This window comes from Macaca thibetana, chromosome 7 (assembly GCF_024542745.1).
Source record: "Macaca thibetana thibetana isolate TM-01 chromosome 7, ASM2454274v1, whole genome shotgun sequence".
NCBI lineage: Eukaryota > Metazoa > Chordata > Mammalia > Primates > Cercopithecidae > Macaca > Macaca thibetana.
Window position 1 is genome coordinate 146,617,303 of NC_065584.1, and position 71,853 is coordinate 146,689,155.

Genomic DNA, 71,853 nt, shown 5'->3' on the forward strand with positions numbered 1-71,853 from the left:
TAACATCATACTCAGTAGTAAAAGACTGAAATATTTTTCTAAGATCAGGAACAAGACAAGGGTGCCCACTTTCACCAGTGCTATTCAACATTGTACTAGAACTTCTAGCCAGAGCAATTAGACAAGAAAAAGAGAGTGCATCCAAATTGAAAAGGAAGAAGTAAAACCATTCACAGATGACATGATTCTATATATATATATATACAAAAATCCTAAAGAATCTACAAATAAAATTATTAGAGCTAAGAAATTAACTCAGCAGAGTTAGGGTACAAGGCAGAGAATCAGTTTTATTTCTATACACTAGCAATGGACAACCCAAAAAGTAAATTAAGAATTTCATTTGTAATAGCATCAAAAATAATAAAATACTTAGGACTAAAATTAACCAATGCAGTGCAAGATTTATACACAGAAAACTACAAAACACTGCTAAAAGAAATTGAAGACACCAATAAATGGAAAAACATTCCATATTTATGGACTGGAAGACTTAATATTTTTAAGATAGCAATAATGCCCAATATATATTTTAAAAATCCTAAAGAATCTACAAATAAAATTCAATGCAATCCCTATCAAAACCCCAATGATCTTTTTTGCAGAAATGGAAAAGCTCATCCCAAAATTCATATGGAATTGCAAATGGGCCTCAAATAGAACAAATCTTGAAAAAGAGGAATAAAAGTGGAATTCAAACACTTCCTGATTTCAAACTTACTACAAAGCCACAGTAATCAAAACAGTGTGGTACTAGCATAAGATTGACATATAAAGCAATGGAATAGAATTGAGAGTCCAGGATGAAAGCCATACAAGTAGGGTCAACTGATTTTCAACAAGGACACCAAGACCATTTGAAAGAATAGTATTTTCAACAAATGGTGCTTGGACACATATTGTTGAATTTTGAATTGAAATATATTTCAAATATTGTTGAAAGAATAGTATTTTCAACAAATGGTGCTTGGACAACTAGACAGCCACATGCAAAAGTATGAAGTTGAACTCTTACACTATATACACAATGAACTCAGAATGGATCAATGATCTAAATGTAAGAGCTAAAACCATAAAAGTTTTAGAAGAAAACATAGAGGTAAATCTTCATGACTTTGGATTTGACAATGGTTTTTCTTAGATATGACACCAATAGATTCATTCTGTACAGCAAGCAACTGCTTCTTCCCTAAACTTTTCTACGTATTACAATGCTTTCGAAAATAAACTTAAATTTTAATGCCTTTAGGGAAGTTATTTTATTATTCAAACAGAGAATCCATGGTTCTAAGATGAATGAGAAATAGCTCCTGTACCATAAGGTTCTTTAGAGTTAGTGGAGCTGATCTTAGGGTGAAGCTGGACTTGGGAGATGAAACTAGGATTCACCCCTTAGAGGTAGCCTCTGTGCATGTGTTAGGAAGTTGCCTAGAAACCTCTGAACCAAGACTAGATTTGGGTATATGGAGTTCTCAGGTGTCAGTTTTCTGGGGAAGCAAACTGTGGGAAAAACACGGAGTTCTCTTGACTTTTGTAGAATGTATGTCTTCACTGCTGTTCAAAATTAGGGCCTGGGACTGCCTCTTTGAGGTAGATCAGTTAACAACAGAAACTGGGTAGTGCCTGAAAGGGTTAGCTTCCATGTTGATGGTAACAGTAGGTAGTAGGTCAGGAGGACAACTCAAAGGAGCCCAGAGAGAGATGAGATAGGATACCCTTGACTGACCACTTCTGACCTACTGGGACAAAGCATGGGGAGAAGGGATGAATGGGCCCTGCCCCTGTGGGAAACATTAGATGATGCTCTTTCTCTTATCTACTCTTTTACCCGTTGGCTCTCCTGAGGCCCTGCCATTCCTTCTTAAAAGAAAAATTTATCAGATGACAGAATAAGAGATCAAATTTGTAAAAATCAGACAAACAGATGAGATACGCAGAGAATGAGAAAAAGAAAGGTAGATAGTCTTGCAAGCAAATAGGGGTAGAAATAAGGCCCCAAACAGGAAAAGATCAGTGACATCAAAAGTGGAGAGAGAATGGGTCACTGAAGAAGGATAAGGGCAAGAATAAGGAAAGAAAAAGGCATGAGGTTAGTAAGAGGGCTTCAAGAGGGGAAAGAGTCATCTTGCAGTATTCTCTCTCCTTTTCATTGTTTAGACACAAGCATATTTTAGCTGTCTTCCAACTCTCTCCCTCTTCTCCCCTTTCTCCTTTATTCCATAATAAGTGTTCAGAGCCTGACCACACCATGCAGTAGGCTAGAAATAAAGAGGAAAAAGATGAATGAAACCAACTCCCTGCTCTTCAATCAGCTACTTGTGAATTATGTGATGCTCTCCAAAGGGCAGGGATCACGATAATGAACTTGTAAGTTGGGCTGTAGTTGGGTGCAAGGCTGGGGTGGGTGGGGTATTCTGTGTATGTATCAGAGGAAGACTGATTTTGATCACCCCGAATTTGGGTCCATGCTGCCAGATTGGCTGAAACTATACTTGGGCTAGGGAGCCCAGTGACCTGAGTAGTGGTTAAATATATAGACCCTTAAAGTTTACAGCTCCCCTGAGTGCTAGTTGGATAATTTAGGATTGCTAGGTAGGCAGTTGCGGCATCCTCACTCACTTATATACACATATTGTGGAAGAGATTATTAGATTTTATCCACTTTTCCTGAAATACATATTAATGAAATTAATACACACAGAGTTATATACTATTATCAAAATTTGATAAAGATATTTCACCATCAAATTACGGCACCTTGTCCCATCTTCTTTGGAACTTGCTCTCTCTGCTGCAGATGGCATCACTAGGGCCCACATTTGGAACCTCTCCCAAGATGTGCCCTGGAGTCTGTGGAGTTTGGGTGTTGTATTCCAGCTCCTCCTCCGCCCCTTTTGATGCTGACAGCATTCTTCAGAGCAGGCTCCTCTTAGGTTCCTGCACATAATCTCTCCTGCCCAAATAAACTTTCAAGCATGCTTAGCAAGAAGCTGCATAATTCATAGGAAGTGAAGTTAAAAATCTTCCCCATCTTTGCCTTTCCAAGCTGCTGCTCAAAAGAGAATCCAGTAATATAGACTGAGGTCTAGGGTTTCCAAGGATCTGTACTTTCCCCTATATCTGGAGAGGGGTAGCTAATGTCACTTCCAAATCTCTGGCTTGTGAATAGGTTCTTATTCTGCCTGTTTTTAAACATGCCACCCTCTCCCACAGTTGGCATCTGTGGGCCATATGGAAAGAGGGGACATTTTCTCTTGAGCTTCTGGGAAGTATGGTTTCTTTTCTAGTTTTTCCATTTCTCTTTTCAATGCTGAAGCATTTTTCAAGACTTCCTTTTAGTCAACAAGTGCCTTCATGTTTTGTCTCCTCTTCCCTTAGCAAAACCAAAAGTAAGGTATCCTTTGGCAAGGAGCCAGGTATATCACATCAAGGTAAATGACCCATAGTTCCTCATTTTGACATTCAACTTATTGCCCAAAGGAAGAGTTCAGTAGCCAACAGGAACGTTGCCCCTCCAAAGTGTGCCACCTCCAGTGAGGCCTCCCTGTCATGCCCGGCCTGTGGACAGCCAGCCCCCGCCATCCCTTCAGTCCCCTGCCAAGCATGGGTGTACTGTGCAGGCAGCCATGTGGCCTGACAGTCTCTACCAGTCCTGCTGTCCCTCGGCTGATAATCAAACCCATCCTGAATGACGGGAAATGCGTCCTCTGCTAGCTGTGTTTTCTGTGGAACTCAGGGGAGGGGAAGGGCCAAGCCATTATTAACAGAGTGTTGTTGGGAGCAGTGAAAAGGCCACATCCTTTCCAAGGGACACTTTTCCTGGAAAGCCCCTGGAGCTTAGCTGGCTCATCCTGTGAAGCTGGTTCTCGCCACAAGGGCGCAGGGCCATTAACTCAGCCTGGAGGAAGCCTGCAGGGCAGCTGGCACTCTGGAGGGACAGAAAAAACAGGCCACCAGGCACAGACAGGCAAGGGAGGGAGGAGGATGGAATGGAAGACGCCTGGGCTGGATGGAAGTCAGTGCCCTTGGGTGCTGGTACCTGCCTTCCCAGCCACCGGTAGATCAGGCTTCTGAGCCTGTTGGCTGTCAGGGCTGGACTGTGTCCCACAGGCACCACGGCAGTCCCCGTGGAATCCCCCAGGTGTCACCAGGCAGCATACAGGTAACAGGCCTGGAAGGTCCCCATCAGCCCGGTTGGACATGTTCAGATACTCTGGCGCTCCCCGTTCAGTGGCACAAACTCCAGGAGCCAGTGAAGGAAACAGGAACACACCAGGCTGAGCAGTATGGCCAAAAGCTATTTATTCCTAAATAAAAAGCAAAATAAACAGGAGTCTCATCACCATGGAGCCACAACCCCATCCCTGCCTCCTTCCTCTGCCATATGCTATCAAATAAGTTTCCCAGCCACAAATAATTATTAGAACCTGCTCCCCATGTGCCAACTCCAACCTCCGCTATGTATGACCCAGGGGGCAGCCCTACCCCCAGAATATACAAAATGTTGCACAGATACAATGTGTACACTGAGGAAGGGGACCCACCTCCAGCAGCTCGTGCCCTCGCCTGGTCTACATTAGCTCCATTGTCCTGCCTCAACTGCCTCTCTGAGTAAGATGGGAGCTCCCATGAGGGAAAAATTGCTTTGGTGAAATTAAGGCCATCAGAGAGGCCATGAGGCTTCCTCGAAAGAAATAAACTCTGAGCCTCTAGCTCTTAAATAACAATCATCATCATCCAGAAATTTAAGGACTCAGCCCTGGCCAAGGCGGCAAAGGGTCTGCACTTGTGTGTCTCACCCCATTAGACAGGGGCTTGTCTTGCTACTCTAAGGGTAAAAGGGTGACTGGGAAGGGGTGATAGGGACATGGTAGGGGCAGAGTCTCCAGGCCCACTTCTCCAGGCTTTGCTGACAGTAGCCTGCTTTTTATTTTTTATTTTTTAAATTTTTATCCATGACTATTTTTTAATCCCATAACTTTTTTTCTATAACTTTTCCATAACTTTTTTCCATAACTAACTTTTTTCATAACTTTTTTCTTACAACTTTTTTCATAACTTCTTTAATCCCATAACTTTCTTTATCCCGTAACTTTTTTTCCCATAACTTTTTTTTAATCCCATAACTTTTTTTTTTTAATTTTGTGCCTGTTTTTAGATGACAATGATGTTCACCTCATCTGCACCTGTCTCCCTCATTAGATAGGGGTCTTATTTTGCTACTGTAAGGGTAAAGGGGTAACTGGGAAGGGGTGGCAGGGACATAGTCGGGGAGACCCTCTGGCCCCACTTCTCCAGGCTTTGCTGACAGTGGCCGGCTTTTAGATGATTGTTATCTTCACCTTGTTCTCCTGAGCCCAGTAAAAAATGGGGATGCAGGGGTTGCTGCCCAAGCCTGGGTGCCCCTGGGGGTTCTGCACCTCATGAAGCAGCCGCATGATCTGCTGTGCAGTGGGGCTGTTGTGGGGAGAACCCTCCCCGGCCTCTTCTTGTTCAGGCTCCACACTGTGGGAGATCTTTGGAGACGGGGAGGCAGGGCTCAGAGCACCGTGTGAGCCTCCCCTCATCCTGCCAGCACACCTTGCCCCAGGGCTCTACTCACCACCCTGCGAGTCGGCAGCCCCAATCTCCTGGGGGGCTGGGTCCCCTGGAGCGGGCTCATCAGCAGGGTTCTGGGCAACTGCCAGGAATCTGCCATGCCACTCGTTGTGGCCGCCCATAAGCTGCAACACCAGCTCTAGCAGCGTCACCTGGAGGGAGGGGTGCTCAGCTGCCACGTCCATGCCCACGCCCACCCCCACCCCCACCCCTGCAGAGATGTTGCGCACCCTACCTTCATCTCCTCCTTGTCCTGGGCCAACCTGCTTACGTACTCATCCTCCTGGTGCCACGTCTTCAGCACTGACCTCTGGCTCTGGTATGATGTGATGTACTTTCCTGCAGGAGGACAGGGCTCAGACACTGGGGCCCCTCTGACCACCCTGCAGCTCCGCCGGCCGTGCCCCAGCCTCTCGCTCACTGATGGTGCCTGTTTCTCCAGACAGCTGAATGCAGCGACATTCCAGTTTCTCCACCCACTCCTTCTCCCGCATGAGCTCCATAAAGCGGCTCTGGAGTCAAAATAACGGGGTCACATCCCCGCAACAACCTGCCCTGCCCCCACCCTTCTTGGCCATGCCAGGAAAGACTCACTCACCTGCAGCTTCTCCATGGTCCCCTGCAAGGCCCCGTGGCTCTGCCCACACAGAATCGCCCCCAGTCCCTGGGGCTGAGGTGGCCGCCTCTGGCTGCTTTTGGGCCAAGGCCACCAGGTGAGAAGGCGCTGGCAGTGCACCCTTTGCTCTTTCAGCCGCCCATGTGGCTGTGCCTGCTCCTCTTCGGCACTGGCTAAAGCCAAGTTTTAAAAAGTCACTAGTGGGCAGGAGGTGCGCATTCTTGTAGGGGGATACACGGGATGAACGGGCCAGGGCAGTAGAGAGAAGCCCTTCCCTTGGGGCCTCACAGGGTGCACCTGTTGGGTCTCAGGTGAAATGGAGTCTGACCACTGGCTCTGAGGGAAGGGGTGAGAGTCCAAAGAAATCAGAAGGCAGAAAAACCAAGAGCATAAGGGTGTCTGGGAGGGAGCAGAGAGGGAGGCAGCAAAGGTGGGGCAGGGGGAGTCAGGCTCACCATGGCCTCCCAGTTCTCCAGGTCCTCTAGGATGCTCAGCATGGACCAAGGCTCCTCCTCCTCCTCCTCACTCTGCAGTCCATCTCCTATGGAGGTGGGGGGTGGTGACCAGAGGGGTCCTCAGACAACCCAACAAGGGAGGTACAGTGGGCCCACCTCTGCTCCCACCCTCACTGTGTAACCCTAGGTCAGCCCCTCCCCAGAGAGGAATGAGCAGCTGTTCTGTATTTTTATTGTATTTTTTTAAAGAGCCAAGGTCCTGTTATGTTGCCCAGGCACAGTCCCACTACCTATCGACCTGGGAGTTCTGACCTGCTCCACTTCTGACCTGGGCCAGTTTACCCATCCTTAGGCAACCTGGTGGTCCCCCGCTCCCAGGTCACCATATTGATGCCGAACTTAGTGCAGACAACCGGTCTGCATAATGACCAGCTCTTCTAAGGGTCTCTTCCAACTCCTCAATCCTATGCTGCTAACAGCCCCCCGCTCCTCCTGGGGCTCTCTCCTCTTCCTCTGAGTGGTCTCCCCCGTACCTTCCCCAGGGAGAGCCATGAAGCTCAACTGGGCCTGTAGCTACTGGTTCTGCTTCTAGGCGCTCCTAAGGGGTCAGGAAAGAGAATGAGAAGGCACAGAGGCTGCCAGGTCTCATCTCCCTCGGGCACCTGCCCTCAGCAACTCCGTTTCCTGGGTCTCCTGCAACTCTTGGCGGGCCATCTCTGCTACTCTTTTCTCTGGTGCTGCAGCTGGTCCACGAGCTGGATCTGCAGAAGTAACTGCCTGTGCAGTGCCTCTTTCTCAGAGATCAGCTGCTGATAGCACGGCTGCAGGTGGCCCCGGCACTGGTTTCGCTGCTGCGGCAGGCTCTGAGCCTCTTGGCTCTTCAGCTCCACCTGCAAGAAGACGCTGGGTGTGAGGTCAAGCGGTGGCTGGCTTCCAGATTCTGGGCCCAGAAACAGGGTAACAAGGGCACCGTGGGACACTGTCGCCTGCCCAGGCCCCTGGCCCCTTGTTCCAGGCCTAAGTGACTGCCTCCCTTGCCGAGAGCCCCATGCCGCCTTCCCCAGCCTCAAATCACACACCCTTTTTCCACCATTTAACCTGTAAGCCACAGGTGGAAAAGCAGGAGCCAACCCCCATCTGCTACGTGTGCTACATGCCTAATGCTTTCCACGTATTATCTCATTTAATCCTGAGCGCCTCTGCGAGGAAAATGCTCATTTCCTTTTTAAGTGAAAGAAACCAAGACTTAGAGATGGAAAGCAGTTCAATAGTGAGCAGTGGAGCCGAGGCCAGAATTCAGTTTGAATCTAAGGAGCCTCTTATACCACTGTCTTTTCCCTGTGATTGGAGGGCTCCATGTCTCTAGCTGGGATGATAGCCAGCTAGAGGATATTGGGAGGAGTCCAAGGCTACCCACCTCTAAAAGTCAGAGGGCAGGAAGCAAGAAATAGTCATGGCACTGCCCTGGAGGGTGCTGGGGTCACATGTACTGCTCATCAGAGGCAGCTGCCTCTGGCCTCCCACTTCCCTTCCCCAGAGGCTGGTACCCACCTCCCTGCCCTTCTTGAATTGGGCGAGGGTTACCATCTCCTTCAGCTCGCCCAGATGCTTCTTCAGTTCGTGTTTCTGGGAGAGCGCGCGGCTGATGGTGGTACGGTCGTTCTGCACGGTTTGCCTGAGCGCCTCCACCTGCTCCTCCCAGAGCTCGGCCTTCCGCTCCAGCTCCAACAGCCTCTCCTCTTGTTCCAGCAACCTCTCCTCCTGCTCTTGGTTCAGGTGACTCAAGCCCTCATTTTCTTGCACTTGGGCTTAAAGCTGTCCTGTCAGATTCTCCAGCTCCTTCCGCAAGTGCTCAGCCTCTGCTTGTAGCTGCTGCTCCACCTTGGAGGACCCTGCTGGGGACTCCGGGGGCGAGGGTTCAGCTGAGAAAGGAAGCGGCCTTCCGCTCCTGCTCCAGCAGCCTCTCCTCCTGCTCCAGCAGCCTCTCCTCCTGCTCCAGCAGCCTCTCCTCCTGCTCCAGCAGCCTCTCCTCCTGCTCCAGCAGCCTCTCCTCTTGTTCCAGCAACCTCTCCTCCTGCTCTTGGTTCAGGCGACTCAAGCCCTCATTTTCTTGCACTTGGGTTTAAAGCTGTCCTGTCAGATTCTCCAGCTCCTTCCGCAGGTGCTCAGCCTCTGCTTGTAGTTGCTGCTCCACCTCGGAGGACCCTGCTGGGAGCTCCGGGGGTGGGGGTTCAGCTGAGAAAGGAAGCGGCCTTCCACTCCTGCTCCAGAAGCCTCTCCTGCTCCAGCAGCCTCTCCTCCTGTTCCAGCAACCTCTCCTCCTGCTCCCAGTTCAGGAGACTCAAGCCCTCATTTTCTTCCACTTGGGCTTAAAGCTGTCCTGCCAGATTCTCCGGCTCCTTCCGCACGTGCTCAGCCTCTGTTTGTAGCTGCTGCTCCACCTCGGAGGGCCCTGCTGGGGGCTCCGGGGGTGGGGGTTCAGCTGAGAAAGGAAGCAGACAATAAGGAATACGGGCCTCTGGATTCTCAAAAAAAAAACCCTCCTCTTGGTGCATAGCCCATCTCAGGTTCCCCAAACTTGGCCTCCCTGCTGCTAACGACTCCTCACGCCCTGATGGTAGCCAGACTTCCAAGCCACTTTCAGGTACAGACAACTGTGTGTGGCTGACAACAGGCACTTTTTCCTCTTTGCTGATGGGGACATTGAGGCTCATGAAGATGACAAGACTTGCCATCTCCTGGCACAGACCTCTTTCCCTCTGCCTCAAAGCCTTTCCATGCGCCCACCTCCCTGGGGCATTCTAAGCCATCCCCACAGCCCTCTGACGCCAGTCCTGCTCCCAGGTCACCCCAGCCCCAGCTCACCCATCTGGTTCCTTAGTTCAGCCAAGCTCGTCTCTAGTTCCTGTACTCGACTCATGCTATGTGCCCTCTCCTCCCTCAACGTGTGCACCTGCCCAAAGCACAGGGGGAAAGGGCCCTGGAGAGCAGGGCTGGTGGCTGGACAGGCTACCGTCTCCCTCTCTGCCCCTACCTCCACAAAGCCCAGACCCATGAACCCCCTCTGGCTGTGCTCCTCCCATTTCACAGATGCCTGGAACAATCAAGTGACTTATCTGTGGTTGGGGCTGAAGGGTCAGGTCTCACCTTCTCTGACATCTCCCGCATCCTCTGCCACCACATGGCACTCTCTCCGTGCAGATACTGGGCATACTGGTCTCTCTCCATTTGCAGATACTTCAGCCACTCCATCACCTACAAGAATGGGCACAGAAGTCAGGAAGGGCTGTCACTGGTCCTCACCTGTTACTGGCCCCCTGGGGTCACCTTCCTTCCACATCCCTCCCTCTGCAAAGCCTCACCTGCCCCAGGTAGATTCCAGCTGTGCCCATTCCTCCATGGGCTGCTGTAACTGCTGGTTAGCATTAGGGCCTTCACACCAGCTAGACAACTGAATGGTAAAGAAAGAGAAGTTTCTATCTGAGGAGGCTGGGCCGTTCCACACAGTGCCACTTAAAAGGGCTCAAGCTAGGCTCAATGTACAACTTGGTCAATAAAGATCTCTACTGTGAAGTTGCTTTGCTTTAGAAATAAAAAATAATTTTAAAGAGATCTCAGGCTGGGCATGGTGGCTCGTGCCTGTAATCCCAACACTTTGGGAGGCTGAGGTGAGTGGATTGCTTGAGCTCAGGAGTTCGAGACCAGCCTGGGCAATATGGCGAAGCCGTGTCTCTACAAATACAAAAATTACCCAGGCGTGGTGGTGTGTGCCTATAGTCCCAGCTACTTGAGGGGCTGAGGCAGGAGGATCGCTTGAGCCTGGAAGGTAAAGGCTGCAATGAGCCAAGATCACGCCACTGCACTCCAGCCCCGGTGACAGAGCAAGACCCCATCCCAAAACAAACAAACAGACAAACAAACAAGAACTCTACTCTATTATTACCATGGAATAGTCGAAGTGTTGGCTTGAACCTCAGAAGGAAATAAACAGACTCATGAGCTAGCCATATAAGTGTAATCTATAAAATAATGGTTTTCATCCATGATGCAATTTTTTAAAAAATGTAAGCCCTAACCCTGAGATTCTGATTCCCCAGGTCTATGGCAGGGCCCCAGTTTGTAGATTTTTAGCAGTCTCTAGAGGATTCTATGGCAGGACCAGAACAAGGACCCAAATTTTCCAGCTCTTGGCTGGAGCCTCCCTATACCCTGCATGATCCCTAGCCCATGTCCCCAGCTGAATGGGGCTCCCACCACCCCCGGGGCTGCAGCCTCTCGCCTGTTGAAGCGTGAGGTCAGTGAGTTCTAGTTTCTTTTTCAGCTCCTCCAAGTTACGCTGCATCCCTGCCTTGTCAGTCAGTACAACTGGAAGCTGCTCTGCCAAAGCTGAGTTCTCCTGCTTCAGCTCCTTATTGCTGTTGCTATGGCCAGAGGCAGTAGAGAAAGGAATGAACAAAGAACAGAAAGTGCTGCTTTGGTGATCAACCCTCTACCCACACCCCACAACCACAGAACCGTGGCACTGGAAGGGACCTCAGGAATCAAAAGTCACAGGTGGCACACCAGAGAGAAGACATGAGTTGCCCAAGTATACCATGAGTCAGGGGCACAGCCAGCACTAGAGCTTAGCCTGTGCACACATGCAAACCTGTATGACCACCTCACCAAGCTCACCTGCACCCCTCCCACCTCCCAGCACATCACCCATGCTAAGGGCCCCAGACCTCCCATCCCACCGTCCCCCGTCCTACCTGTTCTTGTATAACTTCAGCCTGAGGGCATCACTGTCTCCGGTTAACTGGTTGTTGTACTGAAAATACAGAAAGGTGAAGTCAGGATACAGCAGGCAGAGGAGCAGCTGGCAGACCAGGAACGACAGCTACAGTGACTATTCCACAGTAACACTTCCTCACTCTCAATCACGCCTGACATGTTTTCAAGGCATTTCCAAGCCCACAGTCTCATTTGTTTCTCAAAGAACTCAGTAAGGGTGGAAGGGACAGGGAAGGAGATCAAATTTATAGCTGGTTACCAGAGGCCCAGAGAGATCAGAGAATATTGCTATTGTTATTACCGTTATGACTGCCACTGTTGGAACCTTTATTGAGTGCTTCACCAGGCACCATGCTAGCAATCCCATTTAATCCTCACAACCACCATAGCAGGCAGTTACCATTATCACCTCTATTGTGTAGTTGAAAAACATGGCGTGTCAGAGGTTAAGTGCTTGCCTAAGATCATCAGACAGAGTTGGGATTTGAACACTCAGGTATATCTGATTTTCTAAGCCCATTTTTTCGCTGTCAGGCAGGAAAATAGGATCTGGAGGCAGGCAACATAAGGCCTGTTCACACTTCAGCTATAACAGGAAATATCCTCCCTATGGGGCCTATGGCTAAACGACTTTGTAACTTTACTTCATCCTCTCCATTTACATAGGGCATACCCGAAGTAACCAATGGAATCCTCTAGGGGGTAAACTCCCAAAAATTCTTTAACGGTGCCTTTGAGCCCTTATGCTCAGGTGCACTCCCACACTGTGGAGTGTGCTTTCAGTTTCAATAAATCCCTCCATTCCTTCCTCACTTTGTGCATTTTGTCCAATTCTTTGTTCAAGACGCCAAGAAGCTGGACACCCTCCACTTTTAACAGCTGGGGGTGGGGGCACAGAAAGAAAGGGGTATAATCTGGTGTTCAGTTTTTGAAGGGTACACACCCATAGTCCAAAACTCAGAAAATACAGAAGGGAAATATCTCCCAGCCACCCCGTTCCTCTCTCCTAAGTTTTCTACAAATCCTTGCAGACATGTTTTCTGTATATTATCATAGTACACACACAAACACACACACACGTTCCCTCTTTCTACACAAATGGTAACATACTAAAGATACTCTTCTGTACCTTCACAGTGCAAGTACCATACCCCCACCTAGGACTTGGCCAAGGCCACAGCCAGGTAAGGGCAGGGGAGGCACTTGGCCTCCGAGCTCTGCATCCAGTGTTCGCTCCCAACAGTGCCCCCAACTCACCCACAGCAGCCGACACAGCCCCAGGCTGACTCTAACAACCACGCACGAAAGCAGCAAGAAATGGCCCATGCTGCTTTCTGGGCAGGACACTCCATCCTGCAGAAGGGACCTAAAGGTCCCTCACTCCTCCATCTGGAAAGCCGGGCTGCCAGGGTTTGGGGCAGGTGGTTGGACTTACCCTATCTGCCTTCCTCTGCTCCCGTTGCAACTCACCCACATGCTTCCAGGAATACTGCAGATGGCTGGCCAGATCCTCGGCCTCTTCTAGAATGAAAGAGGTTGAGATGGGGCCCAAAGGCCTAAAGGCCTGTCAAAGCGCCAGGTTGAAGGATGATGGGTGCCCAGATTCCCACCTTCAAACTGCCTGGCAGCATGTTCAGTGTGATACAGTGCTGTATTCAATTCTGCTTTCTCAAACATCAAAATTCCAGTTACCTGATTTGAACCTTTGGGAGAAAAGCCAAGCAAATGCTGAAAGAGAAGGAAAGCAACATTCTCCAGAGGACAGGAGGGAACTTCACACCCTCCACTCACCTGTAATTGCCTCTTTAGGGCTCCCTGGTTTTGCTGGCTTTCTTGCTTTTCCTGTAGGAAGAGGAAGACAGAGCTCTTACTAGGGGGAGGCAGAGATGGCTCAGCAAGGGACTTGCCCCCTGAATGCCACCAATGCCCCAGGACAGGCCCACCCATGGGACCAGGTTATCAGGGACCCTGTGGGGATGAGGTGGAATCTGGGGGATAAGCCTTCTTCTCCAGGCTGGGAGTGGGCAAGACGAGACTGGGGCCTCTACATCTGAGTGCCCCCCAAACCCAGCAGTCATGCTTTGAGCAAAGAAATCACGTTACTACTTCCAGTTGATCCACAATTTCTTGGATGTGTTATTTCCTTGGGAGAGTCAAAGGAAGGTGACCAAGGGTGGCCCCTTCAACTCTATTCCCCAGGCCAGGAAGCAGTAGGCAGAGGCCAGAAGTGGATTTTAAAGGCAAAGGTCTCAGACCCACTGGGACCATGAACTGGTCAACTCTCCTCAAGCTCCCAAGGACAGAGGATTTGGGTCTTTGTTGGTTTTGGCCCACAGCCACAGAACTGAAAGTCTGAATCTGGATTCTCCCGAAAGGACAGTAACATAAACCTTTAGAGATGGAGTCTGAGAAAAGCTCACCCTTCTACCAGCTTATGATTTAGAAAGGTGCATTCACTCAACAAACATAGACTGAGCACATACGGGCCAGGTATGGTTCTTCACAGCAGAGATATAGGACAGAAAAGGACAGACAGGATCCCTTGGCCCTGAGGTTTACATTCTACTGGACCTTTAAATCATGGACTCTCAGAGCTAACAGAGACTTTTAATACTCTCTAACTCTACCTCCTTGGGAAACACAAGCCCAAGGAGAGGTGGCTTGTCCAGAATCAAAGAACAAATTAGGGCCTGGGTCAGGGTGGAAATACAGGGCTCCTGAAAACCAATCAGGCCAGTGCTTCCCTGAGACGCCACAACCCCAGGGCATGTGTGGCAGGAGCTGGAGCAGGGGTGTCTGGAGAAGAGACAGTAGGCAAAGAAGGCAGCAACAGAAGAGCCATGATGCATGCTCTGTGCTCTGGGGTCCCTCCAGCTGAGGCCACGGCCCCCCAGCTCCCCATTTGCCCTTGGCATCAGGGACCCCCAGTCCTTTCTTCAGGGCCCTAAGGGGAAACTGGAGCCCAGGACTTGCAGTGTGGAATCAGTGGACCCCATTGAACTCTTACCAATGACTTGATGGTTTTATTCAGTTGACTGATTGTTATATAACTTGAGCCCAGGGTGACTGTTACCTCTTGGTATCTGCTCTGAGGCACATGAAGAGAGGAGTTGGAGGAGGATTGAGGGGAGAGGTAGAGAGAGCAATCATTAGGGTTGGGGTGTGTGTGAGCTGTCTCAGCTGGCAGAGGGGCACCCAGCCCCCGCTGTGGGAGGAGGTTGGAGGGCTGGCCTGCAGGGTCATTGGGTCATGGCCCAGGGCCTCTTACCTCCAGATCCTTCAAGGTAGCAGATGATGCAGGACCCTCCACATAGATACGTGTTGCTGACTACAAGAGATGAGGGTGCGCATGGAGATCTTCTGTCCCCGCAGTGTCTGAGCCCTCTGACTTCCTTTCTTCCCCAGCAACTGGCAACATTTTCTTTTCTGCATAACTTGGACCCTTCATCCTGTAACCTCTTTGTGCCAACTTCTTTCATGGTTCTTATCTCCCCACCATCCTTCCCTCCCAAGCAGCTCTCATCCGGTGTTTCTACAGGAGGTTACATAAAATGATGTAACCAGCCACAGGGTCCAACTCCTTCATATGAACAGCTTCAAGGAAGAAGCCTCAGGGAAGAGGCAACTTCCTCAACATTGCCCAGCAAATCGGCTGGTCCCAGGATCTTCCTTCTCTCTTGTGATCCCTGCCTCAGCTTCTTTCTATCATACTTTCCTTCTCCCCGCACTCCCCTCTGGGCCACAATTTCTGAAGTACCTCAGAAGCAACGCCATTGAGCTGTTGGGAGAGTTGTTGCAGGCTCTCGGTTGATGAGAAGGTCCTAAGGGCAGAGACACAGACGTCAGGAGTGCAGGTGGCTCAATGGGAAAGAAGGTCTTAGACAGTGGTCTCCCTGACTTCCTCAGCCTAGAGACTGCTGCCCTGATAGGAGACACTCACTTACTTTCATCCATGAGATTGGGGCTAGCATCATCATTCTATGTGGGAAGAAACATATGAGATGGTCACTCAATTTCTGTAAGAATCACCGAGGGCAGGGTGAGCCAAGTTACCAAGCTCATTCCAACAATATTCTATGTCCCCAAACCTCAAGGAAAAGCCCAGGTTCAGCCTTCCCCCATCCCAGTCCCCAGGAAGGGCACTTCGCCCTAGGGAACAAACTACTTGTGAAAAAAGAAGAGAATCCATAGTAGGTACAGGAGGGCAGTAGGCAGAGGAGGAGGCATGAACCTGAGGTGCCACTATACTAGCGAGACTGGCACCAGGGCAAGGGACACCACCAGGTAACACGGTGTCATCAGCAGGTGGCTATACAGACGCAGCATGGTCTTTGGCGTCTGTCACAGAACAGAGCGCAGGGTGTTAGGGGGCCATGCGGGAGAGAAGGTGCCTTGGTGCCATGGACACAAGAGTGTGGAACAGGTAGGACAGATGCTGGTGCAGTCAGACTGACAGTCACGCATGCTTGGAGCCACTTGGGGGTGTGGATATGGTTTGCCCAGGCCTTGGGCTGCTAGGCAGAATTTCGAATGGCCAAAGCTCAAAGCAGGGGCTGCACAGCCTCTTTCATGAACACATGAGGACCTCACTCCCCCTGGAGCTCAGCAAAAGACAGCAGCAGGTTCTGACCTGTGGCAGCCACAGCAGGCTGGAGGAAGGTGCACCAAAGTCAGGGAGGAGAAAGGCACTGTTCTTCCAGAAGGCCAGTCTGTGCCGCAGGTGACCCTAACTGGGCCCCTCCTGGGCAGAGGACAGTGACAAGGAAGTAGTAGTCTGGGCAATGTACAATGTAGCTGTCTGCCTCTCTCTTCTCCCTTGCCTTCTCCCTTACAGTGGCATAATCAGTGGGGATTACCATCTCCTACAGCTCACCCAGCTTCTCTGGCAGCTCCTCCTTGACGTGCTGCTCAGACTAAAGTGCACTGGTGATCTCCATGTTCTCATTGTTCTGGACAGAGACAAGCAATCACGCCTCCCACTGCAGCTGGAGATCCCAGAACTTGGTGTCTGCCTCCCATGGCACCGGGAAGGATGGAGGCAGTTTAGAAAAATGATCCCCTCTCCCCCACAGCCATCAAAGCAGGGCTCTGGCTCACAGGTCCCTTCAGAAGTGTCACTTCACATGAGGGCTACACTGCCCCCACTTAACAGGTGGGGAAACAAAGTCTTGGAGGGCTAGGGAGGAGGACAGTCTCCCCAGGTGGGATGCACCAGTTTTACAAAGCTGCTCTCTGCAGCTGCTCCTTGAGCTCAGGGTTCTGGGAGAGTGCAGGGCTGATGGTGGTGAGGTCGTTCTGCATGGTCCCCAGGGTTTGCCTGCGTACCTCCGCCTGCTCCCCTCAGAGCTCAGCTCCAGCAGCCTCTCCTCCTGCTCCCAGTTCAGGCGTTTCAAGCCCTCATTGTCTTGCATGTGGGCCCACTGGAGCTGTCCTGCCACACTCTCCAGCTCCTTCCACAGGTGCTCAGCCTCTGCTTTAGCTGCTGCTGCAGCTGGAGACGCCAGAACTTGGTGTCTGCCTCCCATGGCACTGGGAAGGATGGAGGCAGATCAGAAAAATGATCCCCTCTCGCCCACAGCCATCAAAGCAGGGCTCTGGCTCACAGGTCCCTTCAGAAGTGCCACTTCACATGAGGGCTGTGCCCCCTACTGGGGGCTCCAGGGGTGAGGATTCAGCTGAGAAAGGAAGCAGACAATAAGGGCCTCTGGATTCTCAAAAAAACCCTCCTCTTGGTACACATCTCCTCTCAGGCTCCCCAGACTTGGCCTCCCTGCTAATGATTCTCAAAAAAACCCTCTGCATTCTCAAAAAAAAAAAAAAAAAAAATCCTTCTCTTGATCCACTCCTCCCCTCAAACTCCCCATACTTGGCCTCCCTGCTAATGATTCCTCACACCCTGATGGTAGCCAATCTTCCAAGCCACTTTCAGATAGAGACACCTGTGGGTGGCTGACAATTTTTTCCTCTTGGCTGATGGGGACATTGAGGCTCATGAAGATGACAAGACTTGCCATCTCCTGGCACAGACCTCTTTCCCTCTGCCTCAAAGCCTTTCCATGCGCCCACCTCCCTGGGGCATTCTAAGCCACCCCCACAGCCCTCTGACGCCAGTCCTGCTCCCAGGTCACCCCAGCCCCAGCTCACCCATCTGGTTCCTTAGTTCAGCCAAGCTCGTCTCCAGTTCCTGTACTCGACTCATGCTATGTGCCCTCTCCTCCCTCAACGTGTGCACCTGCCCAAAGCACAGGGGGAAAGGGCCCTGGAGAGCAGGGCTGGTGGCTGGACAGGCTACCGTCTCCCTCTCTGCCCCTACCTCCACAAAGCCCAGACCCATGAACCCCCTCTGGCTGTGCTCCTCCCATTTCACAGATGCCTGGAACAATCAAGTGACCTATCTGTGGTTGGGGCTGAAGGGTCAGGTCTCACCTCCTCTGACATCTCCCGCATCCTCTGCCAACACAAAGTGCTCTCTCCTTTCAGATTCTCAGCGTGTTGATCTTTCTCCATCTGTAGTTGTTTCAGTGACTCCATCACCTGCAAGAATGGGCACAGAAGTTAGGAAGGGCTGTCACTGGTCCTCACCTGCTCCTGGCCACCTGGGGTTATCTTCCTTCCACATCCCTCCCTCCGCAAAGCCTCACCTGCCCCAGGTGTGCTTCCAGCTGTGCCCGCTCCTCCATGGCCTGCTGTAACTGCTGGTTAGCATCAAGAGCTTCATAACCAGCTTCAACTCCTCCATCTGGGAAGCTGGGCTGCCAGGGGATGGGGCAGGCTGTACGACTCACCCTGTCCATGTTCTTCTGCTGCGTGGAGACAGCAAAGAGAGTTCGTTCCAACTCTCCTGTAAACTGCTGCAAATACTGCAGGCGGCTGGCCAGATCCATGGACTCTCCTGAAATGAGAGAAGTTGAGATGGGGCCCAAAGGACTACCCCTAAAAGCCTGTCAAAGCGCCAGGTTGAAGGATGATGGGTGCCCAGATTCCCACCTTCAAACTGCCTGGGAGCACATTCAGTGTGATACAGTGCTGTCTTCAATTCTGCTTTCTCAAACATCAAGATTCCAACTGTCTGATTTGAACCTTTGGGAGAAAAGCCAAGCAAGTGCAGAAAGAGAAGGGATTCACCCGAAAGGACAGTAACATAAACCTCTGTGAGGCAGGAAAATAGGGTCTGGAGGCAGGGAACCTAAGACTGTTGCACGCCGACTTCCTAGAATCAAATCGAATAGTAAATAGTGAGAAGTTCAGATCTGGGGAGCCTGGGCTGTTCCACATAGTGCCCTTTAAAAGGTCTAGAGCCCGGCTTAATGTACAACTTGGTCAATAAAGATCTCTACTGTCGAGTTTCTTTGCTTTAGAAATAAAAAATTAAATAATTTTTTTAAAGATTTCAGGCCAAGGATGGTGGTTCATGCCTGTAATAACACCACTTTGGGAGGTGGAGGTGGGTGGATTGCTTGAGATCAGGAGTTCAAGACCAGTCTGGGAAACATGGCAAAGCCCCGTCTCTACAAATACAAAAGTTACCCAGGCGTGGTGGTGTGCACCTGTAGTCCCAGCTACTTGAGAGGCTGAGGCAGGAGGATCGCTTGAGCCTGGGAGTTGGAGGTTGCAGTGAGCCAAGATCACGCCACTGCACTCCAGCCCCGGTGATACAGGGAGGCCCCGTCCCAAAATAAAAAACAAACAAACAAAAACTCTACTCTCGATTATTACCGTGGAATAGTTGAAGTGTTGGCTTGAACCTCAGAAGGAAATAAACAGACTCATGAGCTAGCCATATAAGTGTAATCTATAAAATAATGGTTTTCATCCATGATGCAATTTTTTAAAAAATGTAAGCCCTAACCCTGAGATTCTGATTCCCCAGGTCTACGGCAGGGCCCCAGTTTGTAGATTTTTAGCAGTCTCTAGAGGATTCTATGGCAGGACCAGAACAAGGACGCAAATTTTCCAGCTCTTGGCTGGAGCCTCCCCATACCCTGCATGATCCCTAGACCATGTCCTCAGCCGGATGGGGCTCCCACCACCCCTGGGGCTGCAGCCTCTTGCCTGAAGCAGGAGCTCAGTCCTCTCCAGCTTCCTGTGCAGCTCCTTCAAGTTGAGTTAAATCCCTGACTTCGCAGTCACTAGGACTTGAAGCTTCTCTTCTTGTTCTGAGTTCTTCTGCTTCAGGTCCTCATTGTTTTGGCTATGGCCAGAGGCAGGAGAGAAAGGAATGAACGAAGAACAGAAAGGACTACAATGAAGAGCAGAAAGGACGGCTCCTCTACCTTCGCCCCACAACAACAGAACCGTGGCACTGGAAGGGACTTCAGGAATCAAGTCACAGGTGGCACACCAGAGAGAAGACATGAGTTCCCCAAGGCCACACCGTGAGTCAGGGGCACAGCTAGCGCTAGAGCTTAGCCTGTGCACACATGCAAACCTGTATGACCACCTCACCAAGCTCACCTGCATCCCTCCCACCTCCCAGCACATCACCCATGCTAAGGGCCCCAGACCTCCCATCCCACTGTCCCCCGTCCTACCTGTTCTTGTATAACTTCAGCCTGAGGGCATCTCTGTCTTTGGTTACCTCCTTGTTATACTGCAAATACAGAAAGATTAAGTCAGGATATAGCAGGCAGAGGAGCAGCTGGCTGACCAGTAACAATAGCTATAATAACTATTCCCCAGTTAACACTTCCTTACTCTCAATCACAGCTGACATATTTTCAAGGCATTTCCAAGCCCATAGTCTCATTTGTTTCTCAAAGAACTCAATAAGGGTGGAAGGGACAGGGAAAGAGATCGAATTTATAGCTGGTTATCAGAGGCCCAGAGAGATCAGAGAATATTGCTATTGTTATTACCATTATTACTATCACTATTTGAACCTTTGAGTGCTTCACCAGGCACCATGCTAGCAATCCATTTAATTCTCACAACCACCATATGAGACAGTTACTACTATTACCTCTGTTGAGCAGGTAAAAAACATGGGGTATTAGAGGTTAATTGCTTGCCTAAGATCACTCAGACAGAGCTGGGATTTGAACACCCAGGTATATCTGATTCTCTAAGCCCTTTTTTTTAATGGGGGTTGGGACACAGAAAGGAAGGAGGAAATTAATCTTTTGTTCACCTTTTGAAAGGATGATAAATTCACATAGTCCAAAACTCAGAAGGTACAGAAGGGAAATATCTCCCAGCCACCCTGTGTCTCTCTCCTGAGTTTTGTATGAATCCTTTTGTGGCAGGCCAATTCTCCCTGACAATCACACAGACAGGCCTTCATGACAGTCACACAGAGAGCCCTGCACAGCACTCCAGTTTACACAAACAAATTTCCACAGAGCTGCCTTAACATTGAGCAAATAGTTAAACCTAGAGAAATTCATGCCCAGGTAACAAAGCTAGAAAAGAAACATATGGTCAGTAGGACCCTTGCATAGGCTTCTCCCTAACCTGGAGCAAGTCAAAATAATAAAGACAGTCTTATATTCCTAGTCTCGGGTTGACGGAATCTGAGACGAGTCAAGGTAACAGAGGCAGCTGTTTGAATAGATTCATTGGAGAGTCTAAGGCAGCTCTCCAGACCAAGCTGTGAGGGAGATAAGATAGAAATAATCACTCTGATACCACAGTAGACAGGCCTTGAGGGTACTGGGGCCCTCACAGCTTAATCAGACTTAGCCAGCACTTTTTGCCTCTGACTTTCTAGTTGAAACAAAATTAGTTATCAATAGACTTAGGTGAATGCTATGCTGCACGTAGGCACATAACCCCAACCTATATAAGCACTAAGAAAATTGTAACACTTCGAGTTGGCCTGGTGGAATTATCTCCAGCCTTCTCCCTGTATCCGGTTACAGCAATAAATTCCCTTCTTTCCTAGTTTGTTTCTCATTTTTGAGCCTCAAGAAAACGCAGCCAGTGGCTCTGAAACCACTTTCAAGCATGTTTTATGTATATTATCATAGTACTTACACACACAGACACACGCGCACACACACACGTTCCCTCTCTCTACACAAATGGTAACATACTAAAGATATTCTTCTGTACCTTCACAGTGTAAGTACCATATCCCCCACTTAGGACTTGGCCAAGGCCACAGCCAGGTAAGGGCACGGTAGGCACTTGGCCTCCGAGCTCTGCATCCAGTGCTGCACGTCCAAACTCTGCTTGCTCCCCACAGCGCTCCCCAACTCACCCACAGCAGCCAACTCAGCCCTAGGCTGCCTCTAACAACAACATACAAAAGCAATGAGAAATGGCCCATGCTGTTTTCTGGGCAGGACACTCCATCCTGTAGAAGGGACCTAAAGGTCCCTCACTCCTCCATCTGGGAACCTGGGCTGCCAAGGGATGGGGCAGGCAATAGGACTCACCCTGTCCATGTTCTTCTGCTGCGTCGAGACAGCAAAGAGTCCAATCCAACTCTCCCACACGCTGCTGGGAATACTGCAGGTGGCTGGCCAGATCCGTGGACTCTCCTGAAATGAGAGAGGTTGAGATGGGGCCCAAAGGACTCCTCCAAAAGGCCTGTCAAAGCACCAGGTTGAAGGATGACGGGGTGCCCAGATTCCCACCTTCAAAGTTCCTGGCAGCACATTGCATATGATAGAGTTCAGTATTTAATTTTCCTTTCTCAGACATCAGTATGTTGGTTCTCTGGATTTGAACCTTTGGGAGAAAAGCCAAGCAAGTGCTAAAAGAAAAGGAAAGCAACACTCTCCAGAGGACAGGAGGGAACTTCACACCCTCCACTCACCTCTGCCTCTTTAGGGCTCTCCCTGGTTTTGCTGGCTTTCTTGCTTTTCCTGTAGGAAAAGGAAGACAGAGCTCTTACTAGGGGGAGGCAGAGATGGCCCAGCAAGGGACTTGCCCCTTGAATGTCGCCAATGCCCCAGGACAGGCCCACCCATGGGACTAGGTTATCAGGGACCCTGTGGGGATGAGGTGGAATATGGGGGGTAAGCCTTCTTCCCCAGGCTGGGAGTGGGCAAGACGAGACTGGGGCCTCTACATCTGAGTGCCCCCCAAACCCAGCAGTCATGCTGTGAGCAAAGAAATCACGTTACTACTTCCAGTTGATCCACAATTTCTTGGTTGTGCTGTTTCGTGGGGAGGGTCAAAGGAAGGGGACCAAGGGTGGCCCCCTCGACTCTATTGCCCAGACCATGAAGCGCGGTAGGTAGAGGCCAGGAGTGGATTTTAAAGGCAAAGTTCTCAGACCCACTGGGACCACGAACTGGTCAACTCTCCTCAAGCTCCCAAGGACAGAGGATTTGGGTCTTTGTTGGTTTTGGCCCACAGCCACAGAACTGAAAGTCTGAATCTGGATTCTCCCAAAACGACAGTAACATAAACCTCTATGAGGCAGGAAAATAGGGTCCGGAGGCAGGGAACCTAAGACTGTTTCGCGCCGACTTCCTAGAACCAAAATGAAAAGAAAACCCTAGCTTTCCATGTCTGAGTAACGAAAGAACCAGAGGCTACTACCTTTCACCTTTTCTGTGAGGCAGATGGGAAACTGGCTGTCTGCAACAAGTTAAGACTGATTGCTGGTCAAGTCTTCATTTGCAAAGAAGTATAACTTTGTAACTTCACCCTAGCCTCTGGTTGGTTGCTGGTTGCTTTTTGCAACCAATCAGATTGTTTGCACAGGAGTGTGACTTTTGTAACTTCACTTCAGCCTCTGGTTGGATGCTTTCTGCAACCAATCAGACTGATTGCGGCTACCACTTCAGTTACATGAGGTGAGCATGAAGTGGCCAATGGGAAACTTCTGGCGGATATTTGGACCCAGGAAGATTCTGTATCCAGGCCCTTGAGAGGCTCCTCAGGCCCACTCCCACACTGTGGAGTGTACTTGTGTTTTCAATAAATCCCTGCTTTGGTTCTTTTGTTGCTTCATTCTTTCTTTGCTTTGCTGGGCATTGTATCCAATTCTTTGTTCAAAATTCCAAGATCTTGGACAACTTGTAGTCACGACCTTCTACCAGTGATGTGTATAGATGGAGTCTGAGAAAAGCCCAACATTCTGCCAGTTTGTGATTTGGAAAATGCATTCACTCAACATTGAGCACACACGGGCCAGGTACAATTCTTCATAGCAGGATATAGGACAAAAAAGGACAGACAGGATCCCTTGGCCCTGAGGTTTACATTCTAGTGGACCTTTAAATCTTGGACTCTCAGAGCTAGCAGAGACATCTGATACTCTCTACCTCCTCAGGAAACACAAGCCCAAGGAGGAGAGGTGGCTTGTCCAGAATCAAAGAGAAAATTAGGGACTGAGTCAGGGCAGAAATACGGAGTTCCTAGCAACCAGTCAGACTAGCACTTCCCTGAGAGGCAACAATCCCAAGGCGTGTGTGGCAAGGACTGGAGCAGGGGTGTCTGGAAAAGAGACAGTAGGCAAAGAGGGCAGCAACAGAAGAGCCATGATGCATGCTCCATGGGGTCCCTCCAGCTGAGACCTGGGCCCCCCAGCTCCCCATATACCCTTGGCACCAGGCACCCCTAGCCCCTTTCTTCAGGGCCCCAAGGGGAAATTGGAGCCCAGGATTGGCAGAGTGGCACCAGGGGGCCCTACTGGACTCTTAAGAATGTCTCAATCATTCTATTGAGTTGATTGTTAGATAGTTGGAGTTCAGGGTACAGTTACCTCTTGGTATTGGTTCTGAGACGCATGCAGAGAGGAGGAGCTGGAGGACTGCGGGGAGAGTTAGAGAGGGCAATAATTAGGGGTGGGAGCTGTTGGGCTGTCTCAGGGGGCAGAGGGTCACCCTACCCCCACTGTGGGAGGAGGTTTGAGGGCTGGCCCAGGGGGTCACTGCACCTTGGCCCAGGCCCTCTTACCTCCAGATTCTTCAGGATAGCACATTGTTAGAAATGAAAATTCGGAGTCGCAAGGAACACGAACACACAAACAAAAGATTTCTCAGCAAGGCAATTTTACTTCTGCAGAAGGATCCTGTTTGCAAGCCAGATTGCCATGAGAGCACACCAAACAAAGGAAAGCAGGAGTTTTTATCCCTGATGCATCAAGACCCTACTGCTGTGTCCTAGAGCTGGAACTCACAATCTAAACTGATTCTGATTTGCTAAAATCTTAAAACTTCCCTAAATAGGTAATGGCACGATGGAGAACAAAGAAAGGGAGGGGGTTACTTACAGGAAACTAGGATAATAATAACATTTCCAAATAAGGAAAAGGCATAGGCTATGAGCTGGGACAGGCCTAGGCATGTCCGAGCATATCTAGGCAGACTAGAAACTAGAATAAACAGCTTAGGCTTTGTTTAAAATATAAGGACATAGAAACATAGAATACACTTATTTCTCTACTATATTTAACAGCTACCTAGGGCATAACAAAGAGTCATTAGTAAACTAAAAGATTTATTAGTTTATAGCATAAAAAGAAAACTTTAAATAAGTTTTTAAAAGGAACTATTATTGTTAACACTTATTGTTTTTAAAAACAGAAACTTTGAAGAGGAACTTTTTATTCTTAACAAGATGATGCAGGGCCCTCCCCGTGGATACCTGTTGCTGACTACAAGAGATGATGGTGCGCATGGAGATCTTCTGCCCCCTCAGTGTCTAAGCCCTCTGACTTCCTTTCTTCCCCAGCAACTGGCAACATTTTCTTTCCTGCCTATCTTGAACCCTTCATTCCACAACTCTTTTGTACCAAAATATCTCATGGTTCTTATCTCCCCACCATCCCTCCCTTCAGAGCAGCACTCATCTGGTGCTTCTGCAGCAAAAAATGATGCAACCAGTCACGTGGTCCAACTCCTTCATGTGAACAGCTTCAAGGGAGAAGGCTGAGGGAAGAGGCGACTTCCTCAACATTGCCCAGCAGCAAATCAGCTGATCTCCCAGGATCTGCCCTCTCTTGTGAAAACCTGCCTCGGTTTCTATCCTACTTTCCTTGCCCCTGCACCCCACTCTGGGCTTCAATTTCTGAGGTACCTCAGAGGCAACATCATTGAGCTGTTGGTAGAGTTACCACAGGCTCTTGGTCGATGAGAAAGTCCTAGGGGTGGAGACATGGGTCAGGGGTGCAGGTGGCTTGATGGAAAAGAAGGTCATGGGCAGTGGCCTTCCTGACTCCCTCGGCCTAGAGACTGCTGCCCCAATAGGAGACACTTACTTGGTTTCATCCGTAAGATGAGGGTCATTGTCAGCATCATGTTTCTGTGTGGGAAGAAACATATAAGAGGGTCATTCAATTTCTGGTAACAGGCACCCAGGGTGGGGTGAGCGAAGCTCCCAAGCTCATTCCAACAATCTTGCATCTCCCCAGACCTCAAGTAAAAGGCCAGTCTCAGCCTTCCCCCAGCCCCATCCCCAGGAAGGCCAATTGGTCCTAGAGAACAAGCTACCCATGAGATTGCGAGACCCTGTCTCTCTAAGTTCTCACCATGTTGCCCAGGCTGGTCTCAAACTCCTGGGCTCAAGTGATCCTCCTACCCTGGTCTCCCAAAGTGTTGGGATTATAGGTATAAGCCACTGCACCTATTGACTGTGTTACTGATTCAGGCCTTTTCAGGGAAAAAAAAAGTTGCCCAACTAGAAGCCTCTCCCCACTCTCTGGAGGTAAAAAGAGAATCAACCATAGTCATCACGCCTACCCTGTCCTTTTACATCCAGAAACATCAACCCAACCAAGAAACCACCCAAAAAAACAGAGGTAAGACATCTGCCCTATGGCTCTTGGCAACTTAGAAATTGTGGGGCCTCTTTCCTGGAAACAGCAGCTGGGGACCATCCTGGGATTCAGGACTTGGAGTCATGTGGAGCCTCTCCTTTGCCCCCAGCTGGACCTACTTGCTTGACCAGAGCCCCACCCAGCCTCTCTCCAGACTGTGGCCTTACTCTTGGCCCAAGCATCTGGCTCTAGAGATCTTCTAATATCCAACAGGCCAGGTGGGCAGACAGTGGAAAAAGCTGGCTGACCAGCTAAGCATGACAAGAGAGAAACACCAGGGAGCCAGGGCCTGGACAGGAAGCTGGGTTTGGGGAAAGTGGCTACACCTCGCTCCAGGGAAAGGACTGCCTGCTCACTGGACCCTTGGGTCCTGGCCTCTGAAAACCTAAATCTGCTTCCCTCCTTAGAGCAAGTGCTACAGAGGCTAGCAGAACTGAAGATAATTTTAAGTCTTGTAGCTAAGAATGGAGTTAAAAAAAATAAATAAAGCCTACTCTCCTCAAATGGTCCCATCACATTAAGATATTTTTCTCTCTCTCCATTATTCCCTACTTCTGGAAATGTTATCAGCTCTACTCAGGATACCGCAATCACAGATCTGCACTCCTGGAGTAGAAAACCTACATGGTTGGCCGGGTGCGGTGGCTCACGCCTGTAATCCCAGCACTTTGGGAGGCCGAGGTGAGCAGATCACAACGTCAGGAGATCGAGACCATCGTGGCTAACACAGTGAAACCCCATCTCCACTAAAAATACAAAAAATTAGCCAGGCGCGGTGGCGGGCGCCTGTGGTCCAGCTACTCGGGAGGCTGAGCCAGGAGAATGGCGTGGGCCTGGGAGGCGGAGCTTGCAGTGAGCCGAGATCGTGCCACTGCACTCCAGCCTGGACGACAGAGCAAGACTCCATCTGAAAAAAAAAAAAAAAAAAAAATACAAAAAATTAGCCAGGCGAGGTGGCAGGCGCCTGTAGTCCCAGTTACGCGGGAGGCTGAGGCAGGAGAATGGCATGAACCCGGGAGGCGGAGCTTGCAGTGAGCCGGAGCTTGCAGTGAGCCGAGATCACGCCACTGCACTTCAGCCTGGGCAACAGAGCAAGACTCCATCTCAAAAAAAAAAAAAAAAGGAAAGAAAATTTACATGGTAATAAAAATGAGAAATTTTAAAAAAACTTACATGGGAAACAGTTATGGATATAGAGAAGGTATAGAAGCAACAAGGAGCCAGATGCAGTGGCTCATGCATGTAATCCCAGCACTTTGGGAGGCCGAGGCTGGTGGATCACTTGAGGCCAGGAGTTTCAGACCAGCCTGGGCAACATAGCAAAACCCTGTCTCTACTAAAAATACAAAAGAAATTAGCTGGGCACAGTGGTGGATGCCTGTAATCCTAGCTAGTCGGGAGACCTGAAGCACGACAATCACTTGAACCCGGGAGGCAGAGGTTGCAGTGAGCCAATATCCCACCACTGCACTCCAGGAGAGAGAGCCAGACTCTGTCTCAAAAACAAAAACTAAAACTAAACAGCAAAAAGGAAATATGGGGATCTGGGCCTTTGTTTCCAGAACAGAGAGACCTGGGCTGGGCACAGAATCTCAGAGCATTAGGAAACAGGCTCCAGACCCCCCAATCCACTGGACCATCGGCAGAGAAAAAGCCAAATACACGGCTGCAAGATGCCTCTAGGCCTGTACTCTGCACCATACCACTCAGTACCTCCTCTGAGCTGGCAAGGTGAGTCACAGCACCTGGACAGACCTGACCCACTGGCGGGGGCAGGTAACAGGTGTGAAGACTGAAAAGTCTCTAACAGCAGGCAAGGGTGCTCTGTCTCAGTCCCCCTCCCCATGCCCATCTTCAACAGGATCTGGCGCCATTTGTGCCCTGCTCCTCTGGCTTGTCAGGAGCACCCCAGGCAAGTAAGATATGAAGGAAATGCCAAATCACAACCAGAGGAAGTCATCTCCTAGCCCCGTGTACCCCCATGCCCTGCCCCCCACCAGGCTCCCTGTGCTCCTGAAAGGTGCTCTGTGAGTTCATAATGATGGCCATGACCTCACCACTCTCCCTGCCTCCCCTACTCCCCTTCTGGATGAATGTTTACCCACCTTTAATCTTCAAGTCAGCCTCAAATGCCACTTCCCCCAGCCTCAAGTCCATTCGGAACCAAGCTACCCCAGAGCTGAGCATTTAGAATGTTCCAAAATTCTCTCTTGCCTCCTTCAGACGAGTCTGCCTCCCTCAGTGTGCAGCCTACCTTGTTCATCTATTCTCTCCATTGTTTATTTAGCAAAGTGCCTTTGCTATCAAGAGCCCAATGAATATGGCTAAGTGTTCATTTTATTTTAAAGAGATTAGGGGCAGAATGTTTCAGTCATTTATCTGTTTGGTTAACCTCATATCTTTTACAGTTAGTTCCTCTGAAAAAATAGCTTCAATCCTTCCAACTATAATGTGAACTCATTTTCTCTTAACCCTGTGTTTTCTCTCTCAAACCAAAGTGAATTAATTTTAGAAAGTGACAGACTTCTATGTGGTCTAATGATCTTTGCCTTTAGGGCAAAACCTAAAGGTTGGTTGGGTTTTTCCCTCCATCCCTCCTAGTCTGAGAGCATCACATTGGGCATTCAAAAGCCCAAATCTCAGGCTGGGCATGATGGCTCATGCCTGTAATCCCAGCACTTTGGGAGGCCGAGGAGGGCAGATCATTTGAGGTTAGGGGTTCGAGACCAGCCTGGCCAACATGGTGAGACCCTGTCTCTATTGAAAATACAAAAACTAGCTGGGCATGGTGATGGGCACCTGTAATTCCAGCTACTCAGGAGGTGGAGGCAAGAGAATGGCTTGAACCTGGGAGGCAGAGATTGCAGCAAACTGAGACCGTGCCCCTGCCACTGCACTCCAGCCTGGGCAACAGAGCAAGACTCCATCTCAAAAAAAAAAAAAAAGCCCCAAATCCCACAGGCCTGCTCTGAAAGTTATTCTCAAATTGTTGTTAAACTTTAAGGTATGTCTCACCTTCTCTAAAATGATAAAAGATGTGGGGGAAGGAAAAAAAACAGTCAAACAGGTGAAGAAGTGGACACAAACAGGCTGAAGGTTAAGGCAGCAAAATAAAATAAGCCGAAGACAAAGTATTCCCCCAAACCAGAGAAGCCTAAGGGCATGCACAGCTGGAGAGAGCAAGCCAGAGAGAAGTCTCAGCACCCCCTCACCTTCCACATGTCCAGTGTGGGGAACGCAGCACCTTCACAAGGTCCTGAATCTACAGGAAGCGAAAAGGGAAAAACAAGGGCAGGGGGAGAAAGAGTCACTTAGAGAGAGGCAAGAAAGTCAGGGAATGAGGAACATATGGGTTCAGGGAAACGAAATGCTAAAGAAGAGTGGAGGAGGTCAAAACCACGAACTGTGATTGTGACCTCCTCCCACCAAATGGCCACCTGCTGCCTTGCCAAGGGCCAGAACAGATAGATGGGAAAGTCATCTATCTGCACTGGTCAGGTGACCCCACTCCATGTGACTGCATTGCTTAGGGAAAGTCCCCTAGGCATGGAGTGGGGTCACCTGACCAGTGCAGCTCTTCATATGCTCACTGGACCCCTCTCCACAGGCCCAGGACATGGGCGATGAATCTGGGAGAGCTCCAGAAGACCTCCACCTCTATTTTAAAAACCAGACTTTTGAGTAACGGTTCACTTGAACAAAGGGGTCTCCAGCTAAAAAACAAATTTGGAAGACACTGATCTTATCTGGTATCATCTTACAGAGGAGGAAACTGAGGCCCAGTGGAAGAAGTGATTTTTCTGTGGTCACGCAGCAAACTGATGGCAAAGATGAACGCAAAAGTTAGATCTTCTCCTAACCCTAGTGCCTGGGGTTCTCCTCACCACATGCTGGGGCCCTTTCAGTGACTCCTAAAGGGACAGCCTGATGGCAAATGGCTGTTCTCATTGGCCTGGTTTCCCCTTGAGAATGGGGATGAGGAAAATCAAACAGTAACTACCATTTCCTGGGTGTCCTGGGTGTTTACAACAGGCCCTGTACTAGGGATTAACATAAAAACAACAGCAATAACAAATCTCATTTAAACCTCACAAATATATGTAAAACAACAGCACCCCTATTTTACAGATGTGAAAAAGGAGGCCCAAAGAGAGCTCAAGCAATTTGCCCTAAATCTTATCCCTAGCAGATGGAGAGGTAGGATTCGAACCCAGAATTCTTAACCAGTACCTGACAGTTTTTCCACAATCTTAACAATTACCCTCTACTGCCCCTTGGGCCCCTTGTCCCCAGAAGCCTGGCCAGCCAAGACTCACATCCCCAGGTGAGTGGCAACCACCAGAAGTTGTTGTCTCAGTGCTACTGCCATTTTGTTTCCTTTTCTTCCTCTTTACTCCTGCCGAACACAAGGGCTGTTCCTCTGCTAATATTCTCTCAACTTTGGAAAAGAAAAGCAGTAATACTCATGAGAACTACAAGCCCCTACAGTCACATCCTACGTTATGGTTTTTACAAAATACTCTTATACACCATCTGATTTAATGCCACCAACAACTGTACAAGGTGTTGTCATAATCACTTAAGGACAGACAAGGATTGATACGATGGCTAAAAAAAAAAAAAAAAAAAAAAAAGGCAATAATGAAACTTAAACTCAGTCTTCTGACTCCAAGCTCTGGGGTTTTGCCATGAATCAGCAGCTGCCAGGGACCAAAACCAGAGGCAGATGTAGAAAAGTAAACATGAAGTAGGCAGGAACTGTACACTGTGCAGTTCAGAGTCACACATCGTCACACATCTGTTAGTGTAAGAAGTACACCAGCACCTCTCAAACTTTTACATCAATGTATCCTCATGACAGAAGGCAGCCTTTCTGTTAAATCTGGGAATTTATCAGAAAGAGGACAACCCAAGTCTCATTTCAGAGAGAAGTCTGGTATACTCTTAGAAATCTATGTGACTGTCACCCCTAAGTATATTATTTTTTCTCTTTCAAGAGAATGAAGCCAAGCTGATGCTTCAGAAAGATGCCCCATATTTATCCTGTGCCACTCAAAGTACCCCAGGTTGAGATGAGATGAGGAAGATTCAAGCTGTCAAGTTCAGTTTCCCAAGATCTGTTCCACAGAAGATGAGCAGATCTCACTCCAGAGACCACTGACTGAAAGGCACTCTGGTCTCAGAACCATGGAGAACTCAAATATGAGGTAGAGAACTCAGAAAACAAAATGCTAAAGTCTCTCTTAAGAGTAGAAGCCTGGAAGGAAACCAACCAATCCCATTCTCCCATTGACAACTGTCAATGTTTGCTCACCGGTGCAGGGGGAGGCGATGGTGGGGAGTGTAAGCTTTTCACACTGTCAGTGTCTAAGTTAAGGGAGTGAGGCAACCTGAAACCTCTTGCTCCCAGGTTCCATAGTTCCCATTCCCCTTCCAGCTGGAAATTTGTGCTGCAACCAGAGGAACCAGAAAGGGGGTGAGAACAGTTAGGGGATTGGGTCCTAAGATCAAAGGCCGGTCTTGTGGCAATAATGACTGTTCCCAGGGGGATTGTGACTCACTACATTCCATTCCTTGTTGGGATGATCAGACCCTACACCAGGCCATGGGGGCTACGAAGTCCGGCGGAGTCAAAGGAATGAGAAAAGACTAGTTAAGGCATAAAGTGGGACCAGGGGGCCAACGCTAGTACGGAGACTGCGAAGACCCCGAGCTCTGGGAGCCCACACTATTTACTGGTGATCAAACAAAGCAGCAGGTAGTAAGGATGTGAGGGTTGAGAGAAAGCAGTGCATCAAGTGAATGAGCTACAGCTGTGACGGTTTAGCATTTTCTTTGCAGTATATGGAACACATTATTCTACTTGAGATAATGGAAAACATGTTCTAGTTTAAGATACACTCGTCTTATGAACCTGGACTTGCTAGAAGCAAGGAGCCAGCAAGTCTAGACACATTCCAGAGGCCACGAGGGGTTTTATGCCCTGAGCCCTGGATTCCATCCAAGCCACAAGGGGTTTTATGCCCTGGGCTTAGATTGTGGTGCAGCAGGGCAGCCTTCCACTCTTTAGCACAGAGCTTGGTATTCCAAAGCTCATGAGGGGTTTTATACCCTGAACCCCGGACATGTTCCAAGACTCTTTTGCTTTATGTCAGACATGCAAGCCCTGCCTCAGCTTCTCTCCCAATACTCAGCTTTTCTCCCAACAACTCCTTCCTTGGGGGGGCCACATTGCTCTGCTGTGGGGGAGGGGGTGCTTGGAGATGTGAGCTCAAAGAGCCCAGGGAGGTCTGGCTTGGGTGGTAGGAGGTGAGGACCAAATCTGGAGTGGAGAGCCTTGGGAGTCATTAGCCCAGAGTCACCCAGGGGTGACCAGTGAGGGTGGGGGCTGGGCTGCTGATGGGGTGGGGCTGGCTGACAAGACTTTGGCTGGGGAAGCCCAGAGGCCCAGCCCAGTATGCCTCAGGAGTGGCACAGACTCTGGCAGTGGTCCTGCTGTCGGAGGGGGCTTGGGACTGGGTCAGGTAGCCACGACCCCGTGCATTTTTACCTTTTTTTCTTGGCCGTGGCCAATTGGCTGCATTTTACCTTTTTTTCTTGGCTGTGTCCAATTTGCTGTGTCAGTTTCTTCCGACACCACAGGGCAGGGAGGGAGGCGGAGTTGGGACCACATCAGTGTGATCCTGGCAGCCACTGCTAAACACTTCTAGCCAGCTACCACGCAGCTGTGCGACTGAGCCAGCGGAGGCGTAACCAGGGCAGCAATAGAACGCAGGATAAGGTCATGGCCTCAATGCTCCAAGCCCATTGGTCAATGAGAAAGGAGGTAAAAGGGAAAAAAAAGGGAAAGGAGACATGGCCAGGTGGCAGTGTGGCCGGAGGGACCTGTGGTTTCACAAGGAAAGCTGCACAGGCAACTGCTGTCCCTGCCCACTCCAGGAGAGGGGCAGGGCTGGCTTTCACTTTTAAAACTTTAAAACTTAAAAAGAAAATCTGCACGTACTTTATATATATGTGTGTCTATGTGTGTGTATATGTGTTCCTTCAGAGCTATCTTCATTATACAGCTTCTATACCAGGTCTTTGATTTTGGCCTTTGTTATTCATCTTCAAATGGAGCACAAGAATTACCAGTATTACCTCAATTGTGGTACAAATCCTATAAAAGTGGAAAACCCATAGCATGCTTGATGATTAATGCAGCAGACTATATTATCCAACATTCCAATAAGATAAAATAATCACAATGATTTCTCTTTTTTGGAAAAAGATTATTTTATTCTCCTACATTATTGTTAAGACTTTTAAAATAAGAAACATGTCTAATATCTTTAAAAACACAGTTTTCAATTTAATAAGCACTCAAAGCTCTTTACCAGTTTAAAAAAAAGTACAAGGTCCTTCTAAAGTAAGGCTAAATGCTAAGTGATGGGGGAGAGAAAAAGGACATAAATAACTCCTACTCTCAAGGGGTTAATCACTAAATCCTATTTGACGAGAATCACCTGGCCTCTCCAAACCTTGCAAATGAAACTGAATTTCTCACTCGATACTTGGCTATGACTTGTAATCATGAAAACCAAGAGTTGTGTTATGTCACTATGTATTGCTTGTTACCTGAATTCCACACTAGGCTGGGATCAAGGGTTCAATCTTTCATGATTTGCTCCATAACCTGTGTGCTTCTTGTCCCAGACCAAACTAAGCTTTCTTCTAGAGTTCTACAATTTACAGTTAGTATACAAGAATGGTTCTCAAAAATGTCATCTCTGGACCAGCACCACCAGCATCACCTGAGAACTTTTTATAAATGCAAATTCTCAGGCCCCACCCCAGACCTGATGAATCAGAAACTCTGGAGTAGGGCCTAGCAATCTGTGCTGCAATAAGCCCTGCAGGTGTTCAGGAACCTCTGGCATACAGCAGGTAGAAAAATGTGTTTCCTTCTGTAGGCCCAAAGCCAGGGATACTACATGTTCTGTCTTTATATGAAACAAAGACATGCAATTAAAAGACATAAATCTCCTTCCTACTCCCACCCTCCAGCTAATGTGTTTTTTTTAATAAGTTAAACAAGACAACAAGTGTCAATCAGAGATTTAATGTAAAAAGTATATTTACAGGTATCTGTTCTTATCCAGTCTGATCTTACACAATACCACTTACATCCTCCTACATCTAAAGTTTTAGAAAGGGACCTTCACAATATAAGTCTAAGGCACACTAGGAGTTCTATAATAAAAGACCAAGTAGATCTGAATGTCCAAACTTACTAGAGAAGAAAAGTGGATCACTGGCTGTATTTTCAAATTGCATTCAACAGGAAATTAAAGTTTTGAATTTTTTTTCAACTTTATACTTCCAAGTTAATAGAATTAAACCAGAATATTCCATTCTTTCAAAGCCTCTAGCCAGGCAAAGTTTTACTTTATTACTTCTTGCTTTTGACTGATATAAAGCAGAGTCCTGGTAGGCATATTGTGTATACTTGCAAAGATGCAGAACTAAAGTTGTTAATATTAAAACAAAAGTCCTGTAAACTTCAGATGGTGAGTGTAATACTTCAGAACTAGCACTAAAGCCTCAAATATGAAAAGATACCAAAAACACCACTAGCAAACAAAAGTAAACTCTCAGCCAGAAGCAGTAGTTCATACCTGTAATCCCAGCACTTTGGCAAGCTAAAGTGGGAGGATTACTTGGAGTCAGGAGTTCAAGACTGGCCTGGGCAACATAGGGAATTCACATCTCTACAAAAAAAATTAAAAATTAGCTAAGCCTGGTGGCACACACCTGTAGTCCTAGCTACTCGGGAGTCTGAGGTGGGAAAATCGCTTGAGCCCAGGAGTTCAAGGCTGCTGTAGCTACGATCATGCCACTGCACTCTAGCCTGGGTGACAGAGTGAGACCTAGATAATTACATTCTGTCCTGCTCCTGTTTACACTAAAATCACTAAGTTAAAACGCTTTCATTCAGCAGGATAAAAATTAAGTGAAATAGCAGGGCGTGGTGGCTCACACCTGTAATCCCAGCACTTTGGGAGGCCGAGGTGGGTGGATCACCTGAGGTCGGAGGTTCGAGAGACCAGCCTGACCAACATGGAGAAACCCCATCTCTAATACAAATACAAAATTAGCTGGGCGTGGTGGTGCATGCCTATAATCCTAGCTACTCAGGAGGCTGAGGCAGGAGAATCACTTGAACCTGGAAGGGGGAGGTTTCAGTGAGCTGAGATCACACCACTGCAGTCCAGCCTGGGCAACAAGAGTGAAACTCCATCTCAAAAAAAAAAAAAAAAATTAAGTGAAATGTGGCCAGGCACAGTGGCTCACGTCTGTAATCCCAGCACTTCAGGAAGCTGAGGCAGGCTGATTACCTGAGTTCAGGAGTTTGAGACCAGACTGGCCAACATGGTGAAACACCGCCTCTACTACAAATAGAAAAATTAGCCAGGTGTGGTGGCGGGTGCCTGTAATCCCAGCTACTCAGGAGACTAAGGCAGGAGAACCATTTGAACCTATGAGGCAGAGGTTACAGTGAGCCGAGATCATGCCACTGCACTCCAGCGTGGGCAACAGAACCATACTCTGTCTCAAAAAAATAAAAATAAATAAATAAAGTGAAGTGTGATTTTGGAGCCTGGGTAGCTAAAAGAGGAAAGAAAAAATAAAGCTAAACAACAAATTACTTAGTAGGAGAAAGTTTTTGTAACCTCGGTGACAGAAAAAAAGGTTTAAATCCCCAGTCCATAAAGAAAACTTTAAAATTACTCAGAAATATGATTTTAAAAGATAAAATTATTTTATAATTTCATAAAATTACTCAGAAGAAAACAAATGGTTTCCAACAGAAAATGGGCAATGGAGAAACAGACACTTTCCACAAGAATAAAAACAGCCAGTAAGCATATAAAAGATTCAAAAGCACTAGAAATCAAAGAAATGTAATGAAAACAATGAGATTTTCTGCTTAAAGACCAGCAAAGATGGCAAATGGAAGGGGGAAGTTAGAGCTCTGTCTCTGTTGGTGGGAGTATAAGCTGAACCAAATTGCCTGCACGATAATTTGAAAATTTCTATTAAAATCCCTAAAACTGTTTTATATTATTTTCCTCCAGAAATTCTACTTCTATGAATTCAGTCGTAAAATGCTTGCTCGAGTCCATTAAAATGTACATATGAGGAAATTCACCCCTGAGGTGCAACGATTAACTTAATATACATCCAGCCATTAAAAATGATGATACCGGCCGGGCGAGGTGGCTCAAGCCTGTAATCCCAGCACTTCGGGAGGCCCAGACGGGCGGATCACGAGGTCAGGAGATGGAGACCATCCTGGCTAACACGGTGAAACCCCGTCTCTACTAAAAAATACAAAAAACTAGCCGGGTGAGGTGGCAGGCGCCTGTAGTCCCAGCTACTCGGGAGGCTGAGGCAGGAGAAAGGCGGGAACCCGGGAGGCGGAGCTTGCAGTGAGCCGAGATCCGGCCACCGCACTCCAGCCTGGACGACAGAGCGAGACTCTGTCTCAAAAAAAAAAAAAAAAAAAGATGATACCAGGATATATTTATTGCCATAGAAACATGCCCAAAATATAGTAAGTGACAAAAGATTATATATTATGATTCTACTTTTTACAATGTTTATATGCATAAAGTATAAAAAGCAACAAACCAGAATGTTTTGACTGGCAAAATTAAAGATGTTTCTTTATATTTTGTCATCCAAATTATTACAGAATGTGATTTCCCTTATAATCAAGAAGAAGTGTTATTTTCATTTATTTATATCTAAATTTCCTTTTCTTACTTTTTCTCATGTATGTATCCCATGTAGGCTCGAGAGGTAGAATCCCTGCCTCTTGAGGTCATTCAGTCAATTTTTGGAATGTACACTACACGAAGCTGCCCCATCTTCCTTTTATTTTAAAATGTCTGGAAACATTTTTGTTTTAAATTGTTTTATTGTTCTCAGTGTTTTTTAAAATATATGAAATTGAGGCAAAGACAAAGGAAAGGCTGACTCCCCACCTTTCTGGGGTTACTCTTCCAATTTCTGCTGCTATTGCTATGTATTAATATTCACTGGGTACTAAAAAGATGGGCAGCCCCTTAGATCCTTTTTTCATAATCTCACTTCATTCCTTCATTCACTTATTCTTAAAGGGGTAATGTATACAAACACATAATTCGAAAAATTTAAAAATATAACTACAAAAGTATGTGGCAAAATCCCATTCATATCCTATTCTCTCTCCACAGCCAAACACTTTTAATCGGTTTCTCATGTATCATTTCAGAATTTACATTCACAAATACTGCTCTTATCTCTCAACACAAAAAGCAGCATACCATATACACCATACCATTCTTTGTTCCTTTTTAAAAACCACACAATATATCTGAGTTCTTCTACCTGAGTACATAGGTCTTTCTCATTCTTCTTTACAACTACACAGTATTCCACTGTTTGGATGTCCCACAGTTTATTTAACCTGTTCCCTGTGGGCAGACACTGAAGCCATCCTCATCATACTATCACAAACAATAATGCCAAGGATAACCACCCACACACCAAGTTCATTTCTGAATGTGCCTTTGATGAAGCCTCTATTTAAATCAGCACAAGATCACAAGGCTGGAAAGTTAATTCCTTTTTTAGTTTTCATTATGTACAGCAGTATGTAGCAAAAGACTCCCTTGAGCAAAGCAAATGTACTCTTTGAGGATGTATTTCATAAAATAAATGGATAAATAGAACACCCAGCATAACAATTTCTATTTAACAATGCATATGTATGTATACAATACATGCATATGCATAGAAAGTATAAAATAAATCCATCAAAGCATTAAGCATTGTCTCAGTATGTTGGACCTACGGAGTGCTTTGTAGATCCCCCCTCCTTGTTTATCAATTCTAATTTCACAACAGTGAATATGTACAATTTTTGCAATGTAAAATTTCTAAAAATGTTAATTCAAACTAAGCTGGATATATTCTTTCAGTCTGTCCTATATTTGCATAGTGTTCCAGAGTGTTCAAATATCACTTCATTTAAAATTTTTTTTTTCGATATAGAGACAGGCAGGGTCTTGCTCAGTCAACCAAGTTGGTTGTGAACTCCTAGATCCTGCTGGATCCTCCCACCTCTGCCTCCCAAAGTGCTGGTATTACAAGTGTGAGCCATCATGCCCAGCCAGCTTCATTTGAGAAACCTTTCCCTAGCACTCCATATATTACTAATTATTCCTTCTTCATTTTCAGATAGCATTTTCTTCATATCTGTATTACCTCACTTGTCACATGATAACCAGGTGCTCGCCCATCTGTCTCCCTTGATTGCTCATGGTCTCTTTGAGCAATGTGCGACCTTGAACAGTGTGTGACCTTGAACATATATGCCTCCTACACAGAGAAGGAAATGATTCCCTACAGTGTCATCTTTCCCAGAATTCAATACCTGTATTTCTAAATTGTCCTAGATGCTCTGCCAACAACCTGAGAATGTTATGCTCTTCCCCTAAAACTCCCATCCATTACTGAGTATCTACGGCCATAGTTAAATCAACTGTGACATGCTCTCTGGTCAAGCCCATTCATAGTTTTTTCTGTAGGTGATTTTTAATTTTAATTTTTGATTTTGATTGTTTTCTTTTTGGTATTTTTAAATCTAGGAGTGTTTGGTAAACTTCACCCTATCTATATCTCTGTGTCTTTGCACCTGCTAGTCTCTGCTGGGAATGATGCCTCAAGGTTTTATTCACCTAGAAAGAATTCCTCCTCACCCTTAAACAATCAGCTTAAATAACACCTTCTCTGGAAAACCTTTATATCCTCCCATTCTTTCAGTAAGAGTTGAGAATTCCTTAACTCTTGAAATGTTTGTGCCTCTATTACTATGTATCAGGCACTGAACTAAGTGTCTAGGAGAGAAAGATGAAACTGTAGAAACTGCCCTCATAGAGCTCATGGTCTAGTATGGAAAAACAGCCATATTAACAAGTAATAACCACACTATAATATTAACTACAATACCAAAAGGGAAATGTATTGAATATTTGACATGTGTCAATCACCTTGTTAGATGCTTTATTAACAATTATCTATGATCATATTAGATAAGTATTTGGACAGAAGGCCATGAAACTCTAGGACTGCTAGAGTTTGTTATACTCTCAATTGTCTTCTAAAGAAACTGTCTCCTAATGGTTCTTTCTGAATATGCTATAGTCATACAACTATTGTGCAACTGTAGCGTACACAAAAAGCATATCTGTAGCATATCCATGTGACCAATAATACATAAAACCAACCTTACTTGTTTGGCCACAAGTAACTGGACCAAGGATCAGTTAGCTGGATCAGTGTTTCAGCTAAGGACAACATAGAGGTTGAATTTAAGGGAGATCAATCACCAAGAACGTGGCATGGCTCAAAATTCTCTCCAATAGGGGCCTTCCGTTTTTAGGAGGTGACAGGCTAATCCAATCAGATACTCTTCTCTTGGAAAATAGAAATGTTGGGTGAACAAAGGAAAAGAGGGCAGGTCTTCAGAGCTCAAATCCTATCCTATATACTGCTAAATTAATGTTCTGTGACGTTTTGAAAGTACTAGAGCCAAGAAACAATATGGCTACTTAGATGACTTCCCATCCAAGTTTACATTCAGCCCTCATTACCAAAGATGATATGTATGTGCCTCTTCCTTGCAACCCATCAGGGTCTAACACATCGTATCACCACTTCTGAAATTAGGAAATAGGCTCAGAAGTCCAAGAGCTGGACCAAAGCAATTCAGTTGGTAGGTAGCAGAACCAGAATTCAAAGAGCAAGTCGGCATGATTCTTCTGCAATACCCTGCCAGTAACATGGGCAAGTGGCCTCAAAATCAACAAAAGACAAGTAGAGGTTGACATGCGTCAGTGGAAAGAGGCTCAAAAGGAAGAGTTTATACCCAAGAACAGAACAGAAACGTTCTGGAAGTATGTCTGGGGATGTGAAGTAGGAAGGGGCACACCAGATTTCACCTTGGTCAAGTGACTGTCTACTTCCCCCGAGCTCCAGACTTAGCTCTCTGTCTTTCTTACTGTAATATAAAATCCACAGGGCAAGACCTTAATCTCTAGCTTGTTCACCGCAGTTTACAGCAGAATCTGGCTTAATGTAAGTGTTTAATAAAAAGATGAATGAATAAATGAATGAACTATCAAAGAAGCTAAAGAAACATTCCACATTGTTGGGGGAAAGGGTTATCATGAACCAGACCCTAGCAGTCACTTACAAATACAGTTGATGCTCATTATTTGTGAATCCTATATTTGCAAATTTGCTTACTTACTAAAATGTGTTTGTAATCTCCAAATTAATACTTGTGGAGCTTTCCAGGTGATTCATGAATATACACATAGTAGTGAAAAATTTGTCACTCCTTGCACACGTCCCAAGCTACGGTCAACTAAGGTGACCCTGAGCCGCCTTGTTTCAGCTCTCATACAAATATGACCCAAGGATAGAGACAGCAGAGGGCAGTGCAGGGTAGTGCAAGAAGCTGTGGCTCTGGGACCAATTGGACGAAGTCTGAATCTTAACTCTGGCACCTGTTAGTGAAGCAGCCTCAAGCAAATCACTTAACGCTTCTGTACTTCCTTTATTCTTTTGTAAATAAAGAAAATTCAATCTACCAGGATGAGTTGTTTTTAGGAATTAAGATTATAACCTATGCGAGATATGTATGTATGTGCCTATTTTCCCTGGGAACAAGGGTTTAGTACTTCTTTTTTGTTGTTGTTGTTTTTGTTTTTGAGACGGAGTCTCGCTCTGTGGCCCAGGCTGGAGTGCAGTGGCTGGATCTCAGCTCACTGCAAGCTCCGCCTCCCGGGTTCATGCCATTCTCCTGCCTCAGCCTCCCGAGTAGCTGGGCCTACAGGTGCCCGCCACCATGCCCGGCTAGTTTTTTGTATTTTTTTAGTAGAGACGGGGTTTCACCGTGTTAGCCAGGATGGTCTCAATCTCCTGACCTTCTGATCCGCCCGTCTCGGCCTCCCAAAGTGCTGGGATTACAGGCTTGAGCCACCGCGCCCGGCCTAGTATTTCTTTAATTCAGTGTTCTAGGCAACTTTATAGAATATAACTGCTGCAAATAATGAGAATTGAATGTAATTATTTATAAGGAAATAACAGAGAAGTAGACAAAACAATTATTTGGATGAGGTAGAGGCAGGCTTCAAGAAGATTTTGAAGAAACAGAACTTACCAGGCACATAAGGTGTGGAAAAGGCTGGCAAGGAGAGAGAATGGCACCTACAGAGAGAGGTCCAGATAGTGGGAAAAAAAGATAGGTTCAGGACATGGCACTTCAGGAAGTCTAGAGCAGTAGAAGATGAGGCCAGAACACGATGCCATAGTGCTTCTGCACCCTGCATACACCCTGTACTGCAGAACATCACTCTCCACATTTAATCTTGGTTTCTAGTTCTCTCTTCTATTAAACGGTGAGCTCCTCAAGTTCAAAGTCTCTAAGAAATCATAGCTAGAGTCCTCTAAATTTGCAAACAAGTTATTACTAAACACAAATACACCCAAGAAGACTGTACAAAAATAACTTTGGTTTTCAGTTGCAGTCATAGCAATTCACAACTGGCACACATTTGTAATTTGTCCAGGGTTTTTCTCTGATGACTGCTGTAACTCTGTCATAAACTATTTTCATTGCTTTAGACACCCAGACATTTGTTAGAACAGTTTTAAGATCTTGCTCTTTTTAGTGTAATTGATTAGTTGCTTGATTGACTGAGATGGGGTCTCATTATGTTGTCCAGGATGGTTTTGAACTCCTAGGTTCAAGCCATCCTCCTGCCTCAGCCCTCCAGGTGGCTGGGATTACAGGCGCACACTGCTGCGCTGGGCTCTAGTGTGATTTATTAACAAGGCTTAAACATATGGTCCATTAGACAACGCTTCCACCTCAGAGTAAAGATTTCTTTTAATTCACTCTGACTTATTTCTCTATATGCAAGATACAGTTTACTATAGTAAAATACAAGGAAGCATATTGATATATATATGTGACAAACAGGATAAGGAAAGCAATATAATTTTTTCCACAAAAGCTTGCAAAATCCTGGCCAAAGCACAGTAAACATGATGTTAAACTCACAGCTTACATTTCTCCACTGAGAGCTAGGAAAAAATAATTCCAGTTTTTGTAAAGTCACAAAAGTAAGCACTGAGAGAATTTATTAGATTTTGTAAACTTGTGTATTCTCCCTAACCCCATACACAAGTAGCCAAAGGAGCCTATCAATCTTACCCCGATACTTCAATTTCCTGCAGCCTCCAAAATAAAACTCTCACTGTCCAGTATCTCATTTGAAAATTTATATTTTCAAATGTCTAAAATCTTAAAATTAAGAGCAGCGCATTAGCTTTTCCCCATAAAAATTTTTGGTATAATTTTACTTAGGCACAACATAGTTTGTACTACTATCTAAAAACATATGGATAGAGCCAACATTACTAGAAACCAAACGAATATACCATGCAGATGAAAAGGGAATAGAAAATGTGGTTTTTAAACAGATTCAGTGCTGTTATTATCCACTCATAGGTTGGGTGTGATCAAATCACACTGTGCTGTACAGCTAAGTATGTCCTGTATTTTATGACAAAGTAGGGTAACATTATTTATTGAGGATCTGTGGGGTGCACAGAGGCATGCTAGAAGCTGTAAAAGGTTTGATTCTTGCCGTCAAGAAACGTCCAAAGTTATAGATTACTCCCAAAACAAATGAGTGAAGCTCTCTCAAATATATGTACAACCACATGTGAAACGGAGGTGAAGATGGGGAAGATCTTAGGCTCAGAGACTGTATTCAGGCCTTTATGGTGGCATTTCTTGATATCATTACACATTTTAAAAAATAAGCTAAATTGTCATCAGATTAGTCTGAAATTTATTGAGGCTTTTGTTGGTGAGAAACGCATTTTATGAAATTTACCCACAGGAATGTTTTTGATCAATGTTATCTATTAAAGACTGCAGTTCACAATATTTCCCCCGTTAATAGTATGTATCTTTTTGGAGCTGATCTGGAGGAGTTCTTCCCAGAGTATCTGTATCCCGATTTTCAGATTCCATTTCATCAGTGGGGCAAATTTACAGGTCAGTATAGGACAAGTTTTAAACATTAATGGAAAAGAGATTGTATTACATTTATATTGTCTTTCTAATCTGGCAGCCTTGAGTTTAATTTAGAAAATTCCTCCATTTTTAATTTACCTTTGTTTTGATATATTTTATTATTATCCTCTTTTTCTTGACTTCCTTGTCAACTAATATATTTTCAAAAGCTTCTTGTTAACTTCTTTTTTTTTTTTTTTTTTTTTTTTTGAGACGGAGTCTCGCTCTGTGGCCCAGGCTGGAGTGCAGTGGCCGGATCTCAGCTCACTGCAGGCTCCGCCTCCCGGGTTCACGCAATTCTCCTGCCTCAGCCTCCCCAGTAGCTGGGACTACAGGCGCCCGCCACCTCGCCCGGCCAGTTTTTTTTTTTTGTATTTTTTAGTAGAGACGGGGTTTCACCGTGTCAGCCAGGATGGTCTCGATCTCCTGACCTCGTGATCCGCCCGCCTCGGCCTCCCAAAGTGCTGGGATTACAGGCTTGAGCCACCGCGCCCGGCCTTGTTAACTTCTAATTACAGGTAAGTTCCGTTTTCTGTTTGCTTAACAAGCTCATTGACATTTTATTTGCAAGCACAGTTCTTGCATCAAATGGAAGATAACAAATGAAACATTTGTGCATTGAGGTCAATATAGGAAAGCTTAGCAGAGTGATTACTTATTTGTTTTCTGTTAATGTCCATGCAACGGCTCTGGGAATAAATGAAATGGAAGTACAGGGGACAAAATCATTCTAATTAGAGATTTACCTGGAACCTTTTTTAAAAATTCTATATACATGCCCTACTTCTCCTCACCCTGCCAAAAGCGCCCCCACCTCCTTTTTGCCTTGATCCCCCACCAAATAATGTAGAAAATGTGATGGGTTCATTTACTTAGTAAAAGAAAACCTTGTAAAACAAGGAGACAGAGAAACAATTTTAGTGCAAAGTATAATATGGCATATAGGCCGGGCGCGGTGGCTCAAGCCTGTAATCCCAGCACTTTGGGAGGCCGAGAAGGGCGGATCACGAGGTCAGGAGATCGAGACCATCCTGGATAACACAGTGAAACCCCGTCTCTACTAAAAATACAAAAACTTAGCCGGGCGAGGTGGCAGGCGCCTGTAGTCCCAGCTACTCGGGAGGCTGAGGCAGGAGAATGGCGTGAACCCGGGAGGCGGAGCTTGCAGTGAGCTGAGATCCGGCCACTGCACTCCAGCCTGGGTGACAGAGCGAGACTCCGTCTCACTCCGTCTCAAAAAAAAAAAAAAAAAAAAAAAAAAAAAAAAAAAAAATATGGCATATAAAAATATGTTCTACATGATTTTAAAAGGCTTTATAAAATTATTTCTTGTCTTGTTATTTATGAAATTATTTCAAGTCTAGTTTTTTTTTTAAATCTCACTGTTAGAGACAAAAACTCAAAACATGCACTGTGAATAAGGTATAAGCAAAATTTAAAGACCACTACATTTATGAAAGACATTTTAGATTTAACTTAAAAAAATTTACAATTCAATACTCAAGTATATACTGAAATTAAACTATTCTTACTTGAATAGATAAATATGTAAGACTGTCAAAAGTATTAAGTATAGTCTGAAGATGTTTCAGAAACAGCAAGTCACGATTCTGATTGCATTTACCCAGTTACAACAAGAACTCCATCTATAAAGAGTTGCCTTTAACTCAATTCCTAACCTAAGACCATTGATTTCGAGTAAGTAGAGTGGGTCATTCATTAAGGCACTTAAAAATATATATATATTGATTCTGACTTGGAGATACCTAGGTTAAGTGTACAGGATACAAAGATTTTGACTGAAGCAGTGTTAAAGATTCGTTAAAATATTTTGTATGCAGCACAAGTTAAAATTTTTCACTACGGTAACTGTACTTTTTTAAGAAACTAAAGCAAAAACAGAAAACTAAAACAGGGTAAATATCAATACGGCATTAGTTCGTTTTCATGCTGTTGATAAAAGACATACCCAAGACTGGGAAGAAAAAGAGGTTTAATTGGACTTACAGTTCCACATGGCTGGGGAGGCCTCAGAATCATGGCAGGAGGCGAAAGGCACTTCTTACACTGTGGCAGTAAGAGAAAAATGAGGAAGAAGCAAAAGCGGAAACCCGTGATTAACCCATCAGGTCTCGTGAGACTTACTCACTACCACGAAAATAGCATGGGAAAGACCGGCCCGGTGATTCAATTACCTCCTCCTGGGTCCCTCCCACAACATGTGGGAGTTCTGGGAGATACAATTCAAGTTGAGATTCCACAGCCAAACCACATCAAGTACATTATATGAAACGTCCTAAATGTCAATAAACACATTGTATTAAACATACTATTTTTCTCATGTATCTGTACAATGGAATAACAGGATTGTTGGGCTCTTCCTAAGATTATATGGATTCTGAAAGAGACACATGTTAAATCAAAATTAGGTGAAAATTATTACAATGTATGAATGCATTACCACTGTGCCTAAAAGTGTCCGGAGCTGCACGCCCCGGCCATAGCGAATAATAACTGACGATTAAAAACGCCTGAGCTCTATTCATTTCCACCTTCTACCTCCTCCCTAGATTTACCTTTTTCCCTGTATTAATACCTCATAAAAGATGGCGCTCTTCCTGCTGCTTCTTCACCCATTTTTCCCGGCCGCGAAAATTACTACCTGACAGTGCAGGTGCAACATGATGTTAGACCAGAGAAACCAATACCTATCTGGCCACGCCTCCACTATGAGATCATTTTCGCCTTGGCCCAACCCCTTTCCCTCCAAGTGTATATAAGGCACTGCATTACCGCCATTAAAAGAGACTTGATCAGAGCACTGTCTTGTCTCCATTTCTCGTATCTCTTGTTCCCCAAATTCCCACCCCCTCCTCCAGGGCCTGCTTCGACTATCCCTCGGGCCGGGATATAAAAGTACACAGGAAACTGAATATTTCCATTTCAAAAACAATTTTAACTTAATAGTCTTATTTCTCAATTATTCTCTACATTTTTATAAGAATAACAAAACCAAAATTGTACCCCAATAAAAATCAACAAATCTCACAGTTCATTTTTGTAAGTCTTCCTACCACTGGACACTACAAAGCTTTCTGGTTCTAGAGTCTATCTCCATATTGAGGAATCAAGTTAAAGGACGCTATCTGGATGTTAATAAAACTCAAACTCCCTCATAAATTCTATTAAAAGTACAAAATATTACTTTCAGATAAGAAGATATTAAGTTTCCATGACTACACATAGGAATGACATTTTAAGTTAGAAATCTAAAGAATGGCTGGGGTGCGGTGGCTCACGCCTGTAATCGAACTATTTGGGAGGCCGAGGCAGGCGGATCGCGAGGTTAGGAGATCGAGACCATCGTGGCTAACAAGGTGAAACTCCGTCTCTACTAAAAATACAAAAACAGCCGGGCGCGGTGTCGGGCGCCTGTAGTCCCAGCTACTCTGGAGGCCGAGGCCGGAGAATGGCGGGAACCCGGAAGGCGGAGCTTGCAGTGCGCCGAGATCGCACCGCTGCACTCCAGCCTGGGAGACGGAGCGAGACTCCGGCTCAAAAAAAAAAAAAAAAAAAAAAAAGAAAAGAAATCTAAAGAATGCCCATAATTGGCACCAAGCCATTACTAAAGGAGTTCTCTTTTGGTAAAAATATACAATTTTTTTTTTTTTGAGATGGAGTTTCACTTTTTAGTAGAGATGGGGTTTCGCCACGTTGGTCAGGCTGGTCTGAAACTCCTTCCTGACCTCAGGTGATCCACCTGCCTCAGCCTCCCAAAGTGCTGGGATTGCAGGCATGAGCCACTGCGCCTGGCCCTAAAAATATACAATCTTTTTAAGGAGCTAAATCGAGAGTTAATTTTGTCACTGTAACTACAACCAACCTGTACCTTAACTTCCAATTAATATACCATCAGCATTCTCTGTAGCGGTACGCAGGTATCTACTATATTATGTCCCAGAATTTTTTGCGTAATAAATTCACACAGTACAACACTCAAAAATGTCTACATCCTAAGTGAAAACTCTCCCTTCTACTCTTGTCCTCAAACCACCCAGTTTCCTCTCATTCATTCTCCTTCCTCCACACAAGTTAACCACTATTCTTGTATGTTCTTCTTTAAGATTATAGAAGAATATTCATGCATAGCCAATTGTTATTAGCCACTGCCCCCTGCTTTCCCTCACAAAGAGTTGCATGCTTACAGACACTGGTGTGTAAGGTTTGAGGTACCAACACAGTACCTCAAACCTTTGTGATTTTTGACAATATTCTAAATGAAAGATGGACTCCTAGTATAGTTTTCATTTGTATTTATATTATTGAGTGAGACTGAGCATGTCTCCATTATTATGTTCATGAGCCATTTGTTTGTTTCTGTAAACAGACGTTTAATATCCTTTTTCCCTTTTTTTTTTTTTTTTTTTTTTTTTTTGAGGCAAAGTCTCTCTTTGTTGCCAGGCTGGAGTACAGTGGTGCAATCTTGGCTCACTGCAGCCTCTGCCTCCCGGGGTTCAAACAATTCTGCCTCAGCCTCCTGAGTAGCTGGGACTACAGGCGCACACCACCACACCCAGCTAATTTTCGTATTTTCAGTAGAGACAGGGCTTCAATGTTGGCCAGGATAATCTCGATCTCCTGACCTCATGATCCACCCGCCTCGGACTCCCAAAGTGCTGGGATGACAGGCGTGAGCCACTGCACCTGGCCCCTTTTCCCTTTTTTTTTTTTTAAAAAAACATGACATTACATTTACGTAAGCACTTTTCCCATTTTTCTACAGGGTAGTCCTTTTCAACTTCTAAGAGCTCTTTAAAATAGTAAAGCCCTGCCATAATGCGCCTAAAAAACTAAGATATAAAATGTGTAGTAACACATTTTTCTTAACATCAATGAAAAAGTGTTTTTTTAGTCAGTCAGTATTTTCACAAAAAGGACAAAAAAAAAAAAAAGATTCAGACACAAACTATGCATAAAAAGTACAAATACCCTGAAACTCCGAAATGATTATGAAGCAGTCACTTCCCAACCCTACTGCCCATCACCCAAAACACAAGGAGAAAATAAGAATGTTGGCCTTTCCCAGTCTCCATCATCAGTAGCAAGGTACGCAAAGCCCAAGTTAAAGGAATGTTTCTACAGAGGCTTTACTGTAATAGGGATTTAGCCCTTTCTATTTTTCTAACTCACTGATTTCTGCATGTATATATTTAATAATCTCCCCCTTCTTTCCTTCGGGTTTTTTTATTGTCCTTTCTGACAATGAGTTAAGAGGCTTTATTCATTTTCATTCTTAATGACATTAGGATTTTAAGGCAATGAATGTTCCTCGGAGCTCTCCTTTAGTCTCTAGTAAGTAATAATTGCATTATTGCTATTCTCTAGGTATTCTGCTGTTTTAATTTCAAATCCCTATTTGAGCTAAGGGCTGTTTGCATGAGTTTTAAAATTCCACAAGTATTTGTTTTCTGGTTTTGTTATTAACTTATAGATTTAACTAAGATCCGAGAATGACATCTGTCCTTTTTCTACTTTTCAGTATTTGAGGTGTTCTTCATTGAAAAAGATTAGCTTCATGAATGTTCCAGATAGGAAGAGGGGGAGAGAGAGGAATAGATAGAAGTTTAGTATTTTAATTATGCTTCAGTTCTAAGCATTTAAAAATTTAATTTGATTTTTTGAACCATGATTTACAAGGGTGTTTAATTTCCAAATTCATGTAGATTTTTGTTAATCTCTTCATTATTGCCTTCTAACCTTAATTGCTTCATATTTAAATTATAAATTATATGGTATATGTGCTACCAATTGTTTTTAAATCTTCTGACTTGCTTTATGGATTACTATATAATTAATTTTTCTCCCATAGTCCATATATGCTTGAGAAGAATATATAATATCTAATTATTGGGTACAGAGGTCTATATTTGTCCGTTATACCATGCCCATTGAATAGTTATTCGAATCCACATATGGACCTTCTGTTTAACTTATTTATGGTAAGCAGGGTATGTTGAAATCTCTAAATATGATAACAATCTTGTCAGTTTCTCCCTGCGGTTTTATCAGTTTTTCCTCTGTATTTTGAGGCCATTTTGATAGGTACATGAAGTACAAAAATTGCTACATCCTCCTAATTAACAGACTTTTATCATCTTTTATCATCTAATTAACAGATGGTTTTATCAAAGCATCATTGTTACTAATGCTTTCTGTTCCAAAATCCTATTTTGTTTGATACTAAAACTACATCACATGTTTTTGGTTAATGTATACTGGTATATCATCATCACTCTCCTTTATAAAAACTTTCAATCTTTTTGTATCCTCATAGTTTAAATATGATGGATTAAAACAGCTGGATTTTGTTTTTCTAATTCAATCTTTCTAACTGGTAACTTTAGTCCATTTACATTTGTTGTGACTGATTTACGTGGACTTGCTTCTATAACCTTTAGAACTTCTATTTCTGCCACTTTCTAATATAATTTTAATATCTCCTCCTAGGATTCCACTATGACATATTTTAGACCTCATTCTGCTGTCTCTCTCCTTGCCTCCACTTCACCAACTTCTGCACTATCATCCATCCTCATGTCTCTCTGTGTAACATTCTGACTTATTTTTTGGAGATAATTGTCTAATCAATTCTCTTTTCTGATGTCTAATCCATCTACTGAGTTTCTTATTTCAACAATTACATTTTGTATTTATTTTATTTTGAGACAGAGTCTCACTCTGTCACCCAGGCTGGACTACAGTGGTACGAACATGCCTCAGTGCAGCCTTGGTCTCCTGGGCTCCAACGATCCTCCTACCTCAGCCTCCTCACCTCCCACCTCAGTAGCTGGGACTACAGGCACGTGCCCCATACCCAATTAATATTTTTTGGGGGTGTGGGGGGCTGGGAGTTATTTTTTATAGAAACGAGTTCTCACCATGTTCCCCAGGTTGGTCTCAAACTCCTGGACTCAAGCCATCCTCTTGCTTCAGTCCCCCAAAGCGCAGGGATGACAAGTGTGAGCCACTATACCCAGCTATATATTTTCATTTCTGTAAGTTCTATTTCATCCATTTTCTTTTCAGGTCTTCCTCATCATTCCTGGTGGTCTTACTGCTTGCTCAATTTTATGATTCTTTTTTTCTTTATGTTAGATTTCACATGGAACTATTTTCTCACAATTCTAATATCTGAAGTCTATGTTCTGTATCTGATGATTCCAAAACCTATAGTCTTTGGGAAACATATCTATTCATGATTTCTGACAATTCTCAAATATATTGGGTTGACTACTTGACTGCTATGATTGGCTGAATTCACACTTGCCTGCTTTTAATCTTTGGGAATCCTACAGGCTTAAACTAGAGATGCTTTTCCTACAAAAAGCATCTGCGTCTGCTTCTGATGAGAGCTGTAGAAACAACTAACATGAGACCACTTTACTATCTTGCATAATCTCGAGATTCTCTTGGATTCTCTTGGAGAATCTCAGGATTACTCAAGGTTCTAGAATTTGGCTCCCCATCCTAGGTCATTTATAAACAGAAGACTAGACTGCTTAGTGTAAGTGGTGACCACTTCCTCCTACCCTGGAAAAAACAAAAACAAATCTCTCGTCTGAACGTGATCACAGACTAGGGGACTCTGTAGAAGAATAACTGGAAGCTGAGGACAGCAGGGAAAAATAGGTGTCTTTCCTGACCATATAAATAGGTTAGTAGCTCCCCTAAAGGCTGTGTGCTCCAGGGTTTCACTATTTAACTCAACTACCATTCCCTCCATAATAGTGGATGGAAGCGGTATAAGAACTGTATAAGTACAAGATATTACAGCAGCACTATTTCCTACAACTCTTCTACATGAATCCTGCCCTTCTTGTGTTATAGCTCAGACTGGTCTGGTATACTCTGAATACCTCATTCTTTTTCCTAGATACCCGAATGTGTTTACTTTTCACCTATGTAAATAATTTTCCTCCAACTTCCACCAGCTGACCCAACCCCACTCACATTTCACTGCCTAGCTGAGATCCCACCTACTTCATGAAGGCTTCAGGTCACTATTGGCAGAGCAACTTTTTGCTGCTTTAAAGAGAAATTAAGTCCATGCTTAGCATTTGATAATCAATGGAGTACTCAGTACTTTTAATCCCCTCTGATATAGCTGGCATTTGGTATAATGAAAAACACTTTATTAGGAATCAGAAGATTTATTTGGGTAGGTCACAAGCTGACTTACTCTAATTACTCATTTGAATAATGACAACACACTGTGGCAAAAAAAGAATGAAGAAACTTGTAACGGATTTTAAAACTGAAAATGGCATTATTCGTAACTTCATGTATTTGTCTCTATCGTAGGTGGTAAACTAAGATCATAAACTTAAATTCTTGGGATTCTTACAACAAAATGTTGAAAAGCTATACTGGTCAATTTTATAATCACATTTAAAAATGTTTTTAGACATTTATCTTGAATTTGCAGATTTTTTTCCAAATCTTTTCTTTGATCATTTTTTTTCCTCTCAAATAAGATTCTGAACAAAAAATGACCTGTCTTCCTTTTCCAATGCTTATGGGAATACTAAGTAAACATACACAATTTTATAAACAAGCACATAAAACTAAAGCGCAATAGTTACGTCTTTTCTCCCCAATCAGTAAGGGCTTCATTAAAAAGATATTTTAACGTTAAACTGTGAAAAAGATAACAGCTATGGGTTGGTAGCTCGTAAAAGGCTGGTGTTGTGAGGAAGAGACACAAAGGTTAAAACTTTACTATTTCTCAGTCTTGTGTTTATTTTGGATATGTGAATATGTGGCTGGGTTACCTAACATTCAACTTCCAAAACTGATCACAAGGTTTTATGACAAGAGAAGTACTTTTATAACAATTTTACTGCCTAATTGAAAACAGTCTAGGGAAGCTTTAAAGGCAACAACATGAAACTTTACACAATTATAAACAACTCTGTTTCACACCCAACCTGGGACTTCCACTCACTATAAAAGTATATTTGTGATCAACTTTGTAAAAATCTGTCAAAAGAGAGCTCTAACATCTGCCCACTAAGGGATCACATCAGCCTTTCTCCCTCTGTGGCAGAAAACACATGGGAGTCACTCAGAACTCCAGATTTCCAACAAAGCATTTCCCAGAGAGTAAGCCAAAGGACACCATCCTCTGAGATGCTGTCTGGTAGATTATTAAACAAATTTGGAAAAAATAGAAAATAGCATTAAGGTTCCAAGAGGTCCTTTAGTAAAAGATATTTTGAACCTGGCTTCCCCAAAACCTTGCAATCCCCACAAAGCAAACATCTATTAACACACCCCTATATTTGCACTCACAGAACATTTTGGGAGATATGGCAAAAATTAGGCTGCAGGTGTCAAGTAAGTAAACAAAAAACAATATTGAAAAAAATTTAAGATTTTAAACAAAAAAGCAAAAGTAAATGATAAATTAAAATGTTTAAAAATATCGGACTAGGCACAGTGGCTCACATATGTAATCCTAATATTTTGCAAGGACCAGGTGCATGGATTGCTTCAGCCTAGGAGTTCGAGACCACCCTGAGCAACATGGAGAAACCTTGTCTCTACCAAAAATACAAAAATTAGCCAGGTGTGGTGGCATGCACCTGCAGTTCCAGCTACTTAGGAGGCTGAGGTGGGAGGATGGCTGGAGTTTGGGAGGCAGAGATTGCAGTGAGCCATGATTGCATCATGCTGCACTCCAGCCTGGGCAACAGAGCAAGACCCTGTCTCAATAAACACATAAATAAAAAACAGTATTGCTTTACCATGTGACAGAACTCAAAATGAGCTTAGCACATCCATATGTAATACTAAGGGTTTTTTAATAAAAATAATATTTTTTGTTTCTCTGAGCTTTACAGATGAACATCCTGCCCAGATAACTATTCTGTGGTATCAACACCACAGTTAATATGTATTCTGACTATACAGAAATGATTCTTAAAAGGATGTTAGCCCCCAAAACACATATATAAGCATGTAAAGCAAATATAACTAAAAATAACTGTAGGAACAAAGAACTTCTGGAGAAAGTTCTGAAGTTTTTTTTTTTTTTTTTTTTGAGACGGAGTCTTGCTGTGTCGCCCAGGCTGGAGTGCAGTGGCGCTATCTCGGCTCACTGCAAGCTCCGCCTCCCAGGTTCACGCCATTCTCCTGCCTCAGCCTCCCGAGTAGCTGGGACTACAGGCGCCCGCCACTGCGCCCGGCTAATTTTTTCTATTTTTAGTAGAGATGGGGTTTCACCATGGTCTCGATCTCCTGACCTTGTGATCCGCCCGCCTCGGCCTCCCAAAGTGCTGGCATTACAGGCGTGAGCCACCGCGCCCGGCCTAAGTTCTGAAGTCTTACGTCATCACTCATATTTTTACCCTAAATGCAACTATTACTATCCCAACCATAGAAATGATCAAAGTAAGGACTGGATATATTTAGATTTTAATCACCATAATGTGGATTACGTCACATAATAGAATTTGAGTGTTTGAAAATTCTCGTTAAATTACTCATAATTTGAGGGTCTACAGAGAATTTCATAACTAACCTAACAAATTGTGATCTTTTCCCCTCCTTCTGTAAGATTTCCAACCACAAAAAAGAAGCAACACAAACTTCAGTAAAACTGCATGACAATTACCATTTGAGTCTACTAAACTGCAACTATTACCTCTAGAAGTAATTAGACAGTCAGTTTCACAGGTCCATGAGATTTCCTAAGATTATTCCTAGAAGTATCAATTATGATCACAGGCATGTGGGGACCCCTCTGTAATCGTAACATTTTCTACACCCTCTATCACAATTTACATTTGAAAAACATTGTTTTTTATGGTAAAATATATATATATATGTGTGTGTGTATATATAAATATACGTATGTGTGTGTATATATATGGATCATTAAAACTCTACCTATCAATAACAACAATGGTTTATAACCAATGGTTCCAGATGCTCTTCCATAACTCTGGAATGGCAATGGTTCCGTATGCTATTCCATAAACTCTGTACCCCGGAACTCAGAAATCCAGATTTTACAGAAGTAAAAAGAGTTATTCAAGGAGGAAAAAAAAAAAAGGTTGAGGGTGTAATCCAAGTTTCTCTGGAGGTTGAGGCAGGAGAATCGCTTGAACCCAGGAGGCAGAGGTTGCAGTGGGCTGAGATCGCGCCACTGCACTCCAGCCTGGGCGACAAGAGCAAAACTTGTCTCAAAAAAAAAAAAAAAAAAAGATTGAAGGTGACTGTTAAAATGAAGTTTGAGTTACCCTAGTACATGTTAACTCAGAAACAGACTCTTAGGCTGTACAAGGATCTCATGAAGTTATGATTTCTCATTTAGCATCTCAGCCTTCTAAGTTATTAAGGATGAGGAACATTCTATTTTTTAAATATCACATCACCAGATGGCTCTAAATAGTTACAAATTACTTCCTTATATTGAGTTGAAAATCACCTCTTTGTAATTTGACTTATTAGTTCTGGTTTTATGCCCTGTGTTCACCAAAAACAAATAAAAACTAGTGCTTCCACATATGTAGTCCTTCAAGTAGTTGAAGACAAGCTATGGTGAACCCCCATGTTTTCCTCTCTGAATCCACAATAATTTAACCAGCTATCCTAGCACACAGAATAGAATCTCTTCCCAATCCTGGCTATTATTCTCTAAATGAACCTAAATTTATCAAATAGAGCCTTCTTAAAGTACTACCACAGAATTCAATTCAGTAATTCACATGTTGCCTGAAACACCAGAAAACAACTTCCTTAAAAGCATAGCAAGTTGGATTTACCCAGTGGCCGACCAGATCCCATTCCCTCCTGCCCCCACTCCCATCTTTGTGTTATGCTTTATCTCAAGTTCCATTTTGCTTATTATTTATTACTCTCAAGTTGTCACTGTGGACATCAGAAGCCATAAATATATATGGTTCCGGCTCCTTCCTATAAATCTTTCTGAGTCATACCTGCTATCCTCCAAAGTCTGTGAATCCTGAGATTAATAACTTGGCAATTCAGTTTAAGGTCCTCTTCATAAGGCCAGTTAGCTCAAGGCAATCACATTCTTCCCAGGCCTCTTAAGAAATACTTCAACCCCAGAAAAGGCCCTTCTTTCTGGTATTAGGAGCTATAGGCCACAAACACAAATCCAGTGGAATTTCAGCCATTTACCTCCCAGATCATCCCCTCCCTGAAGTTCTACCTGGAGCAGGAAAAAATAATGAAAACACCACCTGCGGTCACAAATCCTCCATTTCCTGGCCAAGATTTCATATTCCCTTCAAGGTACCTCCCCCCAAAAAAACCGCTCTCAGATTCATTGATTTTTTTGAAGGGTTTTTCATAACTCTGTCTCCTTCAGTTCTGCTCTGATCTTAGTTATTTCTTGTCTTCTGCCAGCTTTTGAATTTGCTTGCTCTTGCTTCTCCATGTCTTTTATTTTATTTTTTATTTTTTATTTTTTTTGAGACGGAGTCTTGCTCTGTCGCCCAGGCTGGAGTGCAGTGGCCGGATCTCAGCTCACTGCAAGCTCCACCTCCCAGGTTTACGCCATTCTCCTGCCTCAGCCTCCTGAGTAGCTGGGACTACAGGCGCCTGCCACCTCGTTCTCTATGTCTTTTAATTGTGATGTTGGGGGTGTCGATTTTGGATGATTCCTGCTTTCTCTTATGAGCATTTAGTGCTACAAATTTCCCTCTACATACTGCTTTAAATGTGTCCCAGAGATTCTGGTATGTTGTGTTTTTGTTCTCATTGGTTTCATTATTTGTGCCTTCATTTTGTTATTTACTCAGTAGTCATTCAGGACAGGTTGTTCAGTTTCCATGTAGTTGTGCGGTTTTGGGTGAGTTTCTAAATCCTGAGTTCTAATTTCATTGCACTGTGGTCTGAGAGACTGTTTTGTTACAATTTCCGTTCTTTTGCATTTGCTGAGGAGTATTTTACTTCCAATTATGTGGTCAATTTTAGAATAAGTGTGACGGTGTGCTGTGAAGAATGTATATTCTATTGATTTGGCATAGTGAGTTCTGTAGATGTCTATTAGTTTCGCTTGGTGCAGAGCTGAGTTCAAGTCCTGGATATCCTTGTTAACTTTCCGTCTCATTGATCTGTCTAATATTGACAGTGGGGTGTTAAAGTCTCCCACTAGTATTGTGTGGGAGTCAAAGTCTCTTTGTAGGTCTCTAAGAACTTGCTTTATGAATCTGGGTGCTCCTGTATTGGGTGCATATATATTTAGAATAGTTAGCTCTTCTTGTTGCATTGAGCCCTTTACCATTATGTAATGCCTTCTTTGTCTCTTTTGATATTTGTTGGTTTAAAGTCTATTTTATCAGAGACTAGGATTGCAACCCCTGCTTTTTTTTGCTTTCCATTTGCTTGGTAAATATTCCTCCATCCCTTTATTTTGAGCCTACGTGTGTCTTTGCACATGAGATGGGTCTCCTGAATACAGCGAACCAATGGGTCTTGACTCTATCCAACTTGCCAGTCTATGTATTTTAACTGGGGCATTTAGCACATTTACATTTAAGGTTAATATTGTTATGTGTGAATCTGATCCTGTCATTATGATGCTAGCTGTTTATTTTGCCTGTTAGTTGATAAACAGAACCAATGGCAAAAACCACATGATTATCTCAATACATGCAGAAAAGGCCTTCGACAAAATTCAACAGTGCTTCATGCTAAAAACTCTCAATAAACTAGGTATTGATGAAATGTATCTCAAAATAATAAGAGCTACTTACGACAAACGCACAGCCAGTATCGTACTGAATAGGCAAAAACTAGAAGCATTCCCTTTAAAAACCAGCACAAGACAAGGATGCCCTCTCTCAGTACTCCTATTCAACATAGTGTTGGAAGTTCTGTCCAGGGCAATCAGGCAAGAGAAACAAAGGGTATTCAATTAGGAAAAGAGGAAGTCAAATTGTCTCTGTTTGCAGATGATATGATTGTATATTTAGAAAACCCCATCATCTCAGTCTAAAATCTCCTTAAGCTGATAAGCAAATTCAGCAAAGTCTCAGGATACAAAATCAATGTGCAAAAATCGCAAGTATTCCTATACACCAATAACAGACAGAGAGCCAAATCATTAGCGAACTCCCATTCACAATTGCTACAAAGAGAATAAAATACCTAAGAATACAACTTACAAGGGATGTGAAAGACCTCTTCAAGGAGAACTAAAAACCACCGCTCAAGGAAATAAGAGAGGACACAAACAAATGTAAAAACATTTCATGCTCATGGATAGGAAGAATCAGTATCGTGAAAATGGCCATACTGCCCAAAGTAATTTATAGATTCAATGCCATCCCCATCAAGCTACCATTGACTTTCTTCACAGAATTGGAAAAAAAACTACTTTAAATGCATATGGAACCAAAAAAGAGACTGCATAGCCAAGATAATCCTAAGCAAAAAGAACAAAGCTGGAAGCATCACACTACCTGACTTCAAACTATACTACAAGGCTACGGTAACAAAAACAGCCTAGTACTGATACCAAAACAGACATATAGACCAATGGAACAGAACAGAGACCTCAGAAATAACACCACACATCTACGACCATCTGATCTTTGACAAACCTGACAAAAACAAGCAATGGGGAAAGGATTCCCTATTTAATAAATGGTGTTGGGAAAATTGGCTAGCCATATGCAGAAAGTTGAAACTGGATGCCTTCCTTACACCTTATACAAAAATTAACTCAAGATGAATTAAATACTTAAACGTAAGACCTAAAACCGTAAGAACCCTAGAAGAAAACCTAGGCAATACCATTCAGGACATAGGCATGGGCAAAGACTTCATGACTAAAACACCAAAAGCAATGACAACAAAAGCCAAAATAGACAAATGGGATCTAATTAAACTAAAGAGTTTCTGCACAGCAAAAGAAACTATCATCAGAGTGAACAGGCAACCTACAGAATGGGAGAAAATTTTTGCAATCTATCCATCTGACAAAGGGCTAATATCCAGAATCTACAAAGAACTTAAACAAATTTACAAGAAAAAAAAAGAACCCCATCAAAAAGTGGGCAAAGGATATGAACAGACACTTCTCAAAAGAAGACATTTATTAGCCCATCTAATTTTTGTATTTTTAGTAGAGATGGCGTTTCACCATTCTACTACTATTTTTAGTAGAGACGGGGTTTCGTCATGGGGTTTTTAGTAGAGACGTTGGTCAGGCTGTTCCCAAACTCCTAACCTTGTGATCTGCCCACCTCAGCCTCCCAAAGTGCTGGGATTACAGGCATGAGCCACCGTGCCCAGCCTCCATTTTCCTTTCTTATGTCTACTTTCTCTCTTACCACCCCATTGCCCTCTCTTCCTCAGCAAGATGTCAGTTAAGCAGTGTTAATTATGACTGCAACAGGCACCAGTGCCCAACACATGCAGCCCTACCATCATCCGCCTCTCGTTTTATAAACCTCTAAAGTGGATTCACTTTCTGATATTTAACCTCCATAAATGTACATGTACTTGTGTCTTATCTACATTTTAACTTGGAAGACTGTTGTACTGGCATGGAGCTGACCAGGATGCTGGGGTCACATCACAGCCCCCACCCTTTCTAAGTTGACATATGGCCATCCCATTATCTGGAATCCACAGATACACCTAAGCCTGTGGCACTGGAACAGAATAGATTTTCCATTTGAGAGGTATTTTCTGTGTGACTCTTGTTTGAAGGAGATGGTGATGGTGGGGAGAGGTGAAGGAGGTTAAGGAGTGCCCTCCAAATGCAAAAATAACAAATATAATGATTGACCATCTGGGCATTCTCACTCATTGATTTGTTTTTTAAGCTGTTGCCACAAACCCCCCCTTTTGTAGCTTTTGCTTCGGCTGGGGGTAGGAGGTAAAATTTATTCAATCCTGCCCTGGGTAGGGAGAAAGTTAATCTGTAGCAGGACAAGCCGCAGACAAAACCCTTCAGACACTGAGTTAAAGAAGGAAGGGTTTTATTCGGCCAGGAGCTTCAGCAAGACTCATGTCTCCAACAACTGAGCTCCCCGAGTGAGCAATTCCTGTCCCTTTTAAGGGCTCACAACTCTAAGGGGATCCACGTGAGAGGGTCGTGATCGATTGAGCAAGCAGGGGTACATGACTGGGGGCTGCATACACCAGTAATTAGAATGGAACAGAACAGGACAGGGATCTTCACAGTGCTTTTTAATGCAAGTAACTGATTAGGTCAGGGGTTGATCTTTAACTACCAGGCCCAGGGTGTGGTGCCGGGCTGTCTGCTTGTAGATTTCATTTCTGCCTTTTAGTTTTTACTTCTTCTTTCTTTGGAGGCAGAAATTGGGCATAAGACAATATGAGGGGTGGTCTCCTCCCTTAAATCAAGCCATGTGATTTTTCAGAAAAGTGAATGGAACATGCTGCCTCTTCACTTCTGTTAGTGCTTCCACATGGAAACAAAATGCAACACAATTTTTCCTAAACCTGTTCTGATTTAGCTCTCCTTTCTGGCAGCGTTACCATTAGGGGAAAGCCAACTGTCACAGTCTACTGGAGTTTTCTCTGGGCGTTTGTTTCATTGCTCCTTCTCTTGATTGAGGCTATTTTATTCTTTCGGTTTTAAAGGAGTATATGGTGCCTGTCCTTTTTTTTTTTTTTTTTTTTTGAGATGGAGTCTCACTCTATTGCCCAGGCTGGAGTGCAATGGTTCAATCTTGGCTCACTGCAACCTCCACCTTTTGAATTCAACTGATTCTCATGCCTCAGCCTTCCAAATAGCACCATGCCCGGCTAATTTTTGTATTTTTTAGTAGAGACGGGGTTTCACCATGTTGGCCAGGCTGGTCTCCAACTCCTGACCTCAAGCCATCCACCCACCTCGGCCTCCCAAAGTGCTGGGATTACAGGCATGAGCCACCACACCCGGCCTATGGTCCCTCTCCTGAATTGGTTTACCCCACCAGGTCTGTCTCCTTTGCTTTCTGCAGCCTGAATCAATTGTGTTGATGGGCTCTCCTAAGAGCTTTTCTGAGTTAGTTAACTTTGACTCACCTCTTCGGTGGTCTTCATGCTCTACAGGCAAGGCTGAGATGCTAAGATTTAAAAAAAGAATGCTGTTTTAGATCAAGTTGATAGCATTTGTTCTCAATATGCATTTTTAAAGCATTTTTAAATTTACGGTTCACTTAGGCATATGAAAGAAGTGTGATTGTATTCAATGACTAGAGCAGCAGTGCAACTTGGGCCATCCCCTAGGGGAGAGAGATTGATAATACTCCATCTTCAAGGGCATTCTTTAAAGTGAGCCAGGTTAGTTCTTTTCCTGCTGGCATTTCTAAGGAATGAAGTCGATAGTGCTGAAGATGCATTGAATTTTATTTTTGAGTCCTAAAAATAGAAACTAACCCTTTAAACTTGTGCATACTATGTTTATCTTTCCCATAGAGTGGGATTCCTTCAGACATCCCGTAGGATTCTACCTCTGGGTTTTTATTGGCCTTTGGCTAGAAAGAATGAATGTTCCTCAGCTCTCAAGCCAGCTGCATTCAGAAGATAGGAATACCTCAAGGCTCCTAGCATTTTTCCTATTTCATTTTCATTGAGACTGATAACATTTTGCTGAGAGCACAGTGACAGAGGAATGTGGCCATTGTTTGCAGCCCAGTGATTGGTTCCCAGCTGGCTCCCATGCAGGAAGAAGCACCCCTGAGCTCTCCTCAGTATTTCCAGATGTAATGAAAGAGGACCTCTTTCTGCACAAAGGCAGCCCCAGCGTTTGGCTTGGGTGCAGGAGTTGTGATAGTACTCATTGGTGCATTCATGGGAAATGAACGAGTAGTAGCCACAGTCTTTCAGAACCTGGGTTCTGGGGAGTGGGAGTGAAAAATAAAGATGCGCCTTGTTGGTTTAATTGATCCCCAGGTTTCTTCTGTCAACTTCAGGTTTGTGTTCATAGCAACCAGACTGAATATGCAAAAGGCTTAGGTTCAAGCAAATCTATAATCTAAGCATATTTGAATGGGCTTGGTGACATCATGTACACAAAGTACATTTGGGTAGAAGTGCATGTGCTAAGTCTCCTTTTCATCATACTGTATTGTCCTTTTCTTTTTTTTTTTTTTTTTTTTTTTTTTTTTTTTTTTTTTTTGAGATGGAGTCTGGCTCAGTCGCCCAGGCTGGAGTGCAGTGGCCGGATCTCAGCTCACTGCAAGCTCCGCCTCCCGGGTTTACACCATTCTCCTGCCTCAGCCTCCGGAGTAGCTGGGACTACAAGCGCCCGCCACCTCGCCCGGCTAGTTTTTTGTATTTTTTAGTAGAGACGGGGTTTCACCGTGTTCGCCAGGATGGTCTCGATCTCCTGACCTCGTGATCCGCCCGTCTCGGCCTCCCAAAGTGCTGGGATTACAGGCTTTAGCCACTGCGCCCGGCCTGTATTGTCCTTTTCATACTGTATTTCTTCTTTTTTGTTTGAGACAAGGTCTTGCTGTGTCTCGCAGGCTGGAGTGCAGTGGCGCAATCATAGCTCATTGCAGCCTTGAACTCCTGGGCTCAAGTGCTCCTTGTGCCTTGGCCTGCTGAATGTCTAGGGCTACAGGCATGTACCATCATGCCCACCTATTTTTTTTTTATTTTTTAATAGTCAGGGTCTCACTATGTTGCCCAGGCCAGTCTCAAATGCCTGATCTCAAGCAATCGTCCTGCCTCAGCCTCCCAAAGTGCTGGGATTACAGGTATGAGCCACTGTGCCCAGCCCTGTACTTCCCCTCTTGAAAGAGCCCAAAATATTACCAGCTTTTGCTCATCTGGCTAGGCCACTTAGGTAGTTAGAATCCACCATCCCCTGATGCAGAAACCTTTCAGGTGGGGTAAATTTGTTTGTTTGTTTGTTTTGAGACAGAGTCTCATTCTGTCACCCAAGCTGGAGTGCAGTGACACAAACTCAGCTCACTGCAACCTCAGGTGAAGTAAATTAACAAACATTTTAAACACCTATGTGAGTTTGGCATCACACAGAAACTCCTCTCTGGGAGGCTGGGCGGGGCTTTCCCAGTCAGACTAATGGGTTTTTGGTTTCTCTCTTTTCAAGACTTGCAGCGCATCAGTTTAAAGGGTGAGTCAGCCAGTAAAAGGAAGGGGCCCCACCTGGAAGGGGCTCATAAACATCAAAGAAATGTGAAGAGTGACTTTGCTGGACTCCTCCTCAAGGATGCTCTTCTTGAGGTCCCCAGACCAGCAGCATCAACATCCATCAGCATCACCTGAGAACTTGTCAGAAATGCACATTCTTGGCTGGGTGTGGTAGCTCACATCTGTAATCCCAGTGCTTTGGGAGGGTGAGGCGGGTGGATCACTTGAGGTCAGGTTCAAGATGAGCCTGGCCAACATGGTGAGCCAGGCATGGTCGCAGGAGCCTGTAATCCCAGCTATTCTGGAAATTGAGGCAAAAGAATGGCTTGAACCAGGGAGGCAGAGGTTGCAGTGAGCCGAGTTGCACCACTGCACTCCAGCTTGGGCAACAGAGCGAGACTCTGACAAAAAAAGGAAAAAAAAAAAGAAAGAAAGGAAGGAGGGAGAAAGAAAGAAAAGAAATGCACATTCTCAGTCCCCACTCCAGGCCTACTGAACCAGAAACTGAGAGTGGGGCCCAGCAGTCTGTATTTTAACAGCCTCCAGGTGATTCTGACTAATTCTCAAGTTTGAGAATCCACTTGGGGCTTGCAGGGGTCACTCTTCAGGTGGCCCCTAATGTCCACTGGTGATATGGGTCCTGTGTGCTGCTGAGCTCAGCATCGTGCAGTCAAGTGGGCTGACTGTGACACAGGCATATGCTCCCACCCCTGAGAATCCCCCGAGACCTCCTTCCCTCATCCTCTGTGGCCTCCCCAACAAATGACTGCCAAGACATCAATGAAAAGTCTGTATGAAGTGGATCCAAATTATTAGCCTGCCTACCACTCCTTGTGCATCTCATCAGTTGAACCCATCTCTAGACCAAGGGCCCTTTAGGTGAAGAAGCAGCCCAGAAGGGAAAGAGAAAATAATAGAACCAAGGGACCTCCACATGGGAACGGTAGTCAGTGAGCAGTTTAGAGTCAGGGACATGTTAGCACCCTGGATACGTGCACATGCCCTGATCTTTGCTTTCCATCTGTGGTCAACGCCCATGTGGCTTGTTCTTATATCCTTTAAATACATATCTGACTTAGTATCATCTCACAGAAGGTGAGAAGATAAAGAATCATAATGAAGCAGCAGCAAGCCACAGACCAGTGTACACTCACACCGAAATCCTCTTTTTCCCACCCTCTCCCTCAAGAAAGCATCCCTGCTGACTGAGCAGCATGATGGCCATAGTGAAGCAGAGTGGCCCCCAGGGGTCCCGCTCTGTCCTCGCACACGCGCACACAGGAGGAGCCAATGAAGTGGATCCAAGGAGAGATGACAAACGCTGCACAGGAATGTCTGTCATAACTCTTCTGGGGGACACGAGTGCTCTACCACGGGCATAAGTATGCCCTGAATTTCTGCAGCTGAAGCCACATAGTCTGGTGACCAAGCATTTGGTTCCTAGCTTCAGTCTTTGGTTCAAATCCCTGCTTGGCAACTTACTACCACACCTTACTACCAAAATGTGACCTTGAGCAGTAACTTCCTTAAGCCTCAGTTTTCTCAACTGTAAAAGGGGGATGATAAATCATGAAGTTGACGGAAGGATTAAATGAGGGTAATAAATGTGAATGTATAGTGTCTGGCTATGGTATGGCTTTATAAATGTTAGCTGTGTTAGAGTTGTTCTTTTCAAACCACGGATCACAACCATTCATGGTTTGCAACCAGTATTTTTTTCAAGAAAAATTTTTAATGCATTACATATTGCAGGATAAGTATTATTTTATGACACTTTGGGGGTTTTGTGTATATGTATTCTGGAATGTAACAGAAAAATATTTCCTCTTGTGAGTTACAATATAGAGGTATGAAATCTCATAAAAAGACAGAAAAAAATAACCAACAGATGCTAGGCTTAATCCTCAGTGATGAAATAATCTGCACAAGAAACCCCCATGACACAAGTTTACCTATATAACAAACCTGCACATATACCCTGAACTTAAAATAAACGTTAAAAACAAAAAATAAAGCAAAAAAATAAAAATTAGCCAGGGATGGTTGTGTGTGCCTACAGTTGCAGCTACTCAGGAGGCTAAGCCAGAAGGATCACTTGAGACCAGGTCAAGGCTGCAGTGAGCCATGATCATGCCACTGTACTCCCGTCTGGGCAAGAGAGCAAGACCCTGTCTCAAAAAAAAAAAAAGTATTTATCATTTTTAGTTGACAGATAACATTGTATGTTTTATTGTATAGAACAGTATGTTCTGAAGAACATTTACATCGTAGAATGGTTAAATCCATCTTCTAGTACATTTCTGAGGGTGGGGATGGTCTTGCAGACCTGATACAGTTTTTCAATTCCCTCTCATCCAAAACCCCGTTAGCACTCTTGAACGAATGCAGCTGACTTTTTAAATAACCCATTAAATGAAGCCTACTAATTTCTTGTTCCTAATTTTTAGTATCTCTTTTAGCAATAGGATTATGCAAATTGAAGAAAAGCAAACAGTGTTATTGAAGTACTTCAGAGCTTAAAAGAACCTGTTGAGTACATTAAAGAAAGTATTGACCAAAAATTATCCCTTTAAGTGTCCAAGCTGTTCTTAAAAAGAACAATATTACTTAAGAACAGGAAAATAAATTCCTGTTTAAGTGGATAATTATTATGGCACTTGCCATGACTATCTTTTGAAATGGTTTCAGCCCTTGGAGAACTCTATTCTTTTACATGGACTTCTGGCCTGTGAGCAAGTGAAATTTTTATATGTAGCATTGAAGAAGAAAATAAAAGTTGATGACAATGCTCTTTTTTGTCAGTGGATTCTTAAAAAGCTATCTGATGAAGAGATGCAATGTAATCCTGAAGAGTAGGAAAGCCATTTATGCCATGAAAGATGGTATTATATACTTCAACAAATCATATTTGAAGAGAAGCTCTCTGGGTTGTTAACTTTATGCCAATACATGCCCAGTATACTGGCTTATCATGCTAATATTGCATATGTTTTCTCATTAATGAAGGTTCAATGGACAAAAGAATAAAATGAGCATATGATAACTGTAGAAGCTGTGTTACAATGTAAATGGAACTTAGACTGTCACTGTAAGGAATTTTATAAGCACATTCTACGAAACAAAGAACCATTTTTTTTTTTTTTTTTTTTTGAGACGGAGTCTCGCTCTGCCGCCCAGGCTGGAGTGCAGTGGCCGGATCTCAGCTCACTGCAAGCTCCGCCTCCCGGGTTCCCGCCATTCTCCTGCCTCAGCCTCCCCAGTAGCTGGGACTACAGGCGCCGCCACCTCGCCCGGCTAGTTTTTTGTATTTTTTTTTTAGTAGAGACGGGGTTTCACCATGTTAGCCAGGATGGTCTCGATCCCCCGACCTCGTGATCCGCCCGTCTCGGCCTCCCAAAGTCCTGGGATTACAGGCTTGAGCCACCGCGCCTGGCCACAAAGAACCATTAATGAGAGCCAAATCATTGGAGAAATATAATTAAAGAGGCGTGTAATTTAGATACTGATACTTTATTTCAAATAAACAAGTAATTGTTAAAGTATGTTCTGTGCAATATTTTCCTATTATCTGAGTGCATGTATGCATGGACAATTAGAAATTCTGATGTAATTAGGCATCCTGTATTTTTATTTGCTAAGTCTGGCAACCCTTGATACATAGGTTACTTGTCCAGAGACACTGCTAGTAAGTGACTGGGCCAGGATTTAGCAGCACAAAACGGACTAAGACAAGTAAGTATATGAGAAGGACAGGGTGATGGCAGCGTCATGTAAGATAAGTATATCCTCATCTACCATAAGATGCCATGAATTTTTATGTTAAATAAATGAATCGAGAGATAATAAAGACATGGCACTGTTTCAATATGCTCTGAAACATACCTGCCATTAATGACTTATTCCCAAATATGGATTCTCTTCCATTTTAGTAGTTAGTTGCTTTCTCCCTGTCTCTGAGTGCTGTGTCCTGTCTTGTGTTCTCCTGTGTCCTACTAGTACTACTACAGAGTTAATTATCAAATATTTAATGAGTTTCAGTTATGAGCCAAGCTCTTTTAATTATACTCCCCTTGACAGAAAACAGTTACCTCCTGATGGGATCAGAGTTGAAACATGGGTTTTTTTTCTCCCCTCCATCCCTTGTTCACGCATACCCAATCACCCTACAGAGAGCAGGTAAAGGGCAGACATCAGAGACAGCCCAGGATGGAAGGGTTCGTTCTTTCCACTTCCTGGAGCTTCAGTTCCGGTCGCCCATACTCTGGCGCCAGTAGCTGTCTGAAGTGCTCTACTAGCGGGCCAATCCCATTGTCTATTTTTAGTCCGTAGTTTTATTGGAATACTGTGTAATCTCAGATTGGAGTCGGCCCTCTAACAACCTCAGCCCCAGAGAACCTTCACCAGCTGGGAAAGCTTCCTGCCCTCCAACAGGAAGGAATTACTCTCAAAAACTTCTACTCTGTATTTCTGTTTTACAGGCTTTACTGTGCTCAGAGAATATCTATATATAAGGTTCAATAACTCTACAAGGCAGGCAGCCTGGATATTATCCCCATTCTGCAGATGAGGAACAGAACCATGGAAAGGTTATACGTGGCCGTTATGCACTAGTGCAGCCATACCAATTGTTTAAAAAAAAAAAAAAGAAAGAAAGAAAAGAAATTCCAAACCAGGTGGTAAATAACTGTTGCCCCAAATCTTCTAAGTTATTCTGCTAATAGTTATTCAAGCTTTTATCCCAAAACCTCTCTTTACCCCTGGCTGTCGTAGACCGTCCCCCAGGACATCCTAGACTTCACTACAATTCACCAAGTGAAAGGTTAATGCCTAGCACAGCAGGAATCTTGGGGACCATCCCTCTGATGGGTCAGAACCTGCCCCATATTAGAATATATATATATATATATATATATTTTTTTTTTTTTTTTTTTTTTTTTTTGAGACAGAGTCTTGCTCTGTTGCCCAGGCTGGACTGCAGTGGCCGGATCTCAGCTCACTGTAAGCTCCGCCTCCCGGGTTTACGCCATTCTCCTGCCTCAGCCTCCCGAGTAGCTGGGACTACAGGCGCCCGCCACCTCGCCCGGCTAGATTTTTGTATTTTTTAGTAGAGACGGGGTTTCACCGTGTTAGCCAGGATGGTCTCGATCTCCTGACCTCGTGATCCGCCCGCCTCGGCCTCCCAAAGTGCTGGGATTACAGGCTTGAGCCACCGCGCCCGGCCAAGAATATATTTTCATACTTTCCCTGGTTATATGACTGACCCTAGATTACATGAGTAAATAACAGAAATAGGAAATGTATACTGAGGCAACTCAGTTTAATGGGGCAGGGAAATGGACTAAAGCCTGCCTTGGCCAGTGTTTGTCTTCCCTTAGTCTTCCTCTTAGAACATTTTAACATTACATGTGTTCGAAGCCATCTGATGATAATCCAAATTCTTTTTTAAAGTCTTATAAATATTCATACACCTTCCTCATAATCAAAGGCATAGCTGGAGAGTTAGAGCTGGGCTCCGTTACCTTTACGCATCAGAGCTAAGGGCTTTGTATTTCCAATATTTAGTTTATCATCTGATGCCAGGCTCTGGAACAACTCCTAATTGTTTCTGATGTCAAGGTGTCAGGAGCTACCAGGTCTCCTCACAGACATTTCCAGTGCTTATAGAGGCAGGTGTGTGACAAATCCCATGCACCCACAAGAAGAAAATATAACCAAATGAAACATGAAAGAACATACATGTTTGAATTGGGGATGAAGGTCACAGCCCCACTTCTCCTCCCAATAAGGCTTGTTTATCCTTGTGTGTGGGTGATGATGATGATGGAAGTGAAGTTTAACTAGGATTCGATTGTGAGGAGTTTTCAATATGGCACATGGGCTTTCGGCTACATTAAACATGTGACAAAAAGCGCTCATTTGAGTCAGGCTATCATTGTAGCTAGCCATGCATCCAGTGAAGTTTCCTAAACTGTTGCAAGCTGAACTGATCCATTCGTGAGTTCTAAGATCACTTCAGCTTGCAACAGTTTAGGAAAGGACTCCAGAGGCCACAACCAGTGATGCGGATGTGGAATGGGCTCTTGAAAACCCCAGAGGTGACCAGCAGAACCATGGCCAGACTCAGACTAAAAAGGGCATACAGGACTACTTTAGATACCTCAGATAAGTGGAATCATATAATGATTGTCATTTTGTGACTGGCTTATTTCATTTAATGTCTTCAAGTTTCATCCATGTTGTAGCATTTACAGAAATTACAGAATTTCCTTCTTTTTTAATGCTAAAAATATTCCATTGCATGTATATACTATATTTCGGTTATCCATTCATGCATCAATGAATATCTGGGTTGCTTCTATCTCTTGGCTATTTGGAAAGATACTGTTATGAACACGGGTGTGCAAATATCTCCTTGAGACACTGCTTTCAATTGTTTTGGATATACACCCAGAAGTGAGATTGCTTGATCACATGGTAGTTCTAGTTTTAACATTTTGAGGAATCACAATAGTTCATTAATTTTGATTGCTGAACAATGTTCTATGGCTACACTATATTTTGTTTATTCACACGTTGGTTGATAGACATTTGACTTGTTACCACTTTTTGCTGTTAAAAACGATGCTGCTATGAACATTCATGTGTAGGTCTTTGTGTGGACATATGTCTTTATGTCTATTGGGTAGATACTTACAAGTGAAATTTCTGAGTTGTATGATAAATGTATCTGTAAATTTTAAAGAAATAGACACACTATTTTCCACAGTGGCTGCACCATTTTGCATTCCCACCAGCAATGTATGAGGGTTCCCATTTCTCCACAACTTTGCCAACACTTGTTGTCTTTTTCATTACTGGCTGAAAGTCTCAAGGAAGACTGTGCACTCAGGATCATCTTTATGACTAAGTTTACAGTTTCTAGGAAACACAGAAGGTTACTAGGGCAAGTTTTAAGACATCAGAAGAAACCAACAGACAAATCCAGAATGAGGGACATTCGATAATGTGTAAGACAATTGAAGCATGGTCTCTTCAAAGAGTCTTTTTTTTTTTTTTTAAAGAACTCTTGGCCAGGTGTGATGGCTCACGCCTGTAATCCCAGAATCTTGGGGGGCCGAAACGAGTGGATCATGAAGTCAGGAGTTCAAGACCAGCCAGGCCAAGATGCTGAAACCCTGTCTCTACTAAAAATACAAAAATTAGCTGGGCATGGTGGCAGATGCCTGTAATCTCAGCTACTTGGGAGGCTGAGGCAGGAGAACTGCTTGAATCCAGGAGGTGGAGGTTGCAGTAAGCCAAGATCGCACCACTGCATTACAGCCTGGGTGACAGGGTGAGACTCTGTCTCAATAAACAAACAAACAAACAAACTATAGCATGTAGCGTATGTGCTGTACACAAAGTAGGTGTAAATATTTCTACTGAATGAGTGAATGAGTGAATGAATGAATGAATGAATGGATGAAATTCTGAAGTTTGGAGAAGACTTACACGGGAAGAACACAGTGGGTAACGCAGAAGGAGCTGATACAAAGAAGCAGAGAGATTTTTCTGAAGATATCTGAAGGTACCGTCTATGTACACATAGATCTTGTTAGAATTGGGAACCATAAGGCCACTGAGAGCCCTTGGAAACCATTAACGCTTCTTGCCCGCCTGCAGCACAGCTGGTGTAAGCTCTTTCGATTCAGTGAGAAATATCCCTTTCTTAGCTTTGAGGACAATGCTTATTTTTCCCATTCATTAAAATGCATACACCTGCAAAAATCAATTTTTTGATAATGGTGCAATCAGGATCAGAACACCATTAAACTGTTCCTGTAGCTGCTGATTAGAATTAACTCATTAGCACAGAGGGCTAAGCTGGAGGTGCCAACAGCTCGGCTTCCTGCTTCACATCTCTTTCTGCTCAAAGGCCTGGAAGGAAATGAAATATACTTAGTTGAAAATATCTAGTGGCTTCACAGGAAACGGGTCTTGCCAGATTTCAGGGCCTTCTGCTCTTCACTGACCTGGAAGAAAAGAGTTCCACTCATGAATTCTAAGGAAATTTAGCCTCAAAATGGGAACTTGGAAGAGACAACCAGAAAACCCCAGTACTTATAACGCTGTTTGGAACACGTCACTCATCTGGGTCAGGCGCAGTCGTTCTAGCTTAACTCATGTACACTGGTAACCTAGTGGTCCCAGACCTTGTGGAGCAGTCCTGCGCAAGGCCCTTAGGAGACAGAGGTTGCAGGAAAGCCCGGCAGCTTGATTTTGTAAGACTAGCAGAGCCACCTTGTGGTTGCTTTGGAAAATTGTGTTTGAGACTGTGGTCTCAAAACACTAGAAACAGCATTAAATGATAACCCCAGAGGCAGGAGATGCAAAAAGGAGGAAAGCAGCCAGCATTACCAAGGAAACTTGGAAGCAGAGATAGTAAGTAGCATTTAAAAAATTAGTTCTGTTGACAACTGTGTTTAAGCAATTTTGAGTTAAAGTTAAAATAACTTCCTTCTCAGACCCTCTAAGATGTTCTCATTGATTGTGAATCTCTAAAAGCAGTATATGAAGCAGTATTTGAAGGATTAGTATGTGTGATCTGAATTTGATAAACACTGTTTAGAGCCACATGGCGAATGACACAAAAATCACAGCTATCAGTACATGGAAACGTTCCTCCATTATTAGAGAAATCGAATTACTAGAAAACAATAATGTTCTTTGACGAGACTAGCCCAGAAGACTCAAGTGTGGATTCTTTCAGCTGGCCAGTTCAGTTCCTTCAGGTGCATTTGATCTAATTCGAGCGGGGCATTCCCTTCTGACGCTCCTGAAAGATGGTCACACAGGCAGTGGCTGACAATGCCACGGACCTCACCATGCTTGGAACTCATCAATGTGAAGTGACTCATTCCCTCTCTGTTCAACTCTGTAGGAATTTCTTATATTGGGCTGAAGTCAGCCTCTATGCCTTACATGAATTGGTCTTAGTTCTGCCATTTGAGTTCCACAGATCGACTGATATTTTTCCTTCATGACAATCTTTCAGGAATTTGAACAGTTGTTATTTCATCTCATCTCAAAATCATCTCCAAGGAAAGCTACCCCAGCATTTTCTATCATCTATAATAGTACCTGGATGTGGTTTTCAGACTCTTCAACCTGCTGATTACCCTCCTAAAAGCGCTTCCTCTGCCTCGGTGTCCCTCTTAAAAAGTGTGTGACCTGGAATTGGATACAGCACTTCAGAGCAATGGACAGTGGGACTACCTGGATATTATACACACACAGAAAATATTTAATGAAGTCTATAATTGTATCAAGGTGTTGAGCTTTTTGAGCACCAATATTCCTGAGTCAAAAAAAAAAAAAATCTTTT

General features: G+C 44.5%; 1 protein-coding gene and 2 pseudogenes across 5 annotated transcripts; all 3 read right to left on the bottom strand.

The window, feature by feature from the left end:
• Window positions 1-3,655: 3,655 nt before the first annotated feature.
• Window positions 3,656-13,840, bottom strand: LOC126958749 (golgin subfamily A member 2-like; annotated as a pseudogene).
• LOC126958743 (golgin subfamily A member 6D-like) lies at window positions 13,234-19,292 on the bottom strand. 5 transcript variants are annotated; one of them, XR_007727280.1, is made up of 7 exons: window positions 18,430-19,292; window positions 18,084-18,334; window positions 17,869-17,976; window positions 16,316-17,117; window positions 15,200-15,263; window positions 14,711-14,770; window positions 13,234-13,284 (listed from the first exon to the last, which is right to left on the bottom strand). XR_007727280.1 is itself a non-coding variant. In XM_050797288.1 (4 exons), exons 1-4 carry the CDS (start codon window positions 18,494-18,496, stop codon window positions 17,088-17,090), a joined length of 456 nt encoding a protein of 151 aa, XP_050653245.1. In that variant the 5' UTR covers window positions 18,497-19,292; the 3' UTR covers window positions 15,085-17,087. The 5 variants fall into 5 exon arrangements, 2 of the variants coding, with proteins under 2 accessions (XP_050653245.1, XP_050653244.1); XR_007727279.1 differs by lacking the exon at window positions 13,234-13,284 and having other exon boundaries at window positions 14,550-14,770; XR_007727278.1 differs by lacking the exon at window positions 13,234-13,284 and having other exon boundaries at window positions 14,550-14,770; window positions 15,200-17,117.
• A 37-nt stretch (window positions 19,293-19,329) lies between these two features.
• LOC126958739 (golgin subfamily A member 2-like) lies at window positions 19,330-32,971 on the bottom strand (annotated as a pseudogene).
• Window positions 32,972-71,853: the final 38,882 nt, after the last annotated feature.

What these genes read in the sequence shown, in the direction of transcription:
- LOC126958743 (XM_050797287.1), bottom strand. Translation starts at nt 18,496, where the DNA reads ATGTTTGAGAAAGCAGAATTGAAGACAGCACTGTATCACACTGAATGT. An exon ending in TGCTCCCAGGCAGTTTGAAG is followed by an intron (nt 18,335 to 18,429) that starts GTGGGAATCTGG and finishes CTCTCATTTCAG; the next exon opens with GAGAGTCCATGGATCTGGCC. An exon ending in TGGAAGCACACCTGGGGCAG is followed by an intron (nt 17,977 to 18,083) that starts GTGAGGCTTTGC and finishes CCATTCTTGCAG; the next exon opens with GTGATGGAGTCACTGAAACA.